This window comes from Lactuca sativa, chromosome 8 (assembly GCF_002870075.4).
Source record: "Lactuca sativa cultivar Salinas chromosome 8, Lsat_Salinas_v11, whole genome shotgun sequence".
In the NCBI taxonomy this organism is placed as follows: Eukaryota; Viridiplantae; Streptophyta; class Magnoliopsida; order Asterales; family Asteraceae; genus Lactuca; species Lactuca sativa.
Window position 1 is genome coordinate 133326421 of NC_056630.2, and position 71871 is coordinate 133398291.

General features: G+C 39.6%; 5 protein-coding genes and 1 non-coding gene across 8 annotated transcripts; 3 read left to right on the top strand and 3 right to left on the bottom strand.

Annotated features, from left to right (window-relative positions):
* Window positions 1-3065: 3065 nt before the first annotated feature.
* LOC111894666 (protein HEAT STRESS TOLERANT DWD 1) lies at window positions 3066-5813 on the top strand. Its single transcript, XM_023890758.3, has 12 exons — window positions 3066-3237; window positions 3401-3567; window positions 3671-3749; window positions 3835-4008; window positions 4085-4183; window positions 4255-4423; window positions 4521-4627; window positions 4696-4835; window positions 4912-4984; window positions 5080-5195; window positions 5280-5397; window positions 5484-5813. The coding sequence occupies exons 1-12, from the start codon at window positions 3190-3192 to the stop codon at window positions 5613-5615; spliced, it is 1422 nt and encodes a 473-aa protein (XP_023746526.1). The 5' UTR covers window positions 3066-3189; the 3' UTR covers window positions 5616-5813.
* Window positions 5814-7810: 1997 nt separating this feature from the next.
* LOC111894670 (ubiquitin-related modifier 1 homolog 1) lies at window positions 7811-9085 on the top strand. Of its 2 annotated transcripts, none has more exons than XM_023890762.2 (5): window positions 7811-7962; window positions 8063-8123; window positions 8444-8519; window positions 8603-8685; window positions 8773-9085. In XM_023890762.2, exons 2-5 carry the CDS (start codon window positions 8101-8103, stop codon window positions 8888-8890), a joined length of 300 nt encoding a protein of 99 aa, XP_023746530.1. In that variant the 5' UTR covers window positions 7811-7962; window positions 8063-8100; the 3' UTR covers window positions 8891-9085. The 2 variants fall into 2 exon arrangements, with proteins under 2 accessions (XP_023746530.1, XP_023746531.1); XM_023890763.3 differs by having other exon boundaries at window positions 7828-7962; window positions 8079-8123.
* Window positions 9086-9276: 191 nt separating this feature from the next.
* TRNAL-AAG (transfer RNA leucine (anticodon AAG)) lies at window positions 9277-9357 on the bottom strand. Its single transcript has one exon. It is a non-coding gene; the product is annotated as a tRNA-Leu (tRNA).
* A 275-nt stretch (window positions 9358-9632) lies between these two features.
* On the top strand, window positions 9633-11659 carry LOC111894660 (uncharacterized). Of its 2 annotated transcripts, XM_023890752.3 has the most exons (8): window positions 9633-9761; window positions 9853-10090; window positions 10232-10299; window positions 10453-10681; window positions 10756-10842; window positions 10919-11004; window positions 11089-11209; window positions 11332-11659. In XM_023890752.3, the coding sequence occupies exons 2-8, from the start codon at window positions 10025-10027 to the stop codon at window positions 11407-11409; spliced, it is 735 nt and encodes a 244-aa protein (XP_023746520.1). In that variant the 5' UTR covers window positions 9633-9761; window positions 9853-10024; the 3' UTR covers window positions 11410-11659. The 2 variants fall into 2 exon arrangements, with proteins under 2 accessions (XP_023746520.1, XP_023746519.1); XM_023890751.3 differs by having other exon boundaries at window positions 9738-10090.
* Window positions 11660-15220: 3561 nt separating this feature from the next.
* Window positions 15221-16357, bottom strand: LOC111894669 (tetraspanin-2). Its single transcript, XM_023890761.3, has 2 exons — window positions 15782-16357; window positions 15221-15689 (listed from the first exon to the last, which is right to left on the bottom strand). Exons 1-2 carry the CDS (start codon window positions 16277-16279, stop codon window positions 15402-15404), a joined length of 786 nt encoding a protein of 261 aa, XP_023746529.1. The 5' UTR covers window positions 16280-16357; the 3' UTR covers window positions 15221-15401.
* Window positions 16358-21084: 4727 nt separating this feature from the next.
* On the bottom strand, window positions 21085-23237 carry LOC111894661 (uncharacterized). The gene is made up of 5 exons (XM_023890753.2): window positions 22367-23237; window positions 22234-22286; window positions 21971-22137; window positions 21743-21894; window positions 21085-21667 (listed from the first exon to the last, which is right to left on the bottom strand). Exons 1-5 carry the CDS (start codon window positions 23163-23165, stop codon window positions 21228-21230), a joined length of 1611 nt encoding a protein of 536 aa, XP_023746521.1. The 5' UTR covers window positions 23166-23237; the 3' UTR covers window positions 21085-21227.
* Between the last annotated feature and the right edge of the window lie 48634 nt (window positions 23238-71871).

Below are 71871 nucleotides of genomic sequence, written 5' to 3' on the forward strand. Positions count from 1 at the left end.
CTTTCTTTCCCCTCTCCATACTCTCTCTAATAGCCCCCAAACCCCCTTAAAGCCTAGGGTAACTCCCTAGCACGAGGCGGAAGCCCGGAAGTGCCCGACGGCTCCGAGAAGAAGGGTCTTTCGGTTTGGAAACGATGCTCCAGCGGAGCCCGGTTTTGAGGAAAACCCGCTGTAAGTGAGCTATACCTACCCCATCTTTAGTATAGCTTATGTTTTAATATAGTAACGTTATTAGGAGCTTATAATGACTATTTGGGCCATTATTATGAGTTATATAAAAGTGTTTCTTAACGCTTATATAATAGTAATAATAGCTGGACTATTAATTAGCCCCAGTTAACGTTAGACTAAACTCTAGTGGTAATGATATTAGGTTTTATCCGAGGGAAACTATTTTAACAGTAACGAGGTGTTGTCCAAGTACCAAGTCATCACCTCCTCAGGTGAGTGCATGGTCCCTTTCATCTTACACATAGATATGAAGTATTTTATATAAATTACGTGCTATGTGTGCATACTATCTGAATATTTGTTGTCTATGCTAGATGAACGATTTTATACATGTTTTAAATGATTTAAACTGTATATGTATTTTATATCTACGATAATGTTGGGGTAAAACATGGGTAGATGTAATAGATGGAGTATGAGTTGGATGATGAGTTGAGAGGTGAAATAGACCGTGAGGTGAGGGTGAGAGGTGGACGATATGAGAAGCCTTTTTCCCAAACGATGACCCCGTCATTCAGTAGAGCATGGATGACAACCACAGACTATTCTAGACAGTCCAGTGGAACACTAGCAGGCTCGCAACCTGTAGGTGAAGGGAACGATGTGCTCACCCGATGTACTCTAAACCTTGCTGATCATGCAAACTTGATGCCTGAACCCTGGTGATCATGCAGACTTGATGCATAAACCCTGGTGATCATGCAGACTTGATACCTAAACCATGGTGATCATGCAAACTTGATGCCTAAACCTTGGTGATCATGCAGACTTGATGCCTAAACCTTGGTGATCATGCAGACTTGATGCCTAAACCCTGGCGACTATGCATACTTAGTGTTCGTTGTGAAAACCATGGCAACGATGAACTTCATGCCGATTCCTTAGGATGATCCTTAAGAATAAAGAAGATAATGGGGATGGGTAATTGGGTTAACTGTTTGATGATTAAACATAATAATTATATTATTGTGGGTTGAAAACCCTATGTACTCACCGGGTTTCCCAACCTGACCCACTCAGTTTATTTATATCACAGGTGTTGTTATGAAGTCACATTACACTGAGAGATTAAGGAGACATAAATCACTAGTGATAATGAATGTAAGTTTTGTTTATGCTTATGTTTCTGTATTGACGATGACATCCCAAATGTTTTAAAATGAATAAAAATACTTTTATTCGGAAATGCTTTGATAACGTATTTATCATGTTTTACTGGGAACAAATTCCGTAACATTTTTATTAAAAGAGGTACTCTGATTTTTATAAAGCATAAACAAAATCGGTCTTTTTCTGGCCGTGAAAATGGGGGATGTCACACCACTCCACCACCTAAACGCACCATAGAACCATGCTTGTAAATTTCCAATTTCCCAAAATGTCCTAGAAGTCCAAAAGTAAACCCTTGGTTAAAGTCAAAGCCAACTGTCAAATTCAATAGTCCATGTTGAACTCAACTCTTCGATCACACCCAATCACCCGCCGAGTTCCTCTCATAACTTGCCAACTCGCCGAGTCACCTGAGTGACTCGTCGAGTTCCCGGTGTCGTGGTCGTAAACTCCTTGGCCAATTCGTCGAGTTTTCCCCTTTACACGTCGGGTTCATACGTGTCCAAAGGTTGAGAAAACCCTAGTCTACTTGCCGAGTCATTCGACTGACTCGCCGAGCCCAAGGCAAACTTCATCGGACTCGCCGAGTCGTTCATCCGACTCACCGAGTCCATTCAGTCCTTCATCCTTACAGAGGCTTTTTAAGCCATGCCAAGGTTCCATATTGTAGATCCAAGCTCCTAGGGCATGTTTATCACGTAAACTTGCAAACTTTACGTGCATGCAAGATGATAATGACCCAAAACAAGCTAAAGGAGAGGCTTAAGGTAAGGGAAGGGTCATTTCTTGACAAGGACTGAAACTTTATAACAATGAGGGGATAGAGGAGTCCAGATCTGAGGTTGCAACCTCATATCTTGACCCAAAGCAGAGAACCACCACAAAACCCTAAGAGAAAAGCTCTAATCCCACATATGAAAAGATCTAGATAAAGGAGAGCCAAGGTAACAACTTGTTACCTCCAAAATGATGCCAAGACAGAGAAGAATCCGGATCTACAACAACCCTTTGCTCCAAACTTCTTGAACTCCAAGCTTTCCACTTCCAAGATTCCTCTTCCAAGCTAAGAAGCACGCCAAAATAGAGAGCAACAAAAATTAAGGTTTCTAAACTCGAGGGGAGCAATAAGAGAGGCTAAGGGGGATAAGTGATCCTTAAATATGATGCAAAACCCCAAAAATTTAGGGTTTCATCTGCTAACTCCTACTCGTCGAGTCCCCTCTTAGACTCGACGAGTAGGTCACTAAGTCACGCGGACCAACCCGTTGCTACTCGACGAGTAGGACGACCAACTCGTCGAATAGACATTGAAAACAAGAAAATTCTTATAAGATCAATACCTGAGAAATGAGGCGTTACATTACCATTAGTTTATTTAATTCACACTTAGTCGTATATAACACAACAAAAATGACAAACACGAAAAACACGACAAACACATGCTCAATCGTGTCAATTTCGTGTTGAATTGTGAACACGAACACGATGCGACACGACATCGTGCTTTTTAAACTTGACACGATACGAGCACAAATTTAAATTTTCATTTCGTCCCGATTTCGTTTTGTCTCGTGTATTTTTATCGTGTGGTGTCATAAATTAACATCGTTAAAACATTGATTTTAATAGGGTGATAAATCAATAAACCACTTTTGAAAGTTAAAAAGAAAAAAATCCCAAACAAAACTCGAAGTGGGCTTGGGTCTAACAATCTCTCAAAGTCTAACCGGTTTCGGTTAACGGCGGTCGGCGGGTTGTATAAAACCCTAAATTCCCAAAACCCTCTTCACCGCACCCTGTTATTCACTTTCTGCATATCACTCTTTCAGTCTTTCTTTCAAAGCAAAAATGGTTCGAAGCTTGAAAAACCCAAAGAAAGCTAAGCGGAAGAACAAGGTATTAATATCCCATCGTTCTAAATATTCAGTTGTTGCGTTATGTTTTGTCTTTCATTTGTCAGATAGTTCAGGTATTTGATTTTTGATATTGAAAGAAAAGGCTATTCGACTCCGTCCACCGTTAATAAAAATGAGCTTTGAATATGTGATTCTGTAATCAGGGTTCAAAGAAAGCAGACGAGTCATCCTCATCAAACGCAATACCTTCGATGCCAGCGAAGGTGTGGCAACCAGGTGTTGATGCTTTAGAGGAAGGAGAAGAGCTTCAGTGTGATCCTTCAGCTTATAATTCTCTTCATGCCTTCCACATTGGCTGGCCCTGCTTAAGGTTTCCTACAAAACAAACTTTATAAGTTCTATTCACGCTCTTAATTGTTCTTCTCTTCTCACTTTTTTTGTTAAATATTTGATCTCTGTACATTGTGTTGTAGCTTTGACGTGGTGCGTGATTCACTGGGATTAGTTCGAACAGAATTTCCCCACACTATTTATTGCGTCACTGGAACTCAGGTAAAGCTTAATTCTGTTAGCACTTAATATTCTTGGTTAGCTTCATTACGTGTATGAGAAGATGATCGAATCTTTATTCCCATAGGCAAACAATGCTCCAAATTCAATTGGAATATTTAAAATATCAAACATTTCTGGGAAAAGACGTGAACTAGTACCAACAAAAACATCCAATGCTGACACCGATATGGACAGTGATAGCAGTGACAGTGATGAAGATGAAATTGAGAACGAAGGACCAAAGGCTCCAGTCTTTCAGGTAACACATAGCCATTGATTTTTCAAACTTTCATCACTACAATATTCTTTTAATCTTCATACATTTCAATCTTCAGGTGCGCAAAGTGTTCCATGAAGGTTGTGTGAATAGAATTCGTGCAATGGCACAACAACCCCATATATGTGCCACTTGGGGAGATACCGGTCATGTGCAGGTATATTCAAACACCTGAATAACAGTATCAATATCAGTAACAGTAACAGTTTCATGATGTTGTTGATGTAGATATGGGATTTTAGCTCTCATTTAAATGCTTTAGCAGAAGCTGAAACAAATGTTAGCAAGGATGCTTCTATAGTATCTACTCAAACTCCTTTAGTAAAGTTTACGGGTCACAAGGATGAAGGCTATGCAATTGACTGGAGTCCTCTTGTTCCTGGAAGACTTGTTTCGGGTATGAAGTATGAAGTGAGAGAAAGATAGAGAGAGAGATGTTATTTAAAATATAGATTCTGTTTGATGCTTTGTTTAACAAATTTATGTTTTGAAAGGTGACTGCAAGAATTGCATCCACTTATGGGAGCCAATATCTGACTCAACATGGAATGTTGATAGCAAACCATTTGTTGGACACACTGGTAGTGTTGAAGATTTGCAGGTAATTACCCTTTTACCCATTATTTAAGGGTAATTACGTCTTTTTTTATAAAACTTTTGTTGATGCAGTGGAGCCCAACAGAGCCATATGTGTTTGCCTCGAGTTCTGTGGATAAAACAATAGCAATATGGGATGCCCGTTTGGGGAAATCACCAGCAACTTCTTTTAAAGCACATAACACAGATGTCAATGTTATTTCATGGAACAGGTTTTTTTTTTTTTACCATTATCTTTAATTTTATTTTTATGATTAGGGTTTTACTAATTAGTTGATTTTTAATTAGGTTGGCTAGTTGTATGTTGGCATCTGGTAGTGATGATGGGACATTTTCTATTCGTGATCTTAGAATGGTCAAGGTATGTTTTTTTTTTTTTTTTTAAAAAAAAAAGTTTATTGTATAAAAAACCATGAAAAAAATAACATTTTTTTGTTTGGGTTTTATTTGTTTTAGGAGGGTGATTCTGTAGTGGCACATTTTGAGTACCACAAACATCCGATTACATCCATTGAATGGAGTCCACATGAAGCGTCTACACTGGCAGTATCATCATCTGATAATCAACTCACGTAAGAGTTTTTCATTTAAAAAAAAATATATATTTCTATACAACTTTTACAAAATCACCCCCTCATCTTTGGTCAAACTGTCAGAATATGGGACCTCTCTTTAGAACGAGATGAAGAAGAGGAAGCCGAGTTTAAAGCCAAAATACAAGAGGAAGTACATGCGCCTACAGATTTGCCTCCACAACTTCTTTTTGTTCATCAGGTTACTTGCAGTTTTGTATCTTGATTTATTGTTTGTTTGTGATGAGAAAATGTGTTTTTTTATTGACTTATTGTTTTGGTGAACAGGGTCAGAAAGACTTGAAAGAACTTCATTGGCATACACAGATTCCAGGAATGTTGATTTCTACAGCTGCTGATGGTTTTAATATATTGATGCCTTCAAATATTGAAACTAATCTTCCTCCTGCTAATGCTTGAAAACGAAGAAGGTTTCAGGCAACTTTAAATGACCCAAAAGGGGTAAATTTTTGCATGGTTTATTTACTGTTGGTGTTATATTTTAAGAGAGAATACATGATACATTGTAGTTTGTATGAAGTGTTTTGGAATTTTGAGTTATGTGAAAATGGGGTTGAATGGTAATATTTTTATGTAAGCAGTCTTTTTTTGGTGATACTTGAGATTTTTGCTTACATTTTATAACATATTCATAAGGTTATACACATGGATTTTTTTTTAAGAAGAACGTCAATGGAATGCATACATAATTTATAACGACAAAGAAGGCCAATGATTTAGAGAGGGAGATTGCCATTAATTTTATCTACATGTGAATTATCCACATAAACAAGTGATGTGACTTTAAAATTAAAAACCAATCATATGTCATAGGCTCAACAATCACATAATGGTTTTGGTTAACTAGTTGCATTATTTGGACATATTTTAATAGATTGGTGGCTTGTTGTATATTTTATACAAAAAACAACATTGTTACATACATTAGGAAAAATATGAAACATTCTTGCATATTTGTAATACAAAATAAAGTTTAGTGACTAAATAATCACAAATTCAATAGTTTAGTGCTTAATTTGGATATTTGGTGAAAAATTAGATTTGCATCAATGTTCGGAAGTGTCTTGCATTTTGAACACCCAATTGACATCAAAGTCTGACTTTTGACTAATCACACCTCCAAAATTAACATTTATGATTCATCATAATCACGTCCTAGAAAAGCTACACAAAGTAATTCATTCTTCACACTCCACTTTAATTATACATCTATGATTCTATGCTATTGAAGTGCATATATGTTGTTTAATTATATCAATGTTATATATACATGTTAAAAGATTATGACCCTTTACGATCAATGTAACACGCAATGCATGAAAAAAAAAATCCAAACAAAGAACAAAAAAAATGGTGAAGGTTGAATTAAGTAGTAAACTATTTTATTTATGTTCATTTAGTAATTAGTTACTAAACTAAATTGTAAAATGTTAGTAACTTATTGTTTTTATTCAAAGTGGGTTTTATGAGAGGTGATAACAGATTAACAGGATTCAATAACCACTTTGAATAAAAAATAAAAATTCCATCGACCTTCTGGTGCTTAATTTAAAAGATCAAATCAACTCAACTCTCAATTTTGTGCCTAATAGTTTAATGCATAATTTCGACATAACCCTTATTTAAATTGAAACGATCGAATCAACTCACAGAACAACCCGTCTTTGACTCGACTAGGGCTGAACATTAATCGGTTTATACTTGAAAAAAAAAATCCTAAACTAACAGTTTTAGGTAAACTGAGTATGATTCTATTTTCAGGTCGACCATTTTTTTTAAATGACTATTAATAGTTAGAGGTTGTTTGAGATTCCTTTTGAATCAATTTTTCGATTTTTAACTTTTTCAAAAAAGTTAAAAATTACTAAAAGCTAATTGGTAAATTTAAAAGTTATTTGCTTTTAGTTAAAAAGGAAAAGTTGGATGAACAAAAGATATGAATTTCTATCTTTTTGTGATTTTTAAAACCCTAATCTCAAACGCACCCTTAGTATTAAACATTTAAACCACCCCATTCATTGAACCCTTATTTGAGAATTTACTTTTTCGGTTGATTATATTCTTCGTTTCCAATTTCCGTTCCCTATTTCCAAATCAACGAACTGGAAGCGGCTACCCTTTTTGTTCCCTCGTCCTTTGGCTGGATTTCGGTGGTCGACACTTCATAATTCACATCGGCGCCTCACACAACCACCAAACCAAGGCTTGTTTTTCAATTATTTTTTTTTACAAATTAAAACTTTACAGGTTCTTACTTCTTTCATTCTTTGTACATAAACTCTGTAATTGTTAGCCTTGTTGCTGTTTTGCTGATGTTTTTTGTACATATTATGATATTAATGTGTTTGAGAATTGACACCCGAAGTCATAAATAAAAATTAGTCTTACTTACCTGTTTAAGACTAAAGACCTGGGATAACAAATCACAGTGTGATATTACAAAATTTTCTTTTTTCTGTTTTTTGTTATTCTGGCGGCTAAATCGAAACCGATTAACCCGCTAACCCGAAAACCGACGTTGAAACGGTTATTGGATGGTTTGGATGATAACCCGAAAACCGCTGATGCTCACCCTTAGACCCGACCCGAACATCTAAAACCTATTATTGCTATTTGCAGGAATCAACTGTTGAGCGGCTTTTCTATTGGGGAATCAAACAGCCTCGCTTCTACGCTTTCCTCCTCAGTGATTTGAGCGCAAGACTTGTCAAAAGCAGAAAATTGCACCAATTTCAAATTCACGAAGGTTAGTTTCTTTTCTTTCTTTGTGATTTTCTACGATGCAGAGTAAAACTAGGTTTAATTGTTGGATGCTGAGTTGAAACCGAACCCTTAAACCCCTTCAGGGTTTTTCATCTGCAGATTTTCTTCAAGATACTCAAAGATGCAATTGACTCTTGAATTCGGGTAATTCCTTCATCCCTCTCTCGTACACAGTATTCATAAAAATTTATACTACATACTACAGTATTTCGTTGATCATATTATGTTTGTGATAGTTCTGGAGTATAAACCTTTGATACTTGATTTGAAACTTGAAATATCCAATAGTTTCATAAACTTGATAGTTGATAGTTAGAATAACTTTGACACTTGAAATCACTTAATTGCATCTTTGAGTTTACACAAACCAAACCAAAACACTATACCTTTATCTGTAAACCACAACTCAACCTTTCAGTTTCATGAACATCCCTGTATCTTAATATTTTTGTTCTTAAATCCAGTGGAGGACTAGAACTTCTTTGTGACTCCGTGAAGATCCACAGCATTGATGTTGACCTACCAGCTGAAGAAAAGAAGGTCAAAATCCTTAAACTTTTCACACGAATCTTCACATCTATGATCGTATTAGATTTATAATTTTTCGTAATTGTGTTTCTTAGTTAACCATGAAGCACTTGCTTGCTTGGGTTCGCTCCAATTTAATCAAAGAGAGACCTGAAATGTTTATGAAGGGAGACACTGTGTAAGTTCCCCACATTTTTGTTGATTTCTTATTTTTTTGGGTCCAAAATTCGAACATTTTTACAATTTGATTGTTTCTTGTGTGCAGGCGACCTGGAGTTCTTGTTCTTGTGAATGACTGTGATTGGGAATTGAGTGGCCAACTTGATACAACCTTGGAAAATAAGGATGTTGTAGTGTTCATCTCTACTTTGCATGGGGGATAGTTGAGATATTTCCATATGTTTATTTTTTGGCGACAATGAATGTTATAAAGTATTTATCAATGTAGTAAACTGAGTTTTGATTAAAATCAAAGTTGTATCCTTCACTTGTTATGATGTCGCTGTGTTTAAGAAGTTGTAAACTGAGTTTTGATTGTTTATGCTAATGAACAATGGTTATGAAGATCTTATTACAAATAGTGTATTTTTGGCAACCTACTTGTGATAAAAACTGGGTTTTATGGTTGAATGTGACTTTTCGATGTACAATTATTACTATTGTTCTGCCTATGGTATTCATAACAAATTTGATTGTAGAAGTATTAAAGTACAATTACATATTTTAAATTGCAAAACTAAAAAACTGATTAACCAAAAGAAAAATGGAATGTTGACAGTGGGATTTGAACCCACGCCCTTTCGGACCAGAACCTTAATCTGGCGCCTTAGACCAACTCGGCCATATCAACTTCAGTGATAGTCTCTTCATTCTTTTAATTATATATAATCTTATTGTGTGTTTTTTTTTTCTTCCTCTTATTTTGGTGTTTCAGATGGATGAACATATTTTATAAATGCTAAAATCTTGGTTATGTTGTATAATCCTTGGGAAACTTGTAGTCAAATTTGTGAATATGTCCAAATAAAAACTAATCAAAGTACTTTCTTTTTCATTTTATTCTTTGAATGATTGTATGTTTATACCAAAGTGATTCAATAAGTTGGTGACAATTTATTATCCACATTCCTGTAGTTTCAAGGGAGTGAAGATGATTTGGCCACGTAAAGATGTATAATCCACTATACAATCAATTGGAGCAACCTTCCTACATGATTTCCAAAAGTTGAATTCAACCAAGAAAAATCCCAAATAGTATTCTGATTTCCTAGTTAGACTATACTTAAATATATAAAATATAAATAGCTGAAATGGCTAATCGTTTTCCAATCATTCTACACAACAGGCTCCCCATTTTGGCGGGTGTTCATATCAATGCTTCGGTTTCTAGTTTTAGTATCAACAGTTGCGGTCAATTTTCTAAAACACTGAAGAGGAGTAAGAATTTAAGCAGCTACAGAGTACCTCGGCGACTGGTGTTCGGAATTGGAATTTCATTTTGGGCACAATTCGTGAGCATGGCTGGCAATTCTGGCACCAATTCCATCATCGCATCAGCCAGGACAAAAGGTGCTGTTGAACAGGTTCGCTTCACTTTGGGTTTTAGGGTTTGTTATCTCATTTGGGGTTTTCGGTGATTCGATGAATACACCATGAATTGAGATAAGATTCGGGTGATTTGATAAATTATCATATGTACTTTGCTTCCTTGATCTTATTTACAGATACTGGAAAACGTAGAATGGCCCGAACAGTTTCCTTTCAAGGAAGAAGATTTCCAGCGTTTCGACGAGTACGACCTCCAAAACTAATCATGATTGGATTTCATTACCTAACAATATTGTTGAGCTCCTCGAAACATTTCATTACACTCAATCCAACTTTGTTTGGAACTCCTAAGAACTTAATCGTTTCAGTTTGAATTGGGCGTTTGGTGTTATTGCAGATCATCGGATTTAATTTTCTATGAAGCTCCACGTTTTGTAACCCACATCGATGATCCAGCCATTGCAGCTCTTACCAAGTATTACAAAGAAGCTTTTCCACCAAGTAACACTCCAGGGGTAGCTCTTCTTGACATGTGTAGTAGTTGGGTGAGTCATTTTCCTGCAGGCTATAAGCAAGAACGAATTGCAGGTATGGGTCTTAATGAAGACGAGCTCAAAGCCAATAAAGTAAGAATCAAAATTATACATATTTTTTGCATTTTTTAAAATTCTTTTCCTTATCATCTCCCATTATATTGTAGGTTCTCACTGAATATGTGGTGCAAGATCTAAACACGAACCCTAAGCTTCCATTTGAAGATAATTCCTTTGATGTTATCACAAACGTGGTGCGTATCAATCACAATTAATTTGGGTAACTAACTTTGACATGGGATTTGACTAATTTGTCTTGGATTAATGTAGGTTAGTGTTGATTATTTGACAAAACCGATTGAAGTGTTCAAGGAGATGAGCCGGGTCCTTAAGCCAGGTGGCAAGGCTATAATGAGGTGATACTTGTGTTTGGATTTTAATTTTAGGACAAGAAAGTGAAGGATATGAGTATAAAGATTATGAATCTTGGAAATGAACAGTTTTTCAAATCGGTGTTTTTGGACAAAGGCGATATCGATATGGACATCAACTGGTGATGCGGATCATGTTATGATAGTTGGAGCATATTTTCACTATGCGGGAGGATTTGAACCACCCCAGGTGAGTAATATGAGCACTAGATGTAATTTTTACAAAAAAAACGTAATTTTGACTTTGAAAGTCAAACAAACTGAAATTTGAGTTTAGAGCCGATAAGAAATTCGTTATAACAATCCCTGCAGGCTGTAGATATATCTCCGAATCCTGGGCGTTCTGACCCGATGTACATTGTCCACTCCAGAAAGCTGGCAACAGCATGAAAAGTGAAAACTAGGTTGGTATGGATATCAATGATGTCGAAATAAATAAGAAATTTTATGGTTCAAAATTTTGTTAGGATATGGTGTCAGAACTCGGAAATAACTAAAAATCCATGATAATATAGTATCACTATGTACTTGTTTAGTTAGAGAATGAGTGTGTGTAATACTATCATTATTACTCAATGATTACGATGGAATATTTTCCCAAAATCAAAAGTTAAAGAAAGCAATCCTCGTATTGTATTAATGTATTATTTGTTAAGCTAGGTTATAAGCAATCCGCGTTAAACTTTTAGACAAGAATAAGGTCCCGTTTGATAGTTGCTGATTGAAAAAGTACTGACTAGGAAAAATAACTATGTTGTTTGATTGTATATCTGATTGAATGTGCTGATTGCCTTATATAGTGATGGATGAAATTGTTGAATAATTATAAAAACATACACATTGTTATACAATATAAAATCCAAACAAGTTATTGCAAAACAACACAACTCAAAAAATCAAAACCCCAAAAGAGCAACTAATAAATTACCATCAAATTATTATTAATATTGTTACAAACTTTTACAGTTGCTGACAATCCACAAGAAATTCATATTCTTCTAAGCTATAACTCCAAGACTCCTCAAATCATGAACAATATACAAGACTTATAACTTCTTGATGTACAAATCAACTTATCAGATAATTATACTTTAATTTGGGCTATTATTGTCACAAAATATCATCATAAACAATAATTTCCCTACCTCTTGATGGGACATTCAAACATTTTCTTCTTCCACTACTATCCTTAATCTCATTGTTGATGGTTGTGTTACCATCTTTCTTTTCATCTCTTGTATTCACAATCACGGACCCAAGCTTGTTCCCTCTTCCATGTCTGCTAACCGGTAACTCTGGTGTTAATAGCTTTGATGACGATGAATAACCTTCTTTCTTCTTAACCCCTTCCCTCCATTGTAGCATTGGATCACTCGCCCGCATCACTTGTACCTACAACATTACAACATCATTCATTTAATTTCCTATCAAAATCTGATCTTTTGTGAGATTATAAACCTAATTGATGAAGGATCATATCCTAGTGGGAATAAAGGATCATACGAGTTTTGTTGATGATCCATCGACAATTGATCGACTGATTTGAGCCTGGAAACATGAAGCGTTCGCTGGAATTCATAATCTCCAAAAATAACATTCACGAGCAGATATGTATGTATGTGTTCAGGTATGAAACAACCAATAACAACAAAATCACTTGAAAAATCAGAACTTTTATCCCTCTCAACAGCAAAATAACATTCAAGAGCAAAAGACAAATAACAAAAATCAGAACTTTCCCATTTAGATTTTGAAAAATCAAGAGCACAAATCGGAACATTCAACAACAAAATAATCAAAACTTTTATCCCTCTCCACAACAAAAATCAGAACTTTTATGAAATCAATTTCATGAATTAAGAGCACAAAGGAGCCGCTGAAAGAGGATGAAGAAATGAGAATGCGTACCTGATGAGAAGAGGAGAATGCGTACCTGATGAAAAGAGGAGAACCTGCGATTGAAGGCGCCGAAAGAATCGATTGAAGGCGCTGGAAGAATCGATCTCAAGAATCAATTTTGAAAACAAATTCATGAAGGAGGCGTGAAAGAGGAACGTAGGGAAGGGCACAACTTGGAAAAGCTTCTCCCTTTCTTAGTCAGTCAATTATTTTCTTCTTTCTGAGCCAGACCTTTCTTTCTAAGCTAGATGGCCATAATTGATTTATCAAACAACTTTAGCTGACTGAGTTAGTAAAAAATGTTTGACCTGACTCAATCAGACACATATAAAACAAGGCTTAGCTAGATTATAATTCCATAGGGTGTTATACCACACCCACCACATTATTGTAGTGTCACGTCATCACCACATCATTTTTCCTTTTACCCCACAAAACTGGTGGATGTCATAACATACCTTACCACATTTTATTTTATTTTATTTATTTTTTAATTTAATAAAATATAATTATATTAAAATTAATAAAAAAAATACTTCATTAGTTAAAAAAAATACAAACTACATTAGAAACATAAATAAAAAACGTACTCAAAACATCGAAAAAAACATGAACTAGTCACATCATCAAAATCTTCTCTCAAATCTCCTTCAAACATTTCCGACTTGTCATCGGCAGCGTCGAACAACTCGTCTTCATTAAAATCGTCGCCATGTACGCCTACGTACCAATACCAACTCCTATATTTGGTAAAATTCTCATTTTACATTGTAGTGACAAATCGTTTTCCCATCATCTTCTATAATCATATTATGTAATATAATACATGTTTACAACTTCTACTTTCCCTCCAAATCGCTTTCCCCTCATCTAAGAATTTGATTGTCGTAAGCAGTGCAATTCACGACTGTTTTCATCAATTAAGTAATTATTTAACCTTTGAAAGTAGTTATTACGACTTCTACTTTCCCTCCAAATCTGACAAGGCTGGAAAGTTGCTTGTTGAAGTGTTGATCAAGAGATTGCAAGGGAACATGTTAGGTTACTCGATTATAACATTTAAATTTGGAATAAAAGATTCAAAATTTGTAAATATTGGTGGTTATAAATTTCCGGCCTCCCAAGCTAATAGGTTTCTCACTTGGAGCACACACAATCTTCAAATGTCTTCAATATCTAGCAGAAATTAGACACATAAATTGCTAATTCCATGGAATCAGGTTTGGTATAGCAGATTCTGATAGCTTGACAAATATTATCATTTTGCTAAAACCGGATTTTGATGATTTTTTTTATTTAATTATCATTTTGTTTGGTGGTTCTAGCAAGTTGATGATTTTATATGTCAAGTGGTTTATTCATAAGGCTTTGTTTATATGCTGATTAATATAAGATATAGAAATGTGCTTCCATTGATTTGTTTGTTTTAGCATTCTACTTTCATATCTTCCTATTATACGCTTATATCATTGCTATTTTGATCTCTTTCAAAAAAAAATCATTGCTATTTTGAAAAGTTTATCGAATTATAGCAATGTTGTCAAAATACAATATAATTTTAACTTCAAATGCTATAATTGTGTAAATTTGTCAACAATATGAAAGTAAACTTATTCGAATTTGCGTCAATGGCACAGATGTGTTTTCACTAGTTAATATTATTTAACAAATGTGCATAAATAAGTATGGAAGTATTGTATAGTGTTGTGAGAAAGATTCTAAAGAGAATAACAACTTTGACAACTTGAATGATTCTGGAATGTCAAATTTAAAAAATATAAAGAGAAATTTAAGCAAATTCATTAATTACTTTCCAAAAATAACCAAAAAAAATAAAAAAAATAAATCGATCTAAGCACATAAATTGTAGATGGACATAATGGGCTGTGATTTCATGAAAATATATATAAAAAAAACTTAATGGGCTGTGATTTCATGAAAAAAAAAAACTTAATGGGCTGGGATTTCATGAAAAAATATATAAAAAAACCACGAAATGCAGATGACATTTGACAATTTTATCATTAGTATTTCTTTTTTCAAACCTTAAATACCTTGGGTGTATCACCTAATCACCCTAATATGGTCGAAAGCTATATTAGTTATAAAATTCACGATATTTAATAATGAATACAAATATATACAAACATTTGTTCATTTTTGGCAAAATCTGTATATTCAAACATATAGATCGATGATAATTTACATGCATATGATTCGTGATTCGTGACTTGTGAATATCTAGTGTAATGCATTCATTAATTGCTCAATGATAACAAAGGAATAATCCAAAAATCAAAAGTAAACCAAAAGCAGATTCTTGCATTGTATTATATGGTCAAGTAAACTCCACAAAATGAACTCCACAAAAAGTACAAAACGAATATATGCATTGCACACCACTAGCTTCAACAAAACAAACCTTTTCCGCATTACAACTTCTAATACATAACGTACTACTCATTAAAGAACTATAGCCTAGTTTACTTTTTGGGTCCAGCTTGTGAATTCTTGTAAGCATTAAACGCTATGAGATAAAGGAAAATCAGAGCAACAATGGCAACGATCAATATCACGTTGGCTTCCTTCCATTCTTTCCGAAGGTTCCCTAACACTCCCGCTTTACATGAATCGCAATTGTAGCACAGTTGATTCGGGTCGTTGTTCCATATGATGCAGTCCACATCGCCGATCGGGTTCGTCGGATTAATCCACGTTATCGGATTCACGTATTGATACCCACACACTGTCGGAGGCTTACAACATCCCGACTGAAAAAGAATACAACTTTATAATCACATATATGATATATAATGTCTATATATATAATCACATCACACACAGACAAAAGAAAGATAATTACCTGAAGAGATGAGATACGTGCATTAAAGAACTGTGGTGCAGTGTAAGAATCGCGAACCATTTTGGAACAAATGGAAGATGAAGCCAAACACGCCTTTATACTCCGCCAGTTCTCTGGATCGGTGATATGCTCCCGGAGCCATTCCGAGTACCCCATGTAACGATACTCGTCATACTCCCGACCGGGAACGGAGTATGCGCCGGAAGGGTGGGTGACGATGAAGGCGAGTATGAGGAGGATGATTCCGGTGACGATGAGGGCGGCGTTGCAGAAAAGGTAAAAGGATAATAAGCCTTGGTTGTTCCAGTGAGCTCCGATGAAGCCGGTGAGAGCTAGGAGGAGGAAGAGGACGCCGAGGAAGATGATGGGCCAGGGGAGTGAGCGGATGCATTGGTTGTCGGGTTTGGAGGCGAGCCAGATGCCGGTGAAGATGATTGGGATTGAACATATGAGTGCTATGAAGTTTATGGTGGCTATTATGTTGTTGCTTACTGCCATGGCGGAATTTTAGAAAGTTGGAGAAGATGATTGAAGATGTAATGTTTGTTATGGGTTTGGGAACATATTCTATATATGCCCACCCATATAAAAAAATATATTTGGTGTTTGCTTTATAGATTCTGTAAGGATTATGTAGAAAAATAGGTAGCTTGAATAGCTGATTATAAAATTTATAAATTGATTCTTTTCTAGTGTTTTTATATATGCAATGATATAAAAGATTTGATTGGAAAGTGGGGTTTCTTGACTCTTGTCATTAGTGATTTAGTCAAATTTAGTCGTTTGTTGCCTATGAACATCACCATTGGTAAGCACGTCCATGACTTGGCTTAACATGGCCATGTTTAGAATATGTAGCAACAAATCAAAGATAAACCGAACACTTTGATTGTAGAGTTATGGAAAATAACTTGAACGAAATTTGTATTTCTCATATAAAAATAAAAAAATAAATAAATTAATAAGTAGTTTTTTAAGGATAAGGATAAAAGGTTTTAGTTTAAAGCTTAAATTAATAACATAAGATATTTACGAACAATAGAACAAAACAATAAATAATAAATATAAAAGTTAATAAAGTCAATAAGAAATAAGAGCGGGAAGATTAAAGATATACACTTATGAAAACCTTTCATGACCAATTATGGTTTGCTTTATGTACTGTTGTCTCACTTCTTTAATCATCTACGAGTTAGACAAAAAGTAAACACAAATGTGTAGTTGCATGTTATGAAAAAAAATTATACTAGTATTATTAAAAGATATTAGATGTTATAAGTTAAGTTTCTTTAAAAAAAGAGATAAACAAAAAAGATAATGAACATGTGATTTTGGAAAAATATAAGGAAATGAGCTTATTTTACGTATTTATCAATTTGACCATTATTTTTTGAAATTTGGTATTTTAAGTTTTTAACAACCTAGGTTAATTTCTAAAATGACCTAAAAAGTGATGTATATGAAAAATAATCATTTATTATGTATAATAAATTAGCAGAATACAGTTTTTTAAATGATTCCTAATGTAAGTTTTTAACTAAACATGAAATTTATTTGCAAAAAATTAAAGATATTTTGGCAAAGTCTATTTTTCGACACGTTCAAAAATTTGATCATTTTGTAATGGAACACCTCCTTATTGATATCCACTACAAGTAGGGATGAACATTAGAAGAGCTCGAATTGGAACTAGACCAGAATCGAACCGGAACCGGAACCGAAATTAGTAACAAGGTCCGGTTACCGGTTCTCCATTTTTATGAAAACCGGTCCCGATTCTAAAATCCGGAACCGGTTTTACATTTTTTCCGTTTTTTAAAATGCGTATAACTCACTCATATGAAGTTGGAATTATTTGATTTTTTTTTCAGCATGTAATTTGGAGTTTGTAATTCATTTTTTTACTATACAAACATATGTTTTGGTTAGATATTGAATCAGACACATGCCCCGAAAGAAAGAATATCGATGTTGTGTTTTTTCTATTTCAATATTTTTTTTTTGTTTTTTTGAATCTACCCCATTTTTTTAAATGAGCATAACTCATTTATATGACGTCGGAATTACTTAAATTTTTTTTTCTCCAGCATGTAATTTGATGTTTGTAGTTCATTTTAGATTATAAAAACACATATTTTGGTTATATATTGAATCAGTTATAGACCCCGGAATACAACATATCAATGATGCATATTTTATGTTTCAACATTTTTTTTGGAATCTGTTCTACTTTTAAAATGCGCATAACTCACTCATATGAAGTCGGAATTACTTGATTCTTTTTTTATCATGTAATTTAGTATTTGTACTTCAATTTAGAATGTAAAAAATCATAATTTAGTTAAATATTGAATCATTTACAAGCTCTGGAAGATAACATATCATCTATAATATTTCAACCGTTTTTAATTTGAAAAATAACCGAAAACCGGGACCGGAACCAAAACCAAAACCGACGCTAGAACCGACGATCCGGTTCCCGGTTCTTATAATATAGAAAAACCGGTTCAATTCTAAAGCTCATCCCTAGCTACAAGGCATCATCATTTTGTAAAAGAAATTGCATTTTGTGAAAAGATGCTTATAAAAAATGGACGACGCTAAATATTCAAAAATAAATTATATTGTAATAATGAGGGGAGTGGTTCCTCTACTTGTTATAATTGTTGTTCTTTCATCTCATTTTTACCATATTATTCAAAAATTTTGTCACATTAATGGGATGGTGCTATATTTCATTTTTTAAACTATTCAATTTAAACTAAAAACTTAAATTTCATTAAGTAAAATTCAAAATTACATAACAAGACCTTAAAGTATTAAAAACATAACAATGAATAAGTATGAATAAAAATGATCCTTTATTATTATTATTTTTGCAATTAATTGCGGTTTTTACCATTAAAGCTGCTTTGAAATCGTTTCCGAAAATGTGACTCTTGTATCACATTAACAATTGCATGTTGAATCGGTCATTTTCATGTGCCTTGTGCGAAATCCATATGTTTTTTCAAATTCGTATTTAACTCCACAAACTTTGCTCTTATATCTTGTATTTCATCCAAAGGGATGACACCGTGATGAATTTGACATAGTAGTTTTTCTTTTCTTTTGGATTTATCATTCCCATCAGACGAGTAGGTGGTTAAATTTCTAGTTTGTCACCATCTAATTCTTCCCTCAAAGTTATGGAGTAAGACATCGATTTGTCAATAAGATCAATTTTTTTGATTTGATGATGGACTCCCTTGCAAAACACCGATGCGCGTGTAAACGAGCTGCTCAATCAACTAATCTATAGCCCTTAGTGTTTGTAATATACTTATATTTTATTATGTCGATAATTTTTTTGTCAAGATGAATATTCTTAATATGACTATTCCATGATCCAAGATCATATTGATCGGTATTGCTTCTAAGTAATATGATATTTATAATCCATTGATGGGATGAGTCCCTTTTGGTTTTCTTTGTGAAGATAAATGATCTACTTAACTCAGCGGTTAGAGTATTGCTTTCATACCGCGGGAGTCATTGGTTCCCCAAAGTAGCATATCCAAATTATAAGAAAGTCTAGAGTTGTCACAATTGCAGAACACAAGCATCCAATGATTTTGTGTAGTTTTTCCAATGAGTTTCCACATCTTGCTTTTTTTTTCAATATTCCAAAAATCTAAATAATTGAAATTCTTCCCGCTTTCCTCCCAGATAATGTAGAGTGCCTTGGATAAAATGGTTGTCTTACTTTTCCCTTAGTTGACAAAGTTGTTTGACAAACCGTGAAACTTTGTAACAACTTTGTTTATGTTATTTCATTTCGTGCAAATTTGGTCTTTGCTTTGGTAGTTGTCTCATTTTATTTCTTTGAGAAAATGTGTCCTATCGTGGATAAAAAAAGTGTGCTTTTTGGTTGTTGCCGACCACCGAGTCCTTCGATATATCGACCCATGCATGAGCTAATGCAGTTTTTCTTGTGGTTACCATGCTTTAGATCCAACCCTCCATTTTCCTTTTTGGAGGTTCGATACTCTATTCGGTGTTGGTGATTTTAGTGTTATCAACATATTTTAATATTGTTATTGTTAATATTGAGATATGTCGGGTTCTATTTACTCACCGAGACAGGAGGTGCAAGGTGCACATTCGGAATGATAAATGTGAACTTAAGAATACATGGGTCCTGGGGCAGTGCCCCTGAGTACATGGTTTCAAGGGGCAGCGCCTCTTGCAGGAGCCAAGGGGTAGATCCGTTGGCAGTGGTTCCACTATGTAGGGGAAGCACACCTAAACAAATTACTATAATATGAAAGAGTCCGAACATGCATTTTCTGTCAAAAACAAATTTTGACACTATTATGATGTAAGAATCGGTTATGCCTAATAACCACACTTCTAACTATCATTTTTTGGTGCCAAAATGGAGGCAACCACTTTTAACCAACTTTCACTCCTGTATAAGAACATATGAATGATCCAAAAAATGGTTGGATTTTTCATATACTCGAATTTGATTACCATATTCTCTCTATCTCATCAAACACAAAACATCAAATTATTTTATGTGTTTCAGGAAGTGACCTGATTTCTAAATTGTCATTCTTGGATTATCCAAAATATGATTTCATGATACCCTAACTATAGGATCGAAATCACAGATTATGAAAAATGATTGCAATCACGATTCTAGAATTATCCAAGTTTATATTGATATTTTTAAGACCTAAAATCTAACATCCATGTTCGTTTTGTGGTTGTGGTTTGGATTTGGGTTGGGTGAAGTAGTTGAATTTTGGGATAAAAGTTGGTTGAGTTGCATTGGAAACTCAATATACATCAATTGCATATCGCCATACATTGCGTTTGAAGAGTAGATAAGGTTGTCAAATTGTTCCTGATAGATTGGGGATGAGGGATCATAATCGAATATGTTTCTAGTTAGCGTGTTTGGGAGAAATATGGTTATTTGGAGAGTTGTTGAAGATATTTTTGAAGTGGTAAAATGAAATAGATAGGTTTTGTATTTATATGGGATTAAAAAAAATTAAAAATAATAGTAACGAGAAAAGGAGAAGAAATAAAAAGTGACATTAGGTCTTGTCACTTGTCTCAGCCATGAACGTAGTGTTTGCCATTTGCCATGACAAAAATTGGGCACCTAGGATGTGCTGTGAATGTTTAATCCAATCCTTGCAGCCTAATATCCCAACTGTTTTGGTCATTTCTTTGGAATTCCCGAGTTCTAATCCGGGTGTTGACGATTTCTATTAAATTTGTTATGCTAACTTTTACCATTAAAAAACAGAGAAAAAAAAACAAAAAACTATTATACCCCTACAACCAGATACATGAAGAAAAAGGTTACAAATACTTGGACTCTAATACATTAACCAAAAAGGGGCAAAATTGGAACTTTCAAGATGAACTCATTTACTCCAAGTCATCTTCATCACTCATCAGAATCAGAATCAGGATCTTCCACTTCACTTGCACTCTCTGAATCATCTTCTTTCTCAGATAAGCTGCTATTTTCACCAGAATGATCCACAAGGACAAGGTTCTGCCTTTGAAACTTAACTCCATCTTTCTTCTTTTCAACACTTATTTCTTTTCGTTTCTTCCCACTTCCATTTGCATCAGATCGCATAGCATGTGCAGCAGCAACAAACACATCGTTCATGGAATCATCAATCTTTTCTTCTTCATTTTCATCATTCCCCTTATTATCAATGAAGAACTCTAGATCTTCATCCGTCTTCCCTTCATCTCCCTTATATGAGGGTTGACCAAAGTCTGACCTTGAACTGTAAAGGACTAATTTTTCCCGATGCTTTGACATGAAACCATCACAAAAACTCAAACCTTGACCCTCGAGTTCAAGCATCCACTCTGAAATATCATCAGTCAGGAAAAAAAAAAACTCAAAAAAAATGTCAACCATAGAAAGAAGTTAAGATAACTTACTTAGAAAAGCCATAGGTGATGATCCCTTAGGTTGACTTGTTCTTCCATGGTTGCCAAGCTCACTTGTAGCCAATTTAGTAATAAGTGTAGGTAAATGAGAACCCGAGAATGCATTCGTATAAGAAATAGCCTTTGAATGATCCTTGTTTTTCCTACAAATATACGATTATATAACATTTTTGATATTGGAGTTTTGTATATTTGAAGAATTTAGGAAGATTAATATACCTAAATAACTCAATGGCTTCATGGGACACCATAATTCTTGCCAAAATGTTATTCTTTATGTGGTTAATAGGAAGATGGTTTACTTTGTGTATATGGAGGAATGAATAGTCAGGTAATATAACAACATCATATAACAGTTTCCTCAAAAATGAGTCGTCTTCAGCACTCTGTAAACCAAATCATGTAGTATAATCATGTTTTCAATGAATCAATTATATAATCAGGTGCTTAAAGTTAGGATGACTCCAATGAAAATGACTAACCAATAAGGATGTCACTGTCAAATTTGGTTCCAGCAGCATCTTAATGAGCATATCTGAAACATAAAAAGACACTAATTAATAAGAAAACAGATAGAGATTTCGATATGTAAAAGAAAGTTTGTTGGGTATTTACCGAAGAAGTAAAAGCTATGAAATCCAGTTATGGAACAAACAGCCCAAGTCCTCAACTCATTCTGCACCTCCTCTTTTGAAATCCCTTCACTTATTTTCAAACATAATTTCAACATAAAAGACTCCAAAATCACAGCTCCAGCCAGCAATTCAATAACACAGCTACTTTCATCTGTAACCCAATTTATAATTTCATCACCTAAAAGTGGGAAAAACTGCTTCAATCGATTTTCAGTAGCTTCACCATGCACCCAAATCGAAACCAGGTCGATTATCGGCCTAACTAGAGCAGAATCCTCGTCACTGTTTGATCCGTCAGAACACACGTTAAAGTACCCCAAAATTACATCGAGAAATTTACTAATTTCTCTCCTTGCTTTCTTTCCTCGCTTAGAATCTACTACTTTTCTCTTCGAATCCACAACTACTGTATACAATTTGAAAATGATAGGAGCAATTAAGGCGATACAGGTTGAAGAACTACATGAAGCCGAACAAGCTGTTATTGATTGAAAAAGATCCTTCACAGCTAGAATTTGATCCAAGATATCATCTTTTGAAGAAATTTTTGGATGAAAAGTTAAACCCGAAAAAATCCAGATACTTTCGAGAAGTGGGATAGGTTTAGCTTGCATTAATTCGAGAAATGTCGAGGTAAAGGCAGATAAATCAGAGCTAGGGTTTTGAAGCGAGTCTAAGAGGCTCTGGATCGATTGGTTAACTGCTAGCTCGTATTCATCGCTTGTGAAGAACTTCAAGGTCTGTTGCTTGATGGGGTTTTGGGGATCGACTAGAGCCATGTTTTGGGGATAGGTTTTGGGGTTTTGGGGTTTGACGGAAGGAGAAAGGGAAAGGGCTAGGGTTTAAGGCAGTTTTCCTCATCAACGGAAAAACAGTCTTTGAAAGTATTGGATCATTTGTCATAACTACCCCCTGAAAGAGTAATATAATGACAAATTATAACCCCATATTGTAATAAGGAAATATTCAGAGAAGGACGGATATTTTGTGGCCATTAAGAAGAAAGGAAAAGAGCTAGGGTTTAAATTTGCACATTAGGCTAATCTGATCCGGATCTGTGATCGGATCCTCCTCTAATTCAATCAGTTTGAATGTGATTTTAATCGGCTTTTGCATAATTAGTTTCATACCGATTTGCTCTTATAGCCTGTGTAGTCAGAGAATTATTCGAACGATTCATCAAGTAAGGTGATTCTTTCAAATAATTGTTGATTTAGGATTTATGAGAATCGGTTGGACTAGATAGATTGTCTTATGGATATTTACATCAGACTTTATGTCTATATTATTTGGTAATGGCTGTTTTTATAGGAATGTTATTATGATATATTATCATTAAAATATTATGAGTTTGAAATCCCTATGCATCTATCTAGGTTTTCCCAAACCCAATCCATTCAATTTATATGCATCACAGGTAGTGGAATTAAGGCTACTAGAAACTAATTAGGGTGCTCAGTGAAATAAGAGACCAACTTGTAATAGTATTTCAAGACCTTTTAGTATTTACGTTGTAACCTATGTTTGATATTAATGGTGACATCCATGATATTTTAATATAATAAAATAACTTATGTTATCTCAAATTGTTTTAATTAAACTGAGATTTTCCACAACATGATAACTTAAGGTGTAAAGAAAAGTTTTAATCGGTTATGAAAATAATATGATGTCACATAGATGTAGTTAGGGTCCATTTTGGCAAACCTAATACATTGGTTTAAACCCGCGACACAAATACAAAGTGATGGTTGCATAACCAAAACAAATATTTAACTTCTTTTTTTTTCAAAACGCTCAAATTGTGTTGTCACCAGGGCCGTCCCAAGTCAATTTGAGGCCCGGGGAAAAAACTAAAAATGAGGCCCCTCAAAATTTAATAATCAAAAACAATAATACAATGATACGGAGACAAGTACATGAACATTTGCTATTAAATTAAATATATATGGTATGAAAATAATACAATGATACAATAAACCACTAGGTTAGTACAAAATAACTAATGACAAAGAAAAACACACATAATCAAAGTATTTTGAAAAACTGCCACTTTGGTGTATGAAAAAAAAAAACAAAAAATATGAGTGTTTGGAAAAAAAAAATCATAGTTTGGTGAAAAATAGGTAGGTTAGCATGATTTTTTATAACAAAACTATAAATGATAGTTATTATATATTAAAAGATGATGCAATGTAGAAAATCTCATATATAAATAGAAAAATTATCCATGATAATGGCTAGAAAAAGACCAAAATTTTAAATGAAATAAATGTTTGGGTGGTTTGTAAAAAAAAAAAAAACAAAGAGTCTAGGATTAATTTCTATAACTTGGATGATTTTTGAATAACAAAGAAGAATGAAGGGACTATTTCTGTAATTTGGATTCAAAACTCAATAAGCTTCCAAAAGATTCGAACCTAGGCGCCTTTCATTACTTGGCACGTTACTAACCATCTGGTCTAAGGAAATGTTGCATAAATTTTAAACACAATTCATATATATATAAAGTAAAAGACAGATATAATTTTGGGGCCCCAAACTGTAACGAGGCCCGGGGCCGTCGCCCAGCTTGCCCGCCCTATTGGGCCGGCCCTGGTTGTCACCAACCATAACTCGTTTAGTAATATTGTACTAGTTGGGTAATAAACTCTCAATAAAAAGAATGAATGTTTCAAACTTCATATTCCTCAATCAAGAACTCCATAAGCAGCCTCGAGAGTAGCAAAATACTTATGAGCAAAAACGATAAAACGGTAAAAACGAAAAAGTTTGTCTGAGTTTAAAGGGTATTTTAGAAAAAAAATGACTTTTCTTTAGAAAAAAAGATTATGTATTAAACATGCAAACCACATAATCAAGCTAAATTGTAACAACCTAATTTTCACGATCAAAAATTTCATTTTTAAATCAATACTTTGGAAAGCATTTGTAAATAAAATATTGTATGATCAAATCATTCCACATTCATAAATCGTGTTTGAAAACCAAAATACGAAATCAACTAAATATCAGAGTACAAATCCCAGAACAATCTCATAAGGCGGAAACAGTGCATGTGTATGATGTATCGCTATCGCGCCAACTTCTTCCCTTTCGAAGAAGAGGTACCTGAAACCAAAATTGAAACCGTAAGCACGAAGCTGAGTGAGTTCCTCCAACGTACCACATACCATACAATCATATAACATACAGTACAATCATATAACATTCCATACGTGTCAGGCATTTCTGGGGTGCCCGACCTACCCGGTACGGCCATTCTGGGGTGTCGTCCTACCCGTGCAACCATTCTGGGGTGCCGACCACCCTGCGGTCCTACCAACCAAACCTCGGGGACTGTTTCACCCCTACCACTACTACTATCTCATATCATAACATAACATACTATCAGACATTTATGGGGTGTCTGACTACCCTTCAGTCCTAACAACCGAACTCGGGGACTGTTCCCCTTCTACTAACGCTAACACATATCTAAGATCATGCTAGCATATAATCATGACATCACATTATGTCAGATGTATATGGGGTGTCTGACTACCATTCGGTCCTAACAACCGAACTCTACTACTATAACACATCAAGCTAGCATATAACGTATCAGGTAGTAGCAAACCTAGATGATATCACAAAGACAATCATCTAACATACAATTCCTACTGGTGGGCCGACATTGTGGCCGTAGACCCACCGCTACTGGAAGGTAACTCACCTTGAAGTAGCTGTTGATCTGCGCAGGAACTGTCTGCCTGCTGCTGCTGCTCCGGAAATCCTCCGACTGCAATTCCCACGAAACACTCAGTCAAACATTGCTAACTATCCTTATGGTAAAATGACCAATTTACCCCTAACCAAGTCAAAAGTCAAAGTCAAAGTCAACTTCCAGTTGACCCGACTCGCCGAGTTGGCTCGCTAACTCGTCGAGTCCATATCCAGTTGATTGTCTTCACTCCCGTCCCTACTCGTCGAGTTAGGCATTGACTCGACGAGTTCTCCTTCCAAACAGGTATCCCATAGTCCTTCATTCAACTCGCTGATTTGTATGAACAACTCGTCGAGTTCATCTTCATCCGATGAACACTCTGGTCTGTGACTCACCGAGTTGTATGAACAACTCGTCGAGTCTGTTCTTGAACAACTCGCTCCTGGAACAGCTCGGGATAGTGTTCCCTCATCTCTTCCACCGGTTCCCAAGTCCACTCCGAACCCTTCCTGTGCTGCCATTGACTTCCGGTTGAGGATTGCTACTGGCTGCTCAATGTAATTCAGACTGTCATCAACCTGAATATCCTCTAAAGACACCACCGCTAAGTCGTCCATTAGGCATTTCCGTAGCTGCGAGACGTGGAAGGTGTTGTGGATATGACTGAGTTCGGCTGGCAGATCCAGCCGGTACGCCACCCTGCCCACCCGGGCTAGAACCCTGAAAGGTCTAATGTACCTGGGGCCCAACTTGCCCCGCTTCCTGAATCGGATGACGCCCTTCCATGGCGACACCTTCAGGAGAACCATATCTCCGACCTGGAACTCCAGGTCTGATCGACGCTTGTCAGCACAGCTTTTCTGCCGACTCTGAGCAGTCTGAAGCCTACTCCGCACCTGTTGAATCCTCTCGGTCGTCTTGAGCACCACTTCAGTGCTCCCCATGACCCTCTGGCCAACTTCGCCCCAACATATCGGGGTCCTACACCTTCTCCCGTACAACATCTCGAAAGGAGGACGGTCAATACTCGCGTGATAGTTGTTGTTGTATGAGAATTCAGCCAAAGGAAGATAGGTATCCCAGCTACCACCGAAGTCTAACACACACGCCTGCAACATATCTTCCAGAGTCTGGATGGTCCACTTGCTCTGACCATCTGTCTGCGGGTGAAAAACGGTGCTAAAATGCAGACGAGTACCCAGCTCGTCATGGAACTTCTTCCAAAACCTGGAAGTAAACCGCACGTCTCTATCTGAAATCACGGAGACTGGCACTCCGTGCTGCGCCACCACCTCTCGGATGTAGATATCGGCCAACTTCTCTGCCGAGATACTCTCCTGGATCGGTATGAAATGGGCGCTCTTGGTCAACCGATCCACGATGACCCATATAGAATCCACTCCCCGTGCGGTCCTGGGAAGTTTGGTGATAAAATCCATCGTGATATCTTCCCATTTCCATAGCGGGATATCTAACGACTGCATCTTGTCGTGTGGTCTCTGATGCTCGGCCTTGACCTTCCTGCAGGTCAAGCATCGCTCTACGTACCATGCCACATCCCGTTTCATGCAGGGCCACCAATAATCCATACGAAGATCCCTATACATCTTCGTCGCCCCGGGATGAATGGAGAATCGGGATTTGTGCGCCTCCTCCAGCAGAACCTGGCGCACACCCCCGTGGTACGGTACTCACACCCTACGGTGTAGTGTCAATAATCCTCGGCTATCATAATCGAAAGAAGAAACATGACCCACTATACGCTCGCTCTTCCGATGTTCCTCCTTCATAGCCTCCTGCTAAGCCTCCCGAATCTGTTCTAACAGTGGAGTCACCACTGTCATCCTCATACACACGTCTCTGATCGGCGCTGCTTTGCGGCTAAGCGCATCGGCCACCACATTGGCCTTCCCTGGGTGATAAAGGATCTCGCAGTCATAATCCTTTACGACGTCCAACCACCGACGCTGCCTCATGTTCAGATTCGGCCGGTCCATGAGGTACCTTAAACTCTTATGGTCCGTGTAAATGGTACACCAGACTCCATAGAGGTAATGCCGCCAAATCTTGAGGGCGAAGACAACTGCCCCTAACTCTAAATCGTGCGTCGGGTAGTTCGCCTTCTGAGGCTTCAGCTGCCTCGAAGCGTAGGCAATGACATGCCCTCTCTGCATAAGCACCGCGCCCAACCCTGAAATGGACGCGTCACAGTATATAACAAGATCCTCTACGCCCTCTGGCAGGGCTAAGATTGGCGCTTCGCACAATCTCTGTCTCAAAGTCTCAAACGCTGCCTACTGCTCAGGCCCCTATCGAAAGACCACGACTTTCTTCGTCAGTCGCGTCAAGGGTACGACTATCTTGGAGAAATCCTGAATGAATCTCCGATAGTAGCCTGCTAATCCCAGGAAACTCCGAATCTCAGATGGAGACTTCGGAACTTCCCATCTCATCACGGCCTCTACCTTGGCCGGGTCCACTGAGATCCCGTTCTGGTTGACGAGGTGTCCGAGAAACTGCACCTCGCGCAACCAAAAATCACACTTGGAGAACTTAGCATACAAGTTCTCCCTCCTCAAAGTCTCCAGAACTTCTAGCAGATGCTCTTCGTGCTCCTCCTGCGTCTTGGAGTAAACCAAGATGTCATCGATAAACACTATCACAAACCGGTCTAACATCGGTCTACACACGCGGTTCATGAGGTCCATGAACGCGGCAGGAGCATTGGTGAGCCCGAAAGACATCACCACAAACTCGTAATGGCCATAACGCGTCCGAAACGCGGTCTTCTACACATCCTCCTCTCTGACCCTCATTTGATGATATCCAGAATGTAAATCAATCTTGGAGAACCAAGATGCTCCCTGCAGCTGATCAAAGAGGTCATCAATCCTCGGGAGTGGGTAACGGTTCTTCACCGTTACGTTGTTCAGCTCCCGATAATCTATACACATCCGATGCGACCCGTCCTTCTTCCTCACAAACAGAATCGGGGCTCCCCAGGGAGAACTACTCGGTCTAATGAATCCCTTGTCTAACAGCTCCTGCAGCTATGTAGACAACTCCTGCATCTCAGGAGGAGCCAACCGATATGGTGCCTTGGCTATCGGAGCCGCACCAGGGACTAGGTCGATCCTGAACTCCACCTGTCGCTCCGGAGGTATCCCAGGGAGCTCCTCTGGGAACACATCTGCGTAATCTCGCACCACCGGAACCTCGCTCACCGTCGCCTTACCCGCCTCACGGGTGTCCATAAAATACGCGACATATCCTGCGCAACCCTACTGAAGGTAGCGCCTAGCTCTCGCTGCTGAACATACCGTTGGCCCTCGCTGTGGCCTCTCATCCTGAACTACCAACTCTCCCCCACTTGGGGTCCTAATCCGCACCAGCCGTTGAGCGCAATCTATCACCGCCCCATTGGGACTGAGCCAATCCATGCCTATAATCACCTTGTTCCCACGCAACGAAATGGGAACCAAGTCTACCAAGTAGCGCTCCTCAAATAGCCTCAGAACGCAATCTCTGAACACTGCTGATGCTCGCACCGATCGATCATCGGCAATCTCTACCTCTAAAGGGCAATCCAACATGCCCGAAGACTCAGTGAACTTCTTGCTAAGCACAAGAGAAACAAACGATCGGGTGGCACCTAAGTCAAACAACACCTATTGTCACACCCCCGAACCAGACGACGGAAACGTCCGAGGGCTGTTGTGACTTAATTGAATACCATAACATTGAATATACATGAAACATAACATCATTCGTCACCATGCATTAATATAGTACAACTGATAAAGTTTACATTGAGTACATTGTTTAACATTACATTCCCAAAAACAAATTGTTCGATTCATAGATAAACAAACTGCAAGCCATCACTGAGTACATTTTCCTTTGGTTCACTTGTTACATGAGAATACAAGTATTTTGAAAAAAACGTCAACATATGAAATGTTGGTGAGTTCATAAGCGGTATTTGAAAAGCAACGTTTTGTATTATTTTGAAAACCACCAGAAAATCCGATATTTTCTGAAAAGAGTTTCTGAAAAAGTTTGTGAAGATCCATAAGTATGCTTGTTTGTTTCTATAGTTGTAAAAAAAATGTTCATTAAACTTGTGTACATTTCGAAACTGTATGTATTGTAAAACCCTAGGAAAACCCGATGTTTTCCTAATACTTTGAATTCTATGTAGTTGTAGAACCATCGCGACGTGTGAAGTCATTGATTCCAGGCGACGTTGGATTATTGCGCATAGTGAATTGTTATAAACACGCGTTACACAAACGGCCAGTTTACAACTTATACTAACGATCCCGTAGGCGTCGTCCGTACTATTCACGTAATCCAACCGCCCTGACTTCTTGTAGTCCCACATCCGAAGAGAAAGAGGGCACGAAGACCTCGGTAACTCCGTTAGCCGGTTGGGGATAAAAAAAAGAGTACGAAGGGCCCTTGACCCGATTCGCATTTGAATAATCGACTTTACTAGCCGTACCAAAGGACCCTTGGGGACCAATAGTATAAAGGCCATTGAAAGTCCTTTTACGTTGTGTTGGGTCATGTAAGACTCAACAACTCGTAAGGTTGAAGTCTTCCGGCCTAAAGATCAGGTTATCGGGCTAGCTAGGCCCAACAAACAAGATTTTACACTTTTGGGCCCAAAGGTGGTGCGTAGACGTCTGTGCACTCTCAAGTGTGTATTGAATTACCAAATGTTTTCGTGTATGAGTCGAGTTATTGTCGTGTTAGTAGTTTCGGGTTTGTCATTGATTCGAGACCGAATCAATTCGTTTGATAACGATTTTTGGTGTTGTTGTGTAATAAAATTCGTCGGTAGTCGTAGTGCCAACGTTTGATCACAACGGATGTATTGAATTAACATTCCAAATTTTCTGTTACAGCCCCTCTTTTTGTTGTGAATTTACTTTTTCAACCCTTTAATTAAATAAATTTCCGGTTTGGTCCTTAAACCATTTTTCTTGACATTTTAACACCAAATGTAACACCGTGAATTTCAAAATAATTTTTCGCAATAAAAAAAAACATTTCTCATTTAATTTCATAAAAACAGTAAGTTTCAAATTCAAATATGTATCATACAAATCCCAAGATCACATAAATATATCAAAGTCCCCTGCGTGTGTACAGATCAAGCCGGCGCCTTCCCACGGTCATCGCTAGTACCTGAAACAACAACACTAACACTGTAAGCACGAAGCTTAGTGAGTTCCCCAAATACCACATAAAACGCCTATTAGCCACTCGAGGCTATAACTCTATGGGTCCGTGCACCCAACTCTGTGAACCCTCAGGTTCTAACTCTAGGAACCTTTCGGTTCCAACTCTGTAATCATGCACAGCATAAATCACATAGAAATAATGCAGTACAACATATGGCATACACATAACATACATACACGAACACATAACTCTGATTACCTAATCAAGGTAAAGTATAGCGAGAAGACTCACCTCGCGTGTCTCGGTATCTCACGATCCCTGGAAATCCCTCGTGCTCGATCCTCCGAGCTCTAATCCTCCTATAACATCACAAGACTCTAATTAACACTTTTTATCTCTAAGGTTGACTATCCCTAAAGAAGTCAACACATGTCAACGGTCAATGGTCAACTTTGACCGGACTCGGCGAGTGCACACGGCAACTCGGCGAGTCTAGACGTTCTCACCAACTCTCTAGGATTCTCTTTCTACACGTCGAGTACTCCCCCCCGACTCGACGAGTTTCACCTGGCAGAAATCGCGGGGCCACCCCGACTCAACTTGCCGAGTCTCAAGAACGACTCGGCGAGTCCCAGCTCGACTCAGTCCACTTTTGACAACCCTCTCTAACTCACCCTGACTCACTGAGTCAACCCCTGACTCGACTGGACCACTCACTGGCCTGTCCAAGGCAATCTTCAAGCTACTCGCCGAGTCTGCTCATCGGACTCGGCGAGTCCATGCCATGCAACCACTCAAACTTGCTTCTAAGGTCAGATCTACTCCAACAATTCATAGATCTGGCCCTCCTAGACTGATTCACCACGTAAAGCCCCAGACTTGGTGCATAAACAACCTCTATATGACCATATATGGAGAATTATCAACAAATCTCACCACTCAAGGTCATAGCCTCCATTGTTCTCTTTAAAGCTTGCTCTGGACCTCTATGGATCCAGATCCGAAGTCTCATCACTAGCATGGGACTATTTGGCCATACAATCAACTCAACAAGGTCACAAGAAACCCTAAAAGCAATTATACTTCACAAAACAGGAGATGAGTCGAAATCATACCTTTAGATTGAAGGGCTAAGCTTCAAATCCACCAAATAGCAGTCTCCTTTGCCTCCTCTTGGCTAGAGCCTCCCTCTTCTTTGCTAGACAACACACAAATGTCAAGAAATGCTTCCTTTCTCTCTCAAATCGCTAAAGCACTCTAGGGTTTCTCTCTATGGACTGTTGGATGCAAATGACGGCCATAAGGCCCTTTAAATAGGTCCCAAACCCGAGAAATTAGGGTTTCATTAAACAGCGTAGACTCGCCGAGTCCATATCCTAGACTCGCCGAGTCCAGACGAATCCCGCGTCCAGAATCGCGACCCTACTCGGCGAGTCTGAGCTCCAACTCGCCGAGTCCCCTCTCAAAACTCAAAAAAAATCAAAACAATAAAATACCTGGAAATCCGGGCTGTTACAACTCTCCCCCACTAGAACTAGACTTCGCCCTCGAAGTCTCGCTCTAAAAATAGCTCCGGATGCTGCTCCCGCATCTCGTGCTCTGGCTCCCAGGTCATCTCTGATCCCTTCCGGTGTTGCCACTGAACCAACACCAGAGGTACCTCCTTGCTCCTCAGAACCTTGATCTTCCGATCTCTGATGGCTACTGGCCTCTCGGCATAATTCAGGCTCGCATCCACCTGAATATCCTCTAATGGAACTACTGCCGACTCATCGGCAATACATTTCCTCAATTGCGACACATGAAAAGTGTCGTGGATTTGCCCCAACTCTGCTGGCAATTCCAACCGATAGGCTACCCGGCCTACCCTCGCAATCACACGAAATGGCCCAATATACCGGGGCCCCAACTTGCCCCTCTTCCTGAATCGAATCACTCCTTTCCAAGGAGAGACCTTCAGGAGAACGAAGTCGCCGACCTGAAACTCAAGCTCGGACCGGCGTCTGTCTGCATAACTCTTCTGTCGGCTCTGGGCGGTCAATAACCTCTGTCTGACCTGCTGAATCTGCTCTGTCGTCTGAAGCACGATCTCTGTACTGCCCATCACTCTTTGCCCAACCTTTCCCCATCAAATGGGGGTCCGACACCTCCTACCATACAACAGCTCAAAGGGTGGCATACCAATGCTCGAATGATGGCTGTTGTTGTAGGAAAACTCTGGCAAGGGTAAATATGCATCCCAGCTACCCCCGAAATCCAACACACATGCTCGAAGCATGTCCTCAAGCGTCTGAATCGTCCACTCACTCTGACCGTCTGTCTGGGGATGATATGCGGTACTAAAATGCAATCTAGTACCCAACTCCTCATGAAATTTCTTCCAGAATCTGGAAGTAAAGCGCACATCACGGTCTGAAACAATCGAGATCGGCACCCCATGCCGAGATACCACTTCTCTCACATATAACTTTGCCAACTTCTCTGCTGAAGAACTCTCACTGATGGCAAGGAAGTGAGCGCTCTTCGTCAACCTATCCACAATCACCCAAATTGCATCAACTCCTCTGGCAGTTCTTGGCAATTTGATGATGAAATCCATAGTGATCTGTTCCCACTTCCATTCGGGAACCTCCAATGGCTGCAACTTGCCATGCGGTCTCTGGTGCTCGGCCTTAACCCTACGGCAGGTCAAGCACCTCTCAACGAACCATGCGACGTCCCTCTTCATACAGGGCCACCAATACTCTTTCCTCAAATCCAAATACATCTTCGTAGCCCCCGGATGGATCGAAAATTTCGACCGATGAGCCTCCTCCATCAAGGAAGTGCGCGTACCACCCACAAACGGTACCCAAATCCGACCCTGAAAAGTCATAAGCCCTCGACCATCCGTAACGAACTCTGAAACCAAACCAACAACCCGTTCCTTCTTCTGCATCTCCGGCTGCACAGCCTCAGCCTGTGCCCCACGAATGGCATCCAATACCGGAGCTATCATGGTCAATCTCAAACATACATTTTGTAATGGAGTGCTCTCCGCCCTGCGGCTCAACGCATCGGCCACCACATTGGCCTTGCCCGGGTGGTACAGGATCTCACAATCATAATCCTTGACCACGTCTAACCACCTCCTCTGACGCATATTTAGATTGGGCTGATCCATCAGGTACTTCAAGCTCTTATGGTCCGTGTATATCGTACACCGAACCCCATATAAGTAGTGTCGCCAAATCTTGAGGGCGAACACTACTGCCCCCAACTCTAGATCATGCGTGGGATATCTCGTCTCATGAGGCTTCAGCTGCCTCGATGCATATGCTATCACATGACCCCTCTGCATCAATACCGCACCCAACCCCAAAATCGATGCATCACAATATACTACAAAATCCTCCATCCCTTCTGGGAGAGCTAATACCGGGGCTTCGCACAACCTTTGTCGAAGTGTCTCAAAGGAGGTCTGCTGCTCGGGACCCCATGAGAATGCGACACCCTTCCGGGTCAATCTGGTGAGCGGCACTGCGATCTTGGAGAAATCCTTGATAAATCTCCGATAATACCCTGCTAATCCAAGGAAACTCCTGATCTCAGAGGGTGACTTTGGCACCTCCCAACCCATCACCGCCTCAACCTTGGCCGGATCGACCAGAATTCCTTCCTGGTTAACGAGATGTCCTAGGAACTGGACCTCCCGTAACCAGAAATCACACTTGGAGAACTTTGCATAAAGCTTCTCCGATCTCAGTACCCCAAGGACCTCCCTCAAATGCTCCTCATGCTGCTCTCTAGATCTCGAATACACCAGAATATCATCAATAAATACAATCACTGACCGGTCCAACATCGGCCTGCATACCCTGTTCATGAGATCCATGAACACCGCCGGGGCATTGGTGAGCCCAAAAGGCATCACCACAAGCTCATAATGCCCATATCGCGTCCTGAATGCTGTCTTCTGGACGTCCTCATCCCGCACTCTCACCTGATGATATCCCGACCTCAAGTCGATCTTGGAAAACCAAGATGCTCCCTGTAACTGATCAAATAAATCGTCGATCCTCGGCAACGGGTAACGGTTCTTGACCGTCAGCTTGTTCAACTCCCGGTAATCAATACACATCCGGTGTGAACCATCCTTCTTCTTGACGAACAGAATAGGTGCTCCCCACGGCGAGCTACTCGGCCGAATGAATCCCTTCCCCAGCAACTCCTGAAGCTGCGAGGATAACTCTTGCATCTCTGGAGGTGCAAGACGATAAGGCACCTTAGCTATAGGCGCAGCCCCCGGAACCAAATCAATACCAAACTCCACTTGCCTCACAGGAGGTACTCCCGGCAGCTCCTCGGGAAAGACATCTGGAAACTCACGCACCACCGATACCTTCTCAACTGAACTCGGTCTCTCGGAAGTCGCCCGCGTATCCAACACATACGCCACAAAACCCTTACAGCCCTGCTGTAGACACTGCCTCGCCCTAGCGGCCGAACAAAAGGCTGATCCCGAACGAGTACCCTCACCGTACACCGAAAGAACTCCCCCACTAGGGTCTCGTATAGTTACCAGCTGACGCTCACAGTCGATAACTGCGCCGAATCGGCTCAACCAGTCCATGCCCACAATGACACAAACATCACCCATCGCAATAGGAATCAGATCAATCGGAAACTCAACCCCGAAAATCTCTAACACACATCCCCGGAAAACCTCCGTGGCACAAATCACTCTATCATCAGCTATGGAAACTCTCAGAGGCCGACTCAGTGCCTCACGACTAACACTGATATGCTGGCTAAAGGCCAAAGATACAAAAGACTGACTCGCACCCGAGTCAAATAACACTAAAGCAGGTACGGAATTCACAAGAAAGGTACCTACGCATAACATAATATAAGCATAACATCTCAATATCAAAAATAAATACACGAAAGGAAACATACCAGCCACAACATCGGGCGCGGCGCGGACCTCCTCCGCAGTCAGCTGGAAGGCTCTCCCTCGAGCTCTCGGCGTCTCGGCCTTCACAGGCCGACTCTCTGTAACTCTGATGGCGGCAGGAGCAGACCCTTAGATGCTCCGCGCAACTGCGGACACTCGGCCTTCCGGTGTCCAGTCTGGTTGCAGTGAAAACACACTGCAAACCCCTTGGGGCAGTCTTTGGCCATGTGCCCCTCCTTGCCACATTTGTAGCAAGACCACGCTCGGCAAATTCCGTCATGACCCTTGCCGCACTTTCCGCAAGTGCGGCCCTTCTGGCTCCCTGGTCTGGGATCAGCAGGCTTGGCCCGCTTGGCGGCCGGCTGCGACTGTGCCGGTCGCCGATCCCTCCCCTGAGACTCCGCCTCCTCCTTGGCCTGAGTCTCAAGCTCAATCTCCCTCTTCCGGGCATTTGCCTGAAGCTCGGCAAATGTCCGGTACGAGGAGTTCGCAGCGAACTCCCGAATATCCCGCCTCAAGATGCTCAAGTATTGGCTCATACGCGCCTGCTCAGTGGACACGTGCTCAGGGCAGAACATCGCCCTCTCGTGGAACATCCTCGTGATCGTTGTAACAGACTCAGTACCCTGCTTGAGGGTCAAAAACTCCTGTGCTAAACACTCCCTCTCCACCTGGGGAACGTACTCATCCCGAAACATGGTGGTGAACCTCTCCTAGGTCACCGCAGAAAGCTCAGCAGGCGTATAATGCGCCGTCACAAACTTCCACCAGTCCTTCGCTCCCAAGCGAAGCTGGTTCAGCGCGAACCGGACCTTCAAATGCTCAGGAGACGAGCAAGTGAAGAAACACCCCTCAATATCAGATATCCACCTCATAGCTGCCACCGGATCCTGAGTACCATCAAACTCTGGTGGTTTTGTGTTGCTGAACTCACGGAACAGCAACGCATCCCCACCCTGCGGTCTCGCAGCAGCAATTGCTGCGGTAGCCGCTGTAGCAGCAGCCTCAGAAAGAGCGGCATAACGCTCATCAAACGTCTCAATCAATGTGGTCTTTATAGACCCAAACATCTCCGGTATCTCTGCCCTGATGGCCGCATCCACCTCCTCCTGAATGATCCGGCGGATCTCCTCCTCACTGGTACCACTGCTCTCGGGCATCAAACGTGTCCTCACCATGATCTACCTCTGAAATACAACATACGATAAATTAGAATTCACACGAGTATGCTCACACTCGTCAACTCTTTCCTCCTTGATTCTTGGCATTCCAAAGATTCCGACTTGGGCTGCTGTAACAGTCCAAAATCTCAAGTATTGTTAAATTGCATTTTGGGGGTGTTTTAAAGGGGAGACTCGATGAGTTGGAGCAAGACTCGCCGAGTAGGGTCGCAGATTTGGTCGCGGGTTCGCGACTGGACTCGACGAGTCCAGGTATGGACTCGGCGAGTCGACGCTGTTCAGCAGAAACCCTAGCCGTTTGGTTTTGGATCGTATATAATGCCTCTTAGGCCGTCATTGTCCGTCTTTTGGCCGATTGAGAAGAACCCTAATCGTTGTGGACGTCTAGAGCAGGAGAGGAAGCTTTTGGAACCTTGAAGAATTTGTTAGGCAAGAAGAAGAAGAGTTTTGGCCAAAGGAATATCAAGGGGATCGAGTTCTGAGGTTTGGAGACACAGAGAGGGTGTTATTCAGGTAATATTTCGGATCATTTCTGCTATATTGAAGTGTGCACGAATTTAGGGTTTATGAAACCCATTTGGAGATTAGATGGATTGTTGTGTCGTTACCCAATGTTTATACCCCTGTATTAGTACCCCTTAGAGGTTCAGAAGGTCCTATGGTTGTATATTCGGAAAATATGTATCTCAGGAAGCAGTTTGATCGACTGCATGGCGTGGACTCGCCGAGTCGGACGATCAGACTCGGCGAGTAGCTTGAAGATTCACTGGGACTCGCCGAGTTGTTCTTCAGACTCGGCGAGTGGAGTCGGGGTGGCCCCGCGATTATTCCAGGAGTGACTCGTCGAGTCAAAGAGGATACTCGACGAGTAGAAGGGGAATCTTAGAGGATTGAAGGACGACCAGACTCGCCGAGTCGCCAGGGAACTCGCCGAGTCCAGTCGAGCTGACAATGGACTGTTGACCAGAGTTGACTGGTGTGATTTCTTAGGGTCAGTTAACGTGGAAGATAGAAGTATTAAAAAGGGATATATGATGTTACAGGGAGCTTGTAGCTCGGAGGATCAAGTGCAAGGGATTTTAGGAGTTGCTATCTTCCAGTGTCCGCGAGGTGAGTCTTCTCACTATACCTCACCCGGAAGGGTTTGATTGTGTGACCGGAAGGTCAAGTATGTTATGTGTTATGCTTATATGCTATAAATGGAAAGTTAGCTGCTACGCGTGATTTACATGCTTATATATGGGCCGGAAGGCAAGGTATTGTGTGACAGAAAGGTCAGGTATGATATATGATATATGTGCTTTATGTGTTAGAGTATTTGTATTATGTGTTATATATGTGTATGGGCCGGAAGGCAATTATCTTATGGGCCGGAAGGCGATATATATATTGTGGACCGAAAGGTCCGGGCCGGAAGGCAATGATATGTGGATCGAAAGATCCGGGCCGGAAGGCAATGTTATGTGGATCGAAAGATCCGGGCCGGAAGGCAATGTTATGTGGATCGAAAGATCCGGGCCGGAAGGCAATGTTACGTGGATCGAAAGATCCGGGCCGGAAGGCAATGTTATGTGGATCGAAAGATCCGGGCCGGAAGGCAATGTTATGTGGACCGAAAGGTCCGGGCCGGAAGGCGTATGTGCGTATGGTATATTGGGGAACTCACTAAGCTTCGTGCTTACGTTGTTTATGTTATGTTGTTTCAGGTTCTTACAGTAACGCGGGAAGGCAACGGTTCGATTGTACACACCGAAGAAAGAGTTGTGTTTTGGAGGATCCTGGTCTTCTATTATAATGAAAATGAAACTATGTTTTGTAATTCGAATGTGAATAAGATTTTAAACAAGTGTTTTTAATATTAAATTGATTATTTAAATGAAAATTTTGTTTTTGGAAATCACGGTGTTACAGCTGCACACCGCCCCGGTGCTTCCAGTAGTACGGGCCCAATACTACTGTCCGCACCGCACCAGAATACACTCCAAGTCCTTCTCTTTGGATCCCAGGTCTCAAGTACTCTATCATGCATAGACCACTCTCTAATAGATCTCTCATAAGTCCCTCACTGCTACTTACTCACTCTCAAGCATCTCATAGCAGCTCACCTCTTCCTAGGCTAAAGCATCACAAATCAGGCCACTCTAGTCCTAATAGCAATACCTAGCCTACTCTAGCATGCGAATACATCATAACAATATCAATATCACATAATATACAAGGGTATTTTGGGAAATCACCGTTCGGGCGCTGACTGATCGTACACACATCTCTTGCTCTGCGTTTTTCAAAAATCTTTTACTCTTTTTGAAAATACATTTCAAATCCTCAGTTTGAGTTCAAATACGCCCGAAGGTGTACTCGAATCCCTCAAACCAAGGCTTTGATACCAACTTGTAACACCGTGAATTTCAAAATAATTTTTCGCAATAAAAAAAAACATTTCTCATTTAATTTCATAAAAACAGTAAGTTTCAAATTCAAATATGTATCATACAAATCCCAAGATCACATAAATATATCAAAGTCCCCTGCGTGTGTACAGATCAAGCCGGCGCCTTCCCACGGTCATCGCTAGTACCTGAAACAACAACACTAACACTGTAAGCACGAAGCTTAGTGAGTTCCCCAAATACCACATAAAACGCCTATTAGCCACTCGAGGCTATAACTCTATGGGTCCGTGCACCCAACTCTGTGAACCCTCAGGTTCTAACTCTAGGAACCTTTCGGTTCCAACTCTGTAATCATGCACAGCATAAATCACATAGAAATAATGCAGTACAACATATGGCATACACATAACATACATACACGAACACATAACTCTGATTACCTAATCAAGGTAAAGTATAGCGAGAAGACTCACCTCGCGTGTCTCGGTATCTCATGATCCCTGGAAATCCCTCGTGCTCGATCCTCCGAGCTCTAATCCTCCTATAACATCACAAGACTCTAATTAACACTTTTTATCTCTAAGGTTGACTATCCCTAGAGAAGTCAACACATGTCAACGGTCAATGGTCAACTTTGACCGGACTCGGCGAGTGCACACGGCAACTCGGCGAGTCTAGACGTTCTCACCAACTCTCTAGGATTCCCTTTCTACACGTCGAGTACTCCCCCCCGACTCGACGAGTTTCACCTGGCAGAAATCGCGGGGCCACCCCGACTCAACTCGCCGAGTCTCAAGAACGACTCGGCGAGTCCCAGCTCGACTCAGTCCACTTTTGACAACCCTCTCTAACTCACCCTGACTCACTGAGTCAACCCCTGACTCGACTGGACCACTCACTGGCCTGTCCAAGGCAATCTTCAAGCTACTCGCCGAGTCTGCTCATCGGACTCGGCGAGTCCATGCCATGCAACCACTCAAACTTGCTTCTAAGGTCAGATCTACTCCAACAATTCATAGATCTGGCCCTCCTAGACTGATTCACCACGTAAAGCCCCAGACTTGGTGCATAAACAACCTCTATATGACCATATATGGAGAATTATCAACAAATCTCACCACTCAAGGTCATAGCCTCCATTGTTCTCTTTAAAGCTTGCCCTGGACCTCTATGGATCCAGATCCGAAGTCTCATCACTAGCATGGGACTATTTGGCCATACAATCAACTCAACAAGGTCACAAGAAACCCTAAAAGCAATTATACTTCACAAAACAGGAGATGAGTCGAAATCATACCTTTAGATTGAAGGGCTAAGCTTCAAATCCACCAAATAGCAGTCTCCTTTGCCTCCTCTTGGCTAGAGCCTCCCTCTTCTTTGCTAGACAACACACAAATGTCAAGAAATGCTTCCTTTCTCTCTCAAATCGCTAAAGCACTCTAGGGTTTCTCTCTATGGACTGTTGGATGCAAATGACGGCCATAAGGCCCTTTAAATAGGTCCCAAACCCGAGAAATTAGGGTTTCATTAAACAGCGTAGACTCGCCGAGTCCATATCCTGGACTCGCCGAGTCCAGACGAATCCCGCGTCCAGAATCGCGACCCTACTCGGCGAGTCTGAGCTCCAACTCGCCGAGTCCCCTCTCAAAACTCAAAAAAAATCAAAACAATAAAATATCTGGAAATCTGGGTTGTTACACCAAAACTTATTGAAATTGATATTTTTCAGCATATTTTTAGTTGAAAACAGTTTGAGTCCCTAAAAATACAGTTTTCTCGGTTATAACCCCTCTTTTTCGCAGTTTTTACAATTTTTGCCCAAATTGGAAAATTTTTGCAACTTTGGTCCTTTTAAATTTTGAAAAGCATTTTCAACCTTAAAAAAGGACTTGGGCCACTAGTAGTCCACTGTTTTGCAGAAAAATACAGTTTTGGTCCTTCAAAACAGAAAATTTCGCATTTTGGACCCTATTGGGCCAAAAATGTCATTTTTAGCCCATTAAGCTTGAAATTTATATTTTTAACCTTCCAAAAGAGTATATTTCCAGAAAATACTTTATTGAAACTGTTTTGACTCTTCTCATCCATCAAAATTCGTAATATGTCATTTTGGGCCCTTTAACTTTGTATTTTTAACATTTTATGTCCAAAAATTGAGTTTTTAGCCCAAAGAAAATGTTATTAGGCCACTTAGCTATTTTTCTTGGAACACTTTGTATGTAGAAATATATTTTGTGCTAGTATCATTTAACATAAGGTATATCTCGATTTTTAGGGACTTATGACTAGATCCAACATCATAAACACACAAAAACACACATATAAGCATAGAAATCATACAAGACATACAAAACACATATAAATATACAATTTCATTTGTATTCCCCCCCCCCCCCCCCAAAAAAAAAAACTTATAAAACAGAAAAATAGGGAGTATGAAGCTCACCTTAGGGTGTGGTTTCGGTTTTTGAAGAAAAGATGGAAGAAAGCTTGGTGATTTTTGGCTTTAGCACCCTTTTCTTGAAGATCTCGGGTTTGAGGTGGTTCTAGGATGAAAGATCACAATTTTTGCATGGATTAGGAAGAGATTTTGATAAAACAAAGAATCTAAGTCATAGATCCAAGCATAACCTTACCTTAGATGAAGAGTTTGTGGAAATATCCTCTTGAAAGCCTTTTAATTTTCGAGATTTTTGAATGGAGAGGAGGGATGATTTCTTGAGTAATCTAGAGGGAGTTTGTGAGGTGTGTGTGTGTGTTTGAAAATGGGCGAGAGCAAGAGAGAGAGAGGGAGAAATAGACCCTTGAGGTGATATGCATGGAAACATGGAATAGGTTGCATGGAGATCCAAAAGATAATAATGAGGTGTCAATTGCAAGTCAACTCTCTTCATCTCTTCTTGGGTTTGGGCCTTGGGCCAAGAATTTGGAAGGAAAAGGGAAAATTTGGGCTTTTATGCCCTCTAGCCCATGTAGAAGTTAGGTTGGAGGAGTTTTAACCTAAAAGGAACATAATATGATTTTTACACTTTGTTGGACTAGTTTAGGTTATTCATGGTTCAAAACTCTTAATTTATTTCATTCTAGGCCCAATATGGCCCAAAATGTTGAAATAAATTAATGTGGGTCCAATTAGAGCCCAATTAAGGGTTCTAAGCCCATGATAGTCAAATTGGAAGCTTATTGGTCCATTGAGTCCAATAAGGAAGTCCTAGTCCCATATGGACCTAAACAAAAATTTCTAGGGTTTCCAATTGCTTGATGACTATTTGTAGTATTTGTATGATGTATTTGATTGAAGTTTTTGATGTCATAATAATAGGTATCACACATGCTCTTAAGTTTTTGATTCAACATTTACTTGAATATAGTGATTACAAGACACAAAATTTCTAGTTGTGACATCATCCCCCCGTTAGAGGGAATTTCGTCCCGAAATTCTGTTTGAAAGCTAGATTTGAGTATGCTAGAATAGGTGAGGGTACTTTTGCTTCATTTGGTCTTCGCGTTCCCACGTGAATTCTGGTCCACGCTTTGCGTTCCACCGTACTTTCACGATCGGGATGCGACTTTGCTTAGTACGCTTCACCTCCCTGTCCATGATTTCAATTGGTTCTTCAACGAACAGGAGATTCTCATTGATTTCGATCTCATCAAGAGGAATGACGAGGGTTTCATCTGATAGGCACTTCTTCAGATTAGAGACATGAAACACGGGGTGTACACCGTTTAGCTCTGCGGGTAGTTGCAGTCTGTATGCTACCGGACCTATTCGGGCGACGATTTCGAAAGGTCCAATGTATCGTGGGTTCAGCTTTCCCCGTTTTCCGAAACGTATAACCCCTTTCCAGGGTGAGACTTTCAACAGTACTCGATCACCGACCTGAAATTCTAAGGGCTTTCGTCATTTATCGGCGTAGCTCTTTTGTCGGTCACGCGATGCTTGCAATCGAGCTCTGATTTGAACGATCTTTTCCGTGGTTTCGCGAATGATCTCCGGTCCCGTTAGTGCTTTGTCCGACGTATGTGTTTTTGCTAGCTGGGTGTCACCTACTTCAGCCCAACATAACGGTGATCTACATTTACGCCCGTACAGTGCTTCGAAAGGAGCCACCTTGATGCTCGAATGATAACTATTGTTATATGAGAACTCAATCAAAGGTAGGTGGGTATCCCAAGACTTCCCAAAGTCTATCACGCATGCGCGGAGCATGTCTTCGAGTGTTTGGATGATTCGCTCGCTTTGACCATCCGTTTGTGGATGATAAGTGGTGCTCATGTCGAGGTTTGTTCCCATCGCCTTATGGAGTGATTGCCAAAATCATGAAGTGAACCTACTGTCCCTATCCGAGATGATAGATACTGGTATTCCGTGGAGTCTCACGATCTCTCGAATGTACAGACGTGTCAATCTTTCCATCTTGTAGGATTCTTTTATAGGCAGGAAATGGGCAGACTTCGTCAGTCGGTCGACTATTACCCATATGGTGTCCAGTCCGTCCGACGTCTTGGGTAGCTTGGTCACGAAATCCATAGAAATCCCTTCCCATTTCCACTCAGGGATTACCGGTTGCTGTAACAATCCTGAGGGTTTCTGGTACTCCACCTTTACCTTGGCGCACGTAAGGCACTTACTAACGTAGGTCGCAATTTCCGCCTTCATGTTAGGCCACCAATAGTGTTGTTTAATGTCCAAATACATCTTGTCTGAACCGGGATGAATGGAGTATCGTGTCTTGTGGGCTTCCTTCATAACAACCTTCCTAAATCCTCCGATTTTTTTGGGACCCAAATTCGGTTCATGAAGTAGTATACTCCATTCTCCCTTGTCTCTAGGTTCTTCTCCATCCCGCGTAATGCCTCGCTTGCTCTATTTTCCGTCCTCAGGGCCTCTGACTGGACTGTTGCAATTTGGGTGGCCAGATGAGATTGAATGGTTATCGAGAGAGTTTTCGCACGACGATTAGGGTACTCCTTCCGACTTAATGTGTCAGCTACCACGTTGGCCTTGCCTGGGTGGTACTTGATCTCACACTCGTAGTCGTTTAGAAATTCAACCCATCTTCGTTGTCTCATGTTCAGCTCCTTCTGGTTCAAGATGTGTTGGAGACTCTTGTGGTCCGTGAAGATGGTGCACTTTGTACCGTACAGGTAGTGCCTCCAAATTTTCAGAGCGAAGACCACGGCTCCCAATTCTAGGTCATGGGTCGTATAATTTACTTCGTGCGTCTTTAGTTGGCGGGATGCGTATGCTATCACCCTTCCACGTTGCATGAGAACGCAACCTAAGCCCTGGTTTGACGCGTCACAGTAGACTACAAAATCTTCCGTTCCTTCAGGTAGAGATAGTACAGGAGCGCTACAGAGAGCTTGCTTCAAGGTCCGAAACGCAATCTCTTGCTTGTCTGTCCATTTGAATGGTACGCCCTTTTGCATAAGCGAGGTAAGTGGCTTGGCGATCTTAGAGAAGTTTTGAATGAATCTCCTATAGTAGCCCGCTAGGCCTAAGAACTGACGAATTTCTATGGGCGTCGTCGGGGTTGCCCATCCTTCAACAACTTTGACCTTAGATGGATCCACATGAATTCCATCTTGGCTAACTACGTGACCTAGGAAGTTCACACTCCGGAGCCAGAACTCACACTTGGAGAGTTTGGCGTAAAGCTTTTCCGATCGCAGAGTTTCTAGGACTTGTCGGAGATGTTGGCCATGCTCTTCTTTGCTTCGAGAATAGACGAGGATGTCATCGATAAAAACAATGACAAAGTTGTCGAGGAACGGTCGACAGATTCGATTCATTAGGTCCATAAATGCGGCAGGGGCATTCGTCAGACCGAAGGGCATTACGACAAATTCATAATGTCCGTAGCGAGTTCGGAAAGCGGTTTTTGGAATATCCTCTTCCCGGACTTTGAGTTGGTGGTATCCGGACCGTAGATCTATTTTTGAAAAATAACTAGCTCCTTGGAGCTGGTCGAATAGATCATCGATTCGTGGGAGTGGGTAGCGATTTTTAACAGTGAGTTTATTTAACTCTCTGTAATCGATGCACATTCTTAAAGATCCGTCCTTCTTTTTGACAAAGAGCACCGGAGCTCCTCATGGCGAATAACTAGGTCGGATAAATCCCTTGTCCAGAAGCTCACTGAGTTGGCTGGACAATTCCTGCATTTCAACAGGAGCCAGCCGATAGGGTGATTTAGCGAGAGGAGTTGCTCCTGGAACGAGGTCGATTCGGAACTCAACCTGTCTCTCTGGGGGTACTCCCGGAAGATCTTCAGGAAACACGTCTGGAAATTCACACGCTACCGGAATATCTTGAATGTTAGTCTCTTCCTTGGTTTTATCCACTATGTGAGCCAGAAATGCCGAATCCTTCTTTCATAGGTGCTTTTGTGCCTTAATGCACGAGATGAGGCGAAGGTTCATGCTGGGTTTGTCTCCGTAAATTACTAGGGTTTCATGATTTGGGAGACGAAGACGAACGACCTTCTCGTGGCACATAATTTCAGCATGGTGGGGGCTTAACCAATCCATGCCAATGATCACATCGAAACTCCTAATTGATATTGGCATTAGGTCTATTCGAAAGACGTGTTGGTTAAGGGTTAGGGTACATCCGATGTAGATTTCCCCAGTGGATTCGGTTTTCCCATTGGCCATTTCCACCGTATAGGTTTCATTTAGCTTTTGGGGTTGTTGTTTTAATAAATGCTTAAACTTATCGCTTACGAAACTTCGCTCTGCTCCGGTGTCAAATAGGATGCATGCATAAGTGTGATTTAGGAGAAATGTACCGGTCACAACTACGGGGTCCTGAACCGCCTCTCCTTGGCCCATGGTCAGCATCCTTCCTGTTCCTCTGTTGTCACACCCCCGAACCAGACGGCGGAAACGTCCGGGGGTTGTCGTGACTCAATTGAATACCATAACATTGAATATATATGAAACATAACAACATTCGTCACCATGCATTAATATAATACAACCAGTAGCGTTTACATGAAATACATTGTTTAAATATTACATTCTCAAAAGTAATTGTTCGATACTAATTAAGCAACAGCGAAACGTCATAGAGTACAATTCATCCTTCACTTAATCTGTTACCTGAGAATACAAGTATTTTGAAAAACGTCAACATATGAAATGTTGGTGAGTTCATAAGCGGTATTTGAAGAAAAACAATGTTCGTATCGTTTGAAAACCACCAGAAAATCCGATATTTTCTGAAAATAGTATAGTCAAAAAAGTGTGAAGATCCATAAGTATGCTTGTTTGTTTCTATACTTGTAAAAAAAATGTTCATTGAAGATGTATGCATTTCAAATCTGTATGTATTGAAAACCCTAGGAAAACCCGATGTTCTCCTAGTTCCTTGAATTACATGAAGTTACATTGAAACCATTGCATAGCGTATAGTGTCAGTCCCAGGCGATGTTGGAAGGTTCTCGAGCAGGATTATTTACTACAAACCCGCGTTACACAAACGCCCAACTTATAGATATACTAACGACCCCAAAGGCGTCGTCAGTACTAATCGCGTTATCCAATCGCCCTGACTAGGTGTCGTCCCACATCCGAAGAGTAAGAGGACACGAAGGCCTCGATAACTCTATTAATCGGTTGGGGATAATATGCGTGCGAGGGGTCCCCGACCCGCCTCGTAAAATATGCAGACTTTTCTAGCAATACCAAGGACCCTTGGGGACCAGTGGTATACAAGCCATTGAAAGTCCCTCTACGTTGTGCCGAGTCGGTGAAACTCAACACTTCGTAGAAAATATGCGTCTTCGGGCCTTAAGATCAGGTCATTGGGCTAGCTAGGCTCAACGAACAAGATTTTACACTTGTGGGGCCCAAAGATGGTGCGTAGACGTCTGTGCACACTTGTATGTAAGCTAAGTTCCCAAACGTTATGTATATGAACCGTAGTGTCGTAGAGTTAGTAGTTGTAGGTTTCTATTGGCTCGAGACCGAACCAATTCGTTTAACAACGACTTTTGGTATTGTAATGTGTTGTATTTCGTCGATAGTCGCGATGCTATTATTTAATCAAATTGTGTATATTGAATTAGCCTTGAAATATTTCTGTTTTCAGTCCCTCATTATTTGTAAAATTTACATTTTCAACCCTTTTTATTAAATATTTCCCGGTTTGGTCCTTAAACTATTTTTCTTGACATTTTAACACCAAAAATTATTGAAATTAATATTTTTCAGCATATTTTTCATAGAAAACAGTTTAAGTCCCTGAAAATGCAGTTTTCTCGGTTTTAACCCTTCTTTTCGCAATTTTGACAATTTTGGCCCAAATTGGAAATTTTTTGCGACTTTGGTCCTTTTTAAATTTAAAAAGCATTTTAAACCTTTGAAAAGGATTTGGGACACTTATAGTCCACTTTTTTACAGAAAATTACAGTTTTGGCTCTCCAAAACAGAAAATTTCGCATAATGGGCCTCATTGGGCCAAAAATGTCATTTTTAGCCCATTAAGCTTGAAATTTATGTTTTTAATCCCCTAAATGAGTATATTTCCAGGAATTGATTTATGGAAACTGTTTTGGCACACTTCATCCAGCAGAATCCGTGAAATGTCAATTTGGACCCTTAATTTTGTATTTTTCACATTTTTGGCCCAAAATTTGTGTTTTTAGCTTAAAGAAAATTGTTGCTAACCACTTAGCTATTTTTCTTGTAACACTTTATATGTAGAAATATATTTGAAGCTAAAATCATAAAACATAAGTTATATCTCGGTTTTGAGGGGTTTTATGGCTAGATCCAACATTAAAACACATAAAAGCATACATATAAGCATGGAAATCATACAAGGCATACAAAACACATATAGATATACACTTTCACTTGTATTCCCCCCCCACAAAACTCATAAAAACAGAAAATAGGGGGTATGAAGCTCACCTTAGGGGGTAGTTTCGGTTCTTTGAAGAAAAGATGGAAGAAAACTTGGTGATTTTCGGCCCTAGCACCCCTTGATGAAGATCTCGAGTTTATGGAGTTTTCTAGGAGTATGATCACCAAAGAAACTTGTTTAGAATAAGAGATCTCATGTGAGAGGGGAGTTTTGAAGCTTAGGTATGGAAAGACTTACCAAAGGATGATGATAACCTTGAAGAATCCTCTTGAAACACAAGAAAAATTTCGAGACTTTGAATGGAGAGGAAGAGAGAAGTCTTGAGTGATTTAGAGAGATTTTTGTGAGATGTGTGTGTGTGTGTGTAAACTCTCGGCCAAGGGAAAGGAAAGAGAGAAATGAGAAGTGAGTGAAGTGACATGTGCATGGAAACATGTGTTTGTGCATGGAGAAATGAGATGGCATGGAGGTTTGGAGGGTAATGCATGGATAACCACCATATAATAAAGAGGTGGCATGCATTAGTCAACCCTTCATCTTGGGCTTTAGCTTTTGGGCCGAGATTTTTAAAAAGGAAGGGAAAGTTTTGGGCTTTAATGCCCCTAAGCCCAATATTAGAGTTAGTTTAGATGATTTTTGGCCCCAAAAAAAATATAATATGATTTTTACCCTTTGTTGGACTAGTTTAGGTTATTCATGGTTCAAAACTCTTAATTTATTTCATTCTAGGCCCAATATGGCTCAAAATGTTGAAATAAATTAATGTGGGTCCAATTAGAGCCCAAAAAGTCGATTTGAAAGTCTATTGATCCATTAGGCCCAATAAGAGAATCCTTGTCCATAAAGAACTTTAGTCGGGATTTCTAGGGTTTCCAATCCTTATTTGAGCATATGAGATATATTTGAACGAGAATAGGGTATAGTATTCACTTAGAGTATATGCCTTTACAATGGATGATGTTTATGTGAGAAGAGAATTTCCTAGCTAAAAATGCTAGTTGTGACATCTGTTCCCGGGATTGTTGTTGTTAGGACAGTCTCGGCGGAAGTGCCCAGTCCTCCCACACCCGAAGCAGGTGTGGCTAGGCCCTGCATTATTGCCGCCGGCATTGGTGTTGTTGTTGTTGCGATGGTTGTTGTTGTTTCCCTGATTTTGGTTCTGGGGAGGGTAAGTCCTGCAGTACCTCGCAGTGTGTCCCCTTCGATTGCAACTGGTGCACTGAAACTCCTTGCATTCTCCATGGTGATGGAAACCGCACTTGTTGCACTTGGGAAGATCACCGGAATAAGGTTTTGAAGCATTTGAAGCAGCTGAGGCTGGAGCATGTGGTGTGGCTGGAACCGGTGCAGTGGCAACATTAACCGCCACTATCTGCTGCTTTTTAGAGGTTTCGGGGCCCTGACGTCCCTTCCTCTTGTTGTTCTTCCCTTTCTTGCTATCACCTTCCTTTTTTCCCTCAGTCTCCGCTGGCTTCTCACCCTTCTTGGTGTTATGGTCATACAACTTCTTCGCCAATCTCTTCGCACTGTCAAATGTTTCCGGGTTTGCAGCTATCACGTTTCCTTGAATAGGTGATGTTAGTCCCCAGATGAATCGCTTAATCTTCTTTCCTTCCGAGGTGATCATACCCGGGCACAGCAGAGATAGTTCACTAAATCTTGATATGTAGACATCGATATTCGCATTCTGCACAGTGAGGTTCCATAGCTCTTGCTCCATCTTCTGTATTTCGCCTCGTGGGCAGTACTCAGCCATTAACATTTCTTTCATCTCTGCCCACGACATAGAGTTGGCTACAGGGAGCGTCATGGCTTCCACGTGTCCGTTCCACCAAGTGAGTGCTTGGTCCACAAAAGTGCAGGCCGCGAACTTCACCTTCATCTGCTCAGGGCAATCGCATATCTCGAATACCGACTCCACCTTTTCGATCCATCGCTTCAGAGTGATCACCCCTCCAGTGCCGTTAAAAGTTCGTGGTTTGGCGTTTGTGAAGTCCTTGTAGGTACATGTTTTGGTGGGTCCTTGATTCATTCCGTTGTTCGAACTTCCGGCTCCTTGCCCATTGACTCCTCCATTGTTCCCTTGATGAATTTGTGCAATCGCTGCAGTGACCGCAGCAGATACAGCTGCCTGGAACGCGGCTGAGTCAACTTCAGGTGGAGTTGGTCCTGGGTTTCCGCGAGTAGGTCGGAGAGGCATCTTTCTGTCACGAAACGGAAAGATGTTGAGTGTATGTGGCTTCTGTGAGGTTGTGATCCTACTGACTAGGTGCATGGTACGAACTGGAACACTACTTCCCTTGGACATTCAATCATAATTTCTCAACACATAGCAATTTGTAATATCATAACAAAGCACATAAACGTTTATTAATATTATCCGCATTTGATACAAGAAAATTTTGCTCGTAAGAGCATACATGAGTGAGACTAATTCGACAGCATAACGGCTCTATGAGTAGTGTAGTCACTTAAACATAGAGTCGGGGTACATAGCATAGTTCCTATCGATCTACTAAGATAAGTCTATCCCTAACCGCGATGAGCTACGTCCGGAGGTGGTGCCGAGGATGTGGATGCTCCCTGAAGGCGAGCCACCAAGCGTTCTGTGTCCTGAAGTCGAGACTCCCACCGAACCTGCCTCATGTGAAACTCTCGAAGGACGTCATGCGTCTCCTGCTCCGCACGCTCGACCTTAGTCCTCAACTGGCGCACATGATCAACAGTGTCCTGGGCAAGGTCGCCCGTGTTCCGTAACCACCTCACCATGACTGGAAGGGCTCGATCAGCCGGTCCTCCGTCTCTCAGGTCAAAGAAATCGCGTGACATGCCGTACGGGGGTCGCTGTCCCTGCTGTCTGCTCCACTTCCAAAGATCAATACCCCAGGGAGGTGTAGGACCAGTGGGGCCTACACGATAGGCAGGCACCCTGATCGGGTAAGGGGGGTCGATGACTTCGGACTCCGCGTCCGAATCACCCCCTTCACTATCATCAGTATCCTCCTCGAGGTTTCCTTCGTCTTCCTCTGATTCGGCAGGCTCGCCCTCGACTTCTGCCTCCGGTTCCCCGTCAGATTCCTCTTCGGGGTCTTCCTCAGGCTCCTCCTTAGGCTCTTCCTCAGGCTCCTCCTCCTCCTCTAGCCATCCGTTGTTTCCCTAGTTAGGGAAGTAGGGATCCCGGGATGATGAAAACCAGCCATGCTGTCTGCGAGAGTGTGTAAATATGCTAACATTATTCGTAAGGCGCCACGACTATTGCATAAGCTAAACAGGCGTTCTCTTTTGGTGCTAGAAGGGTATAGTTTTAGGTTCCCTAGCTATCCCGATCTCATCAGGACGTGTGTTAGTTATACTTTGGAGAGAGTGTAGTTGATCAGGCTACATCCACTTCTTGGTACCACTAAGAACAGTCCTGAATTTAACCGAGATACTAGTATTATTTTTGTTTGGTTCGGCGTTATGTTCCTATTCCTAATGTAAGCAAGGGTGTTTTATTTACTTGTTTTGTTCAGAGTTATGTTAGTCCCTCTTTTTGGTTTATAGTTGCATATCAATGTGTGGCTAGACATGCTAGTTCACTATAAACAAAGCTCTGATACCAACCTGTCACACCCCCGAACCAGACGGCGGAAACGTCCAAGGGCTGTTGTGACTTAATTGAATACCATAACATTGAATATACATGAAACATAACATCATTCGTCACCATGCATTAATATAGTACAACTGATAAAGTTTACATTGAGTACATTGTTTAACATTACATTCCCAAAAACAAATTGTTCGATTCATAGATAAACAAACTGCAAGCCATCACTGAGTACATTTTCCTTTGGTTCACTTGTTACCTGAGAATACAAGTATTTTGAAAAAAACGTCAACATATGAAATGTTGGTGAGTTCATAAGCGGTATTTGAAAAGCAACGTTTTGTATTATTTTGAAAACCACCAGAAAATCCGATATTTTTCTGAAAAGAGTTTCTGAAAAAGTTTGTGAAGATCCATAAGTATGCTTGTTTGTTTCTATAGTTGTAAAAAAAAATGTTCATTAAACTTGTGTACATTTCGAAACTGTATGTATTGTAAAACCCTACGAAAACCCGATGTTTTCCTAATACTTTGAATTCTATGTAGTTGTAGAACCATCGCGACGTGTGAAGTCATTGATTCCAGGCGACGTCGGATTATTGCGCATAGTGAATTGTTATAAACACGCGTTACACAAACGGCCAGTTTACAACTTATACTAACGATCTCGTAGGCGTCGTCCGTACTATTCACGTAATCCAACCGCCCTGACTTCTTGTAGTCCCACATCCGAAGAGAAAGAGGGCACGAAGACCTCGGTAACTCCGTTAGCCGGTTGGGGATAAAAAAAAGAGTACGAAGGGCCCTTGACCCGATTCGCATTTGAATAATCGACTTTACTAGCCGTACCAAAGGACCCTTGGGGACCAATAGTATAAAGGCCATTGAAAGTCCTTTTACGTTGTGTTGGGTCATGTAAGACTCAACAACTCGTAAGGTTGAAGTCTTCCGGCCTAAAGATCAGGTTATCGGGCTAGCTAGGCCCAACAAACAAGATTTTACACTTTTGGGCCCAAAGGTGGTGCGTAGACGTCTGTGCACTCTCAAGTGTGTATTGAATTACCAAATGTTTTCGTGTATGAGTCGAGTTATTGTCGTGTTAGTAGTTTCGGGTTTGTCATTGATTCGAGACCGAATCAATTCGTTTGATAACGATTTTTGGTGTTGTTGTGTAATAAAATTCGTCGGTAGTCGTAGTGCCAACGTTTGATCACAACGGATGTATTGAATTAACATTCCAAATTTTCTGTTACAGCCCCTCTTTTTGTTGTGAATTTACTTTTTCAACCCTTTAATTAAATAAATTTCCGGTTTGGTCCTTAAACCATTTTTCTTGACATTTTAACACCAAAACTTATTGAAATTGATATTTTCAGCATATTTTTAGTTGAAAACAGTTTGAGTCCCTAAAAATACAGTTTTCTCGGTTTAACCCCTCTTTTTCGCAGTTTTTACAATTTTGGCCCAAATTGGAAATTTTTTGCAACTTTGGTTCTTTTAAATTTTGAAAAGCATTTTAAACCTTAAAAAAAGAACTTGGGCCACTAGTAGTCCACTGTTTTGCAGAAAAATACAGTTTTGGTCCTTCAAAACAGAAAATTTCGCATTTTGGGCCCTATTGGGCCAAAAATGTCATTTTTAGCCCATTAAGCTTGAAATTTATATTTTTAACCTTCCAAAAGAGTATATTTCCAGAAAATACTTTATTGAAACTGTTTTGACTCTTCTCATCCATCAGAATTCGTAATATGTCATTTTGGGCCCTTTAACTTTGTATTTTTAACATTTTATGTCCAAAAATTGAGTTTTTAGCCCAAAGAAAATGTTATTAAGCCACTTAGCTATTTTTCTTGGAACACTTTGTATGTAGAAATATATTTTGTGCTAGTATCATTTAACATAAGTTATATCTCGATTTTTAGGGACTTATGACTAGATCCAACATCATAAACACACAAAAACACACATATAAGCATAGAAATCATACAAGACATACAAAACACATATAGATCTACACTTTCACTTGTATCCCCCCCCATAAAACTTATAAAACAGAAAAATAGGGAGTATGAAGCTCACCTTAGGGTGTGGTTTCGGTTTTTGAAGAAAAGATGGAAGAAAGCTTGGTGATTTTTGGCCTTAGCACCCTTTTCTTGAAGATCTCGAGTTTGAGGTGGTTCTAGGATGCAAGATCACGATTTTTGCATGGATTAGGAAGAGATTTTGATAAAACAAAGAATCTAAGTCATAGATCCAAGCATAACCTTACCTTAGATGAAGAGTTTGTGGGAATATCCTCTTGAAAGCCTCTTAATTTTCGAGATTTTTGAATGGAGAGGAGGGATGATTTCTTGAGTAATCTAGAGGGAGTTTATGAGAGGTGTGTGTGTGTGTTTGAAAATGGCCGAGAGCAAGAGAGAGAGACGGAGAAATAGACCCTTGAGGTGATATGCATGGAAACATGGAATAGGTTGCATGGAGATCCAAAAGATAATAATGAGGTGTCAATTGCAAGTCAACTCTCTTCATCTCTTCTTGGGTTTGGGCCTTGGGCCGAGAATTTGGAAGAAAAAGGGAAAATTTGGGCTTTTATGCCCTCTAGCCCATGTAGAAGTTAGGTTGGAGGAGTTTTAACCTAAAAGGAACATAATATGATTTTTACACTTTGTTGGACTAGTTTAGGTTATTCATGGTTCAAAACTCTTAATTTATTTCATTCTAGGCCCAATATGGCCCAAAATGTTGAAATAAATTAATGTGGGTCCAATTAGAGCCCAATTAAGGGTTCTAAGCCCATGATAGTCAAATTGGAAGCTTATTGGTCCATTGAGTCCAATAAGGAAGTCCTAGTCCTATATGGACCTAAACAAAAACTTCTAGGGTTTCCAATTGCTTGATGACTATTTGTAGTATTTGTATGATGTATTTGATTGAAGTTTTTGATGTCATAATAATAGGTATCACACATGCTCTTAAGTTTTTGATTCAACATTTACTTGAATATAGTGATTACAAGACACAAAATTTCTAGTTGTGACACCTGTACTGGGATACCGTTCACATGGAACGACCCTAAACGTGTATATACAAAGCACATATCAACATCATAACATCAAATAAATAAATCAGAGGGAAAGAATCATACCCGTCACCACATCGGGTGCGGCGCGTGCCTCCTCGGTAGTCAGCTGAAATGCCCAACTCCTCACCACTGGAGCCTCTGCATTGCCCTGCCGGCCATCGGTAATCTGTAGGGTCGCTGGGGCTGGTGCCTTCACTTGCGCTGATGCTGCTGTCAACTGGGGGCAATTGACCTTCTTGTGGCCCCTCTGGTTGCAGTGGAAACACAACAACTCTGATGTCTGTATCACAGGTGCAGGGGCGGTACAATCCCTGCTGAAGTGCCCCATCTTGCCGCACTTATAGCAGCCCGACGATCCCACTCTACATGCTCCCTCATGTGGCCTGCCGCATTTCCTGCAGCGGCCCGACCCTGATTGGCTCTTCGGCCTACCATCTGATCCCTTGGGCTTCTTCCCCAAAGCCCCTCCTGTCTATCCCTCCTCTGACTTCCTCTTTCGGATGTGCTCCAGATCTATCTCCCTCTCCCTGGAAATCATAGAGTCCAGGAGTAGGGCAAGCTGAAAAACTGACATGCTCCCGAATGTCGGCTTGCAACATGTCGTGGTAGCGGGTCCTCTTCATATCCTCATCTCCCGCATACTGGGGCACCAGTAACGCCTTCTCTCGGAACTTGGCGGTGATCTCCGCCACAGTCTTTGTCGTCTGTCTCGTGTCCAAGAACTCTCTAGCTAACTGCTGGAGCTCCACCGCAGGTGCGAACTCCGCTCTGAACCGGGTCATAAAGTCCGACCATGTCATAGCCTCAACAGTCGAGGCTCCCAATGAGTCACTAACAGACTCCCACCAGTCTCTAGTTCTGTCTCTAAAACACCCTGCTGCAAACCTCACCTTCGACCCCTCGGGGCAGAAGCTAGTCAACTGCGCAGACTCAATGTCTGCGATCCATCGTCTGGCAGTAATGGGGCCCTTCGCCCCATGGAAATCTAGTGCACCACTGCCCCTGAAGTCCTTAAAGGACAATGTGTGAGACCCTGACTGGCCAGATGTCAGGTCACTCCTGAACGCCCTGAGGCGGTCCTCCATCATCTCAACTATCCCTTCCTTGATCGACCCGAAGATGACGGGGGTCGACTCAAGGATACCTCTGGTGATCTCTGACGCAATGAACTCGTGTAGCCTCTTATCTACTGGTTCGGAACCTGTCCCCGAACCCGATACCTCTCCTGAACTGCCGACTACTGGCCTCTGTCGTAGTACCACCATTTTGCAAGACATAATACCAACCTTTAGTGATACCGATACCTCTAGAGGGATCTCATCCACTACAAGTTCCCTGGTCTTGCCTCAGCCTTCCTTAATTCGGGTACAGATCCTCTGCTTTCAGTAGTACGGGCCCATACTACCTTCCACATCTATCCGTACCTTCCTCAAGGTCTGTCTTGACTCCACCAAGTCCCTTTCACTACTGTTGATTCTCCGCTATTCCCATTCTAGGCTTACCTAGGGAAAATCTTTGAATCCACCCAAACCGGTCCTCAGCTGCTGAAGGCCTCCTTGCAATGCCAATTAGCCGTTACCTGACTACCATCACATGTGATAAGGCTCAAATAATCCTTCGAGTATCATACTCGTCCCTACAACGGTTGGACTCAGACAAGAGTTGCGCAATAGGGCCAAATCCAACACTCTGAGATTATTCAACCCTGATCACATGTGACGTGATGTATTCACCTAATGGCTAATTCCCATCACTCAGAGTCCCTCAAAGCACAAAGCAAGCAACATTCGAACGCAGGAAAACTACTCACGCAAATCTGTCCTCATAATGAGAAGTTGAACTAGCATATAATGCTGAGCTCATACTACCAGGCATAACCTAAACAGGCTATCCTATTACTGTCTACTCATTACTAGTGCAATTCTCATAAGCTGAAGCACATAAAGCAGGCACATAAGGCATCATTCCTAGATCCTTAGTCCTATTCTAGCATGTTGTTCTACTGAAACTGATAAACATAAGATAACTAGTATGGGTACTATGAGGAATACTTACTCGAGCTCGACCGAATGCGCACATCACACACTTGTTCCTTCTCAAAACTCTTTTATCTTAGCTTTTAGAAAGTCATTTTCTTTGTAAAAATCTTTTAATCCCTTGGTTTGAGTCCAGACACCCCCTGAAGGTGTGTCCGAATCCCTCAAACCAGGGCTCTGATACCAACTTGTAACAACCCAATTTTCACGACCAAAAATTTCATTTTTAAATCAATACTTTAGAAAGCATTTGTAAATAAAATATTGTCTGATCAAATCATTCCACATTCATAAATCGTGTTTGAAAACCAAAATACGAAATCAACTAAATATCAGAGTACAAATCCCAGAACAATCTCATAAGGCGGAAACAATGTATGTGTATGATGTATCGCTACCGCGCCAGGTCCTTCCCTTTCGAAGAAGAGGTACCTGAAACCAATACTGAAAACTGTAAGCACGAAGCTTAGTGAGTTCCCTCAACGTACCACATACCATACAATCATATAACATACAGTACAATCATATAACATTCCATACTTGTCAGGCATTTCTGGGGTGCCCGACCTACCCGGTACGACCATTCTGGGGTGCCGACGTACCCGTGCGACCATTCTGGAGTGTCGTCCTACCCGTGCGGCCATTCTGGGGTGCCAACCACCCTTCGGTCCTAACAACCGAACCTCGGGGACTGTTTCACCCCTACCACTACTACTATCTCATATCATAACATAACATACTATCAGACATATATGGGGTGTCTGACCACCCTTTGGTCATAACAACCGAACTCGGGGACTGTTCCCCTCCTACTACCCCTAACACATATCTAAGATCATGCTAGCATATAATCATGTCATCACATTATGTCAGACGTATCTGGGATGTCTGACTACCCTTCGGTCCTAACAACTGAACTCTACTACTATAACACATCAAGCTAGCATATAACATATCAGGTAGTAGCAAACCTAGATGATATCACAAAGACAATCATCTAACATACAACTCTTACTGGTGGGTCGGCATTGTGGCCGTAGACTCACCGTTACTGGAAGGTAACTCACCTCGAAGTAGCTGCTGATTTACGCAGGAACTGTCTGTCTGCTGCTGCTGCTCCGGAAATCCTCCGGCTGCAATTCCCACGAAACACTCAGTCAAACATTGCTAACTGTCCTTAGGGTAAAATGACCATTTTACCCCTAACCAAGTCAAAAGTCAAAGTCAAAGTCAACTTCTAGTTGACCCGACTTGCCGAGTTGGCTCGCTAACTCGTCGAGTACCTATCCAGTCGATTGTCTTCACTCACGTCCCTACTCGTTGAGTTAGGCATTTACTCGACGAGTTCTCCTTCCAAACAGATATCCCATAGTCCTTCATTTAACTCCACGAGTTGTATGAACAACTCGTCGAGTTCATCTTCATCCGATGAACACTCTGGTCTGTGACTCGCCGAGTTGTATGAACAACTCGTTGAGTTTGTTCTTGAGGCAAGAAGATTGCCTTGGACTCGCCGATTCAGGGCATTGACTCGCCGAGTCCCTTTATTACTGATTCTGGCTTTCAAATCACTGATTCCACTTATAGCTCACTAATCCCACTCGACATAACTCAAAAGGGGAAAATCGGGGACTCACGACTCGACTCGCCGAGTCCGAAGAACGACTCGTCGAGTCGTATGCATGCAATCACTATATACTCAATTCTGCTTGAATCCAGTGCATTCCATCCATAGATTTGGGTTCTTAGGGCTCGATTAACACGTAAAGTTTCCAACTTTATGTGTAGATAAACACCAATGACGGTTTTTGAGGCTCAAAACACACTAAAAGAGTAGATCTAGGGCTTTCATGCAATATGGATCCATAAAGGCAGTAGATCTGGGCTCTTGAAACTCAAACCTAGCTAGATTCAAAGGCCATTCCACTCAATATGATCTCTATATTACAATCAAGCTAGGAAATGGATAAAGATGGCTTAAATGGGGCTTTTAAAAGAAAATCATCATGGCAACAGAAAAGATCCGAAATATACCTCAATGGGCTCTAGATTGAGTTCTAGATCCTTGCTCTTCTCCTTCTCCTTGGTCCTTCCTTCCTTCTCTTCTTCAAACTTCAAGGAAAAGCACACAAACACTCAAATCACAAGGGGGAGGGTTAGGGTTTGCTAAAGGATGCTCTGAGAGTGAAGGGGGCGAGCTTGGGGCGCATAAGGGGGTTTAAATACGGTGCAAACCCTTGAAGTTAGGGTTTCATCCAGACTGACGGACTTGTCGAGTCCAGGATATGGACTCGTCGAGTCGCCAACTTAAACGTGCTTGGTATCTCGTCCCTACTCGGCGAGTCAGGCCTACAACTCGTCGAGTTTCAGCTAAAAATGCAAAAATAATTAGATTAAAATTCATACAAGGAACCAGGTGCTACATAAATTGACAAAAAATAGAAAAGTTATAAGTTTTTTTTTTCAAAAAAAAAAAAAAACAAATTGATTTAAAAAAGGTTAAATTTCTGACTCTTTTATGAAATCTACCATTGTTTTACAATAGATTGACTTATATAAAACACTATCAAGAAGCTAGCAAAAAACAAAGTGAATACAATGTATCATGCCAAAAGGGGATTTTGTAACCAAAATATAGTATTGAGTTTTTTGTTCTTATGGATGAACCCAATAAAATCGATTCACTTATATAAAAACTTGCAAGAAGGTATAAAAACTCAAATACTACAAGAGATAAAATTTCCCCTAAAGTGGCCATAACCATAGCTTCCATACTTGCATTTTTCATAGCAACTAAGAACTTTTGAGAATCTTATCCACCTATGCTGAAATCTACAGAATTGGAGTTCTATTCGGGAGTTGCATGTGAAGCCTTGAACAATCCGACAATCCTACTTATATACAAAAAACCAGAAGCATACAATTACGATGATGGGTTAATTTTAAAGATACCCTAGAGCACAATGAAGGCGTTGATAAGGAACACGATAAAGACATATATTGTATTCATAAAGAATATTAAGTTTGTTTCTTGATTTGTATCACTAATTTTATTTAAGTGTAACCGATTAACTTGTTGACCAAATGCAATCTTGATAATCATTAAAAGTAATGGTGGTGCAGAGTGTAAACTTGTTTAAGTTTGTTCGAGATTCAAAGTAAATTGTCATTTAGGGGAGAAGCCCCTAAACGAATAGAGGTCCGAGGGCAGCGTTCCTAGTAGTGGGGTCCAAGAGGAAGAGAGCCCATGGCTGGGGTTATGTTGCTTTATTAAAAATGCACCAAAAATTAATTTTCTAAAACTAACCCGATTTTTTACCCTCTTTGAAAAACCCGATTTTATGACAATTTTAGCGATAGGTTGTGTTGGTTGCTAAAATTGTCTTGAGACATAAAAGTTAAATCCCATTTTTTGGTCATGATCTCTGGTACAAAGAAATAATAACCTTCTTTTTCTCTTTTCTAGTTTCTCATTTTGAGTCTTATTCAATTGTTGATTTCAGGAGTACCACCGAAATACTTCAATTTGAAAGTTTTGCATGATTATTAGATTTCCAAGTGCTTTCATACCCCATATTCCTAACAAAGTTTCATACTTTGGGATGTTAAAAACTTCCGTGGGACCCCGATATCGTACATGATTATTTTTTTAAAAAATTCAGGGGTAAGGGCGGAAGTGGGATTAAACCTTGTTTTATTTTCAGGATCGGGGCGGGAGTGGGTATTTCCGTCTCGTACTCCCGTCGGGGGGGGGGGGGGGGGGGGGAGGGGGTTATATATATATATATATACACACACACATTATCTAATTTTAGGGTTTCTTGACCTTCTTTCACTTCATAACATACGACGAAACGATAGTGAATTGGTCATATATTTTGGACATGTTGTATTTTTTTTTTTGTAATGTTGGACTTGTCGTATTTTATATTTGTAAGTTTGTTGGATTTGTCGTTTTATAATGTTGAACTTTTAATTTTTTTAGTTGTTAAAAAACTATATTTTAAGCTTTTAAAGTTATGAAAAGTATTTTCTTAGCCCAAATATAACAATTTTTTTAGCAAAAAAATTCAATTATAAACCTATAAAACGGAAAAAACGGAGGTAGGGACGAAAACAACTATTTTTACTCTTGTTTGGTTCGTTAACATTCCTATTCTTACTCGTCTTATCTTCATATTTTATAATCTCAGGAAAAAAATGTCTAGTTGATTATTAGGATAAAAATTGTCACTAATTTTACAAGTTTGTTTTCTTTAAATATATATATATATATATATATATATATATATATATATATATATATATATATATATATATATATATATATATATATATATATATATATATATATATTATAATACAAGTGCTTTTTCTTTTAAAAAAATAATATAATATTATACTATAAAAATATGTTTATCAAGACTTTATGACAATTTTACATTAAGCTTAAAGCCCAATATACATATTAAAGCATTGAGCCCAATAAAATTTCGTATTTTAATTTTAAGCAACAGAAAAATATTCCTTGTTGGGCCTTTTCTTCCTCGGATTTTTTTTTATTTCTTCATACTATGTCTAATTTCAAAAGAGGCGTTCAAGAATGTATGCCGTTCAAAAAAAAAAATTTATTTAATAGTATAATTTATGTTCTATTTATTTATTTATTGAAAGTGATTATTAGTTGTAGTATCAAAAAATAGTTTTAAAAAGATATTTAAATTAGCTTATAAGTTATCAAAAACGAATAAACTGATAAGTTAAAATGCAACAACTTATCCAAATACCCAAAATACTTATTAGCATCAGCGGTACCAAACCCTAAAGTACCCTAATAAATTGATAAGTTATAATGAAACAATTTACCCAAAACTGTTTATTTGAACCCATAAACATAAACTATTTTTATGCAATCCTAATACTCAAATCAATTTGTCAGTAACAAACCGCAATAAACTTATAAAAACTTTATATAAACAAATCTCAAACACCCTATAAATGAAAATTTGCAACCTTGAAGACATTAACATTCAGAAACAAATGTTATGAGCCTTTATATATAAGTTCACAACATCTTTAAACCCGACAAAATACATGCACGTAGGGGGCCATAGTAACTACGAATATGGTTGCACCGTACAATCGTCCAAAAATAAGTGAGCAACTTGAGCAATTCAACATTATATTCCCAATACTTGGTCAAAATGCCTTTATATTTAAAATATTTGCAATTTATAGTCCCAATGTCATATGGTAAAGGTAGACTCCATGGTCCCTAAGCTGGCTTACGACTGGATTTTTCATACTTTATAATTAAAATGCCAACAAACCCAACTAGGGAATTATTGAATTCAAAGTTTTCAGTGACATTTAATATTATTGCTTCTTATCCTTCAACATATGTGCAATATTTTGCGCCAAATAATCACAATTTCTGCGTATCTAAATGTCAAATTGTTGACGTATTAACTTATAGATTTTTTTTTATGTGAGGATAAAACCGAAAAGGTCGCAACCTTCAACCTTTGTTGATCGGTTTATGTTTTTTTTATTATTGTTTCAATAAAGCTGTTGTAATCTTCAAAAGTTATTGACGTTCGGTTCAAGAAAGAACTCAAAAGACGCGATTTGTTAAGCAAATTGCAATAATACAAGTGGGAACATAATGGAAAAGTTTTATACGTAAGGTGCGTTTGATTGGAGAAGAACATGCACAAAAGATGATTTTTGGCTTATAGTGCCATTGGGAATCGCAAAATACAAGTGGGCGTTGAAAAAAATTAAGTTATGAACAATAAACTATAAAAATGATAACAGATGTGATCTTTAAACTTCCCTTTTGTTTTCTTCAGAAATAAATGAAACAAGTAAGCTATAGAATGTTTTTTTTTCTAGAACGGAGGTGTTATATAAAACTATACGGTGTTATATATATATATATATATATATATATATATATATATATATATATATATATATATATATATATATATATATATACTTGGAGCTTGAGAAGATAGCTGTGATGAACCTCAAACAAAAAGCACGAGTAAAGTGGATGATTGATGGGGATTAGAATACCAAGTTCTACCACGGATACATAAACTCAAACAAACGAAAAATTTGATTTCGGGCTTTATGGTAAATGGTAGATGGGTAACAGAGGTGGTGGATATAAAATCTGAGGCATACCGATTCTTCCAAAAAAAGTTTAAAGAAACTTGGGCGTCAAGACCTAAATTGATAAACCCTCTATTCAAATCCATCTCAATGATGGACGCCATCAGACTAGAGGCGCCTATAACAATTGATGAAGTTAAAACAACCGTTTGGGCTTGCGGTGGTGACAAGGCACCGGGCCCAGATGACTTCACTTTTAAGTTTATCAAACATTACTGGCTGACTTTATCTTCAGACATAATGAAATTCGTGAGACACTTTGAAGATACAGGCACACTCGCCTGAGGCTGCAATTCTTCTTGTATCTCGCTGGCCCCAAAAGTGAAAGACCCCATTAACCTCAGTGAATACAGGCCCATCGATTTGATTGGTTGTATGTATAAAATTATTTCAAAGGTGCTTGCGAACAGAATCAAGATGGTAATTGGCAACATTATTGATGAAACTTAGTCTGCTTATGTTGAAGGTCGAAACATCTTAGATGGGCCACTTGTCATAAATGAGATGTGCAATTGGGTGAAATGCATAAAAAAGAAGTTACTCCTCTTCAAAGTTGACTTTGAAAAAGCCTTTGATTCCGTGAATTGAGAGTATCTGGATTCAATTCTTGCACATATGGGTTTTGGAAACAAGTGGAGATCATGGATTAAAGGATGTTTGTCATCATCGCGTGCTTCGGTCCTAATCAACGGTGCCCCCACAAAAGAGTTTTGCATCTCCAAAGGTGTAAGACAAGGAGATCCACTCTCATCCTTCTTATTTATAATTGCAATGGAAGCTTTAAATGTGGCAATGAAGACGGCTAACGATAAAGGCATTTTTAAAGGTGTACAACTCCCAAATCATGGTCCGATAATTTCTCACCTATTCTATGCGGATGATGCGTTGTTTTTGGGAGAATGGTGTAAATCAAAATTAAAAAACCTTGCCCATATTCTGAAATGCTTCCATGTGTCGTCAAGCCTCAAAGTAAATTTTCACAAATCAATGGTGTGTGGTGTTGGCGCCTCAAAATCAGAAACTACTCGATGGGCTCAGTTCCTCGGTTGTGAAGCGGGCTCTATACCGTTTACCTACTTGGGCGTTCCTGTGGGAGCAAACATGAATCTAATCAAGAACTGGAAACTTATCATCAACAAGTTCCATGCGAAACTCTCACACTGGAAATCAAAGACACTTTCGTTTGGATGTCGTCTCACCTTAATAAAGTCGATGCTAGGCAACTTACCTACGTATTACCTGTCAATATTCAAAGCCCCCAGTGGGGTTATTGACACTCTTGAAAAATTGCGTAGGAAATTCTTATGGGGAGGTGGTAACGAGGCAAAAAAGATTCATTGGGTTGCATGGGAGAAAATTATAGCATCAAAACAAGATGGTGGTCTTGGTGTGGGATCTATAAAAGCCTTGAACATTGCTCTCCTTGTTAAATGGTGGTGGAGACTCAAGACAGAGGAATCATCAATTTGGGCCAAGGTTATTTCTGGAATTCACAATTTAAGCAATAAACCTATTGACTATCTCTCCAAGAAATCAGTAACAGGTGTGTGGAAAAACATGGCAGCAACAAAAAAAGATATTGAGGATATGGGTTTTGGATTTTACAACATCTTCAATCTAATTGTAAAATCTGGAGACATAACTCAGTTTTGGCATGATTTTTGGTCAGATGCGGGCAAATTGAAGACAACTTTTCCAGAATTGTATAATCTTGAATCACAAAAACGATGTTTAGTAGGTGAAAGAATACATCATGACGGTGTCATATGGGATTGGAAGTCTAGCCCCGCAGGATATGGTTTATCGGAGGAGGTGACAAGATTAACCAATGTGATTGCAAACACACACATCGGTGAAGGACCAGACCAAGTTATATGTCCATTAGATGCTGATGGAAGATACAAAGTCTGCTTACTAAGGAGAAAGATCGACAAAAATCCTATACCTAATCTTTTGCAACTAAAGGTTATCTGGAGCAAACTAATCCCTATCAAAGTCACAACGTTCATATGGAGGGATGCCCAAGGTCGAATCCCTTCCGCTTTAGCTTTGGCGAGCAGAGGTGTCAATACTGAGTCTACACACTATGGTTCATGTATAAATGGTTTTGAATGTGTCGAACATACTTATTCGATGCCCTTTCGCCATGTTGGTGAGGTCCAAAATCTTAAGATGGTTTAATATTCAAGATTTCAATGCACAACATGTGGGAGATATCACTGAGTTTGCTGCTACTTGGGGCAGATGTCCAAAGAAACGAAAGAGATTCGTTGCTATTTGTTATGGGCTACTCTAGACGCTATGGAAAATCAAGAATGAGAGACTCTTTCAGGCGAGGTCATGTACCATTACAAGGGTAGTGGAGAACATTAAATCAATGGTGTACGTTTGGATTAAATGTAGGGGAAATAGTGGTATTTGTAATCTGGATGAATGGAATAATTCTCCATTCTCCTCTATATAGTTATATTTAGGTACTGTTGTTTTGACCCCTGCTATTTGTTATGGGCTACTCTGGACGCTATGGAAAATCAGGAATGAGAGACTCTTTCAGGCGAGGTCATGTACCATTACAAGGGTAGTGGAGAACATTAAATCAATGGTGTACGTTTGGATTAAATGTAGGGGGAATAGTGGTATTTGTAATCTGGATGAATGGAATAATTCTCCATTCTCCTCTATATAGTTATATTTAGGTACTGTTGTTTTGGCCCCTGCTTTTTAGCTTCTTGCTTGTCGGGGGTTTCAGTTTTATATAAATTTACCGTTTCCAAAATATATATATATATATATATATATATATATATATATATATATATATATATATATATTTGAACAGTAAATGCATTAGAATCAACAAACTCACAAGATGTTACACAAAGTTACAAAGTGCAAACATAAAAAGAAAAGTTACACCAATCCAACCAACTAAGATGCTTAATATAAGATCTATTCTTTAACCAATTAATTGTATATTATCCAATGCTTTCAATTGAGAAGTCCTCTTCTTATCAAACCACCAGGTACACCATGGTACTTTAGATGTCGGAACTCATTCCTAGTTTTCCAAATCTACCAAACCACCAGGTACACCATGGTACTTTGGATGTCGGAACTCAGAGGGGCTTGGTGTCATTTCCTTTATCGCCATTTTTTCCGATGATCGGTTTGTGGTTTTGTTTCCGATTGGTACAACATGGGATCATGTCAATGATGCGAAGTGAGATCTTAGGATATCAGATGGGCCTTCACTTAGCGATTGAGTCGAGGAACACAATGGAATAATCGTCGGCTGTTCTCCGGGATATGATCCAGGGAGGACGCTCCGATGGTGAAGTGAGTGATCTTTCTTGGATAGAGTATTTTAAGAACAATAGGGTTAAAGAACTTACCTTCTGGACGGATAGTCGTTGTCCTTATACAGTTGACCTGGACGGTGCTATGTCCTTTGTGGAGACATGAATGTCATCTCTGATATGGTACATAGCCAATGATTGGAGGAGATATCCTCTGCCTTTTGCTCTGGAATGTGATTGGTCAATCCAAGACCTTATTGGTGCATGTGCAACTAAGGTTATTGGCTAGCACCATTTTTTCGCTAGGAGACTTTCCTGTCGTGTGATGGGGCGGGGTGGTGCCAGGAAGGCTACTCTCATGGGCGTAACCTTGTTAGATGGCACATGATCGCTCCCTCCTAGTATCATGTACATTTTTCGAGGTGTCGCCGCCTAGTGTGACCCTGTGGTTCGTTATCACAAAGTCTATCAACAATATGATTTTTTTGCTTCAATTTATTCTTCTTCATCTAATGATGATTATTCTAATGATGAGTTGTTTTTGCACACGTTGTTGTCAACGACAGACAACATGGTGCATCTGAGAGCCAAACCTTCAAATTTCAAGAATAAGCATAGAACTTTGATCAACCGAGATTATGTCGTGACAAATAAACATTTGGTACGTGATTACTTATCCCTGATAGTTTATACGACCTATCGAAATTCGAAGATCGTTTTCGTATTAGTAGAAATTTATTCTTACGTATAACAAGAGTTTTGGCAAACACTTATGAGTTTTTTCAATTGAGATAGGATGCTAAAGGTAAACATGGTTTTACTACGATTCAAAAATGCACAACAACTCTTAGACAATCGGCATATAGCATAGCCACAGATGCAACGTATGAGTATTTGAAAATGTCTAAGAGGACGGGTCGAGAATGTGCATATCTTTTTTGTGAGTATGCTATAGAGCTTTACAGAAACATATACTTGTGGAATCCAACTAGAAGTGATGTCGACCAGTTTGATGGGTTTTATACAAAAGAACATCCTATGTGCTCATGCAAACCCTAAAGCTTGGATCTAGGTTTCTCTATTGTACATGCAATTCATCCAAGACTTATAAACCCTAGATCTAGCATACTAATTTCGAAATTGACATTTAAGAACAGATATAGATGATTACCTCTTGTATAATGGCTTGAATCTCTTCAATCTTCTTTCCTTGGAGCTTAGAGTCACAAATGCCACTCCTCTAATGGTTTACAAACACCTAGAGCAAGAGAATGATTAATGAGGATGAGGAGTAACACCCAAAATGTCCTAGGGTTCTTCCAAAAGGGTTAGCCACGTTTTTGGGGCCATAGGGGTCTTTATATAGTGAGGCTATTAGGGTTATCAAACAAGGAAACCCTAATTTGACTGCTTAGGCTCCAACCAACCCATGGACTCCCTTTAGGACACCCCTTTGATGAATTCCTTATGGTCTTCCCATAGAATTCGTCCAACCTATGTTCCAAGGTGATCCATAACCCAATTGCATTTATCTTATAATTACAATTCCAGTCCCTTAAGTTTAATTAATGTCTTTTAGCCACAAAACTAATTCTTAAATAATTCTTGACTAATATTAATTAAACAATATGATTTCTCCTTTAATATATTATTCATATAATATATTAATAAATCATAATTAATCCTCTTTCTCCATAAATCATCCTATCAAGTTGCTTTGGTGAAGGCAACCCAAAAGGACCATGCACAACCGAGTCAAGTACATACCAAATATAGTTACGGGCTTAGACACTAATCCAACAGTCTCCCACTTGGATAAGTCTAGTAACTATAATGTAAGTACAATCGATTAGCAATCGTAGCTCTCAAAGACACTGTTGAACTCTGATCTTATCAGTAACCTGTCCTTTAGATAAGGGATCATATATTCCTCCATTCTAGATATCGTATAGACATGAGACATTGATTATAATAATTCTTTCAGTCTATGTGTTGTTTCCCGATTTCCGATTTATGATGACTGACAACATAATACAATTGAACACATTAACTTAGTCCTGGCTTGGCTAAGCGCTTAGGGCGTCATCACTAAATCACCGAGGGGCCCACATATATCGCTTTTATCCCACTTTGGGTAAAAGGAACGGATAAACTTCGACTTGAATGCTCGCTTGTACCTACTCATCAAATCACACACAACAATATGTTTTATAACACCAAGTTATCGGTGCGTTAATATATTATCAAAGTGCAACCGACTTGTAGAATACAACTCACACATCTCGGTTTCAAGAATACAAGATATTATCGTCTCACCAATCACTCGTGATAAAATCCATGAAGCGATCCAAGCGTGGGTTTAATCCAATACTCTAATCTTATAGCAGCACTCATGAACTCTATGACAAACTTGTGCTATGTCTAAACGCTTTAGTCAGTCTATAGACGAATTCATGACAATCTTCTTTCATACCTACTTCCAAAGTATGAGCGAATGTGGAGGGTTTAAATAATCTTATTATTCGGGAAGTCAAAACATGCAAAGTGAAACACAAGAATAATACTAATCCTATATGGACCTAATCTTTTGAGTATAAATAAAACACCTTTTATTTAATCACCATATTGATTACTCATTATTTGTTATTTCGGGTAATCAACTTCTTACTTGAATTATAACAACAGTTGTCCCATGCACCAAGCGTGCACACTATGTTTACATATGGTCTTTACTTTGTGAAATAGATCAAATGAACACATTTCCAATGATGCTCATTTCATAATTCCTAATCCTAATCATTAGTGTGAGAATAAAAAATTCTCGCCACTACTAGAATATGTTAGATTCTAACATTTTATGCAACGGTCCTTTTGTAATGTCACAGCGCCAAAGTCACCAAGACTTTTCCAATAAAATTACAAAGTGCTCTATTGGAGATAGTTACAAGACAATTCCATAGATGTGAAGTCTCACATTCAAAGTACATTCCTTTGAACAATCTTCTTGCATAAAAGTTTCTAATCTAGACATAGATTCTTGATATCCAACTCCCAATATGGAAACATTTCCATATTTGCCATACGACAACTCATTATTAATAGAATCATATCTAATCATAATAATGCCATTATGGTCGATTCATTACTATACTTCTAACTACCCACAAGCGACCAATCCTTAGCGAACCTTAGATTGTCCTTGACAGTTGTTTAATTATTTTAGTCAAATCCGGTTCTATTCCATTTTTCCCTCTAAATGCCCTAGGCATTTGGAAAATTTTAGAACGGTCGAATATTACATCATATGCAATCGATCCTATACCAAAAGCATATGGGACATGATTCATAATGTCTTACATAAAAGCATGATACTTTATCAGCATTTGCCATAATATTTCTATTTGCCATGTTCTCAAAATTCGAACTATGAAGAGAGATGTCGTAATCATAATCGAACTTTGAGACTGCAATTAATAAATATATCCTTGAATAAATTCAATTAAAATTTCTCAATCTAAGCTTTTAGATTGGAAACGAAGTATAACATTCTCTCCCTTAATTGTAGCAAAAACAATTTTTTAACCCCTGCAACTTTGCAAGGTGAAACTTTTGTTTTTTTATAATTAATACCGCCAACTTGCAACACTTAAAATAATAATCATGCTCCCACTAACATGATGATTATATCCATTCCAACATAACATTTATGCTCCCACTAGCTTTGACACGTACCAAAAAATAGTTAGACTTCTATAAGACAATACTGTAGGGTTTTGAGCATTCTAACACTCCTAAGATGTACATGCAACCCTAGAAACCTTGGATCTATGTTTTACTATGATACATGCAAAATTGATTTTCCAAGGTTCTTAACCTATCTAGCATAGTATGGGGAACTTTTCATTTTATAAATGCTAGAAGAAGAACATACCTTTTGTAGTTTGGATTCCTTGAGAACCTTGTGAGCCTAGCACCTTTTGATGCCTCAAATGTCTCACACAATACTACAACTCTTGGAATAGACTTGAGAGAAGTTCACTTAACCACAAAATCGACTAGCCCTCTATCTTGTACAAGTAGTGCCGATTTTGCTAGACTAGGGGTCTTTATATAGTTGTGGCACAAGTGGGGTTACACCATGTAAACCCTAATTGTCATGGTGTTTCATATTCCATGATCCATGGGTTTGTAACCTTCATGGATTATCCATGGAGCACCTTATGGGTTTTAGCCCAATCCATACAAACCATGGATCATTAGCCCACTATATAAGAATAAATTATTTACACAATCAACCCCATATATTTAATTAGTCTCTTTTTGATCACTTAATTAATTTCAAATCAATTCTTTGACCAATACTAATTAAATAATATTATTAATATATTAGAACTTATAATATATTAATAATCCTTAAGTGTCCTTTCTTTCATTTAGTCTATCCACGTGTTTCAATGCCATGCAACCCAAATGGACCATACCAACCGGGTCAAGTACATCTCAGAAATATTTATGAACTTAGACACCTAATCCAACAGATTCCCACTTGGATAAGTGTAATAACTATATCTGCAAGAATAACTCCAGGAACCGATCAGCAATCGTAGCTCTTTCAAGGTCTAACGGAACTGAGATGATGATGGCCATTTAAGATAAGTGATCATATAATCCCCTGTTCTACATATCATCCGGACAAATACATGGAACAATGTCTTACTTATTATCCAGCAGTTTGTTTCCCGATTTCTGATTTGTTTGACGTAGAACTTAATTGAAGACATCAACTTAGTTCTGACCAGGTCCGATACATGGGTCAAAACAAAATCATCGAGGGGCCCAGATATCACTTCTAATCCAAGAAGAAACAGATAAACTTCAACTCATATGCTTGTTCTAGTACTCGTTGAATCATACACAAGGATACGTTTTATAACATCGAGTTACCAATGCATTTTCATACAATCAATGTATAACCAACTCATAGGCAACACATCATATCTCTAGGTTTGAAGACTTAT

Excerpts from the sequence above, each read along its gene's own strand:
- LOC111894660 (XM_023890751.3), top strand. The coding sequence starts at position 9,818 with ATGGCTAATCGTTTTCCAATCATTCTACACAACAGGCTCCCCATTTTG. Across the intron at positions 10,091-10,231 it reads CAAAAGGTGCTGTTGAACAG|ATACTGGAAAACGTAGAATG; the intron begins GTTCGCTTCACT and ends TCTTATTTACAG. Across the intron at positions 11,210-11,331 it reads GAGGATTTGAACCACCCCAG|GCTGTAGATATATCTCCGAA; the intron begins GTGAGTAATATG and ends CAATCCCTGCAG.
- LOC111894670 (XM_023890762.2), top strand. The coding sequence starts at position 8,101 with ATGCAATTGACTCTTGAATTCGG. Across the intron at positions 8,124-8,443 it reads CAATTGACTCTTGAATTCGG|TGGAGGACTAGAACTTCTTT; the intron begins GTAATTCCTTCA and ends TCTTAAATCCAG. Across the intron at positions 8,520-8,602 it reads TACCAGCTGAAGAAAAGAAG|TTAACCATGAAGCACTTGCT; the intron begins GTCAAAATCCTT and ends TGTGTTTCTTAG.
- LOC111894669 (XM_023890761.3), bottom strand. The coding sequence starts at position 16,279 with ATGGCAGTAAGCAACAACATAATAGCCACCATAAACTTCATAGCACTC. Across the intron at positions 15,690-15,781 it reads CACGTATCTCATCTCTTCAG|TCGGGATGTTGTAAGCCTCC; the intron begins GTAATTATCTTT and ends ATTCTTTTTCAG.
- LOC111894666 (XM_023890758.3), top strand. The coding sequence starts at position 3,190 with ATGGTTCGAAGCTTGAAAAACCCAAAGAAAGCTAAGCGGAAGAACAAG. Across the intron at positions 4,985-5,079 it reads GTGATCTTAGAATGGTCAAG|GAGGGTGATTCTGTAGTGGC; the intron begins GTATGTTTTTTT and ends TATTTGTTTTAG. Across the intron at positions 5,196-5,279 it reads TCATCTGATAATCAACTCAC|AATATGGGACCTCTCTTTAG; the intron begins GTAAGAGTTTTT and ends TCAAACTGTCAG.
- LOC111894661 (XM_023890753.2), bottom strand. The coding sequence starts at position 23,165 with ATGGCTCTAGTCGATCCCCAAAACCCCATCAAGCAACAGACCTTGAAG. Across the intron at positions 22,138-22,233 it reads TGACAGTGACATCCTTATTG|AGTGCTGAAGACGACTCATT; the intron begins GTTAGTCATTTT and ends TTTGGTTTACAG. Across the intron at positions 21,895-21,970 it reads GAAGCCATTGAGTTATTTAG|GAAAAACAAGGATCATTCAA; the intron begins GTATATTAATCT and ends GTATATTTGTAG.